The sequence below is a fragment of the Tripterygium wilfordii genome, chromosome 11, assembly GCF_013401445.1.
Source record: "Tripterygium wilfordii isolate XIE 37 chromosome 11, ASM1340144v1, whole genome shotgun sequence".
Taxonomy (NCBI): domain Eukaryota; kingdom Viridiplantae; phylum Streptophyta; class Magnoliopsida; order Celastrales; family Celastraceae; genus Tripterygium; species Tripterygium wilfordii.
In genome coordinates this window covers 8,992,649-9,056,010 of record NC_052242.1, presented here as the reverse complement: position 1 = coordinate 9,056,010, position 63,362 = coordinate 8,992,649, and the positions used below count along the sequence as shown (strand labels likewise).

General features: G+C 37.4%; 2 protein-coding genes and 3 pseudogenes across 3 annotated transcripts; 4 read left to right on the top strand and 1 right to left on the bottom strand.

The window, feature by feature from the left end:
- Positions 1–2,949: 2,949 nt before the first annotated feature.
- On the top strand, positions 2,950–8,482 carry LOC120008753 (annotated as a pseudogene).
- Positions 8,483–8,861: 379 nt separating this feature from the next.
- Positions 8,862–16,901, top strand: LOC120008752 (annotated as a pseudogene).
- Positions 16,902–24,359: 7,458 nt separating this feature from the next.
- On the top strand, positions 24,360–30,858 carry LOC120008751. The gene is made up of 5 exons (XM_038859126.1): positions 24,360–24,696; positions 25,156–25,445; positions 25,559–25,648; positions 29,878–30,245; positions 30,325–30,858. Exons 1-5 carry the CDS (start codon positions 24,360–24,362, stop codon positions 30,587–30,589), a joined length of 1,350 nt encoding a protein of 449 aa, XP_038715054.1. The 3' UTR covers positions 30,590–30,858.
- A 6,233-nt stretch (positions 30,859–37,091) lies between these two features.
- On the top strand, positions 37,092–38,833 carry LOC120009664 (peptidyl-prolyl cis-trans isomerase CYP19-3). 2 transcript variants are annotated; one of them, XM_038860330.1, is made up of 2 exons: positions 37,092–37,232; positions 38,102–38,833. In XM_038860330.1, the coding sequence occupies exon 2, from the start codon at positions 38,142–38,144 to the stop codon at positions 38,664–38,666; it is 525 nt and encodes a 174-aa protein (XP_038716258.1). In that variant the 5' UTR covers positions 37,092–37,232; positions 38,102–38,141; the 3' UTR covers positions 38,667–38,833. The 2 variants fall into 2 exon arrangements, with proteins under 2 accessions (XP_038716258.1, XP_038716259.1); XM_038860331.1 differs by having other exon boundaries at positions 37,103–37,232; positions 38,099–38,833.
- An 879-nt stretch (positions 38,834–39,712) lies between these two features.
- LOC120009663 lies at positions 39,713–41,197 on the bottom strand (annotated as a pseudogene).
- Between the last annotated feature and the right edge of the window lie 22,165 nt (positions 41,198–63,362).

Here is a 63,362-nt window from a genome sequence, read left to right as displayed (position 1 = left end):
TTGTTGATTGGAGTAGCAAGCTTGAGTAGGTGAAGTTCAAGAACTTGGAAAGTTTTGGGTAAGAGAAGGTAATGGTTTCTTGATTTATTGGGTTAATTTGTGTTAGATTTATGAAATTGAAATTGTTGTATATTGATTAGAAGATGGGCTTACCGAATAATAGGTTGATTGAGGCCGAAGAATTCAAGGTTGAGTATTGGTTTACATAACTAGTTTTTGAAGTGCGAGGTAGGGAAATTTCACCCTTTGCTAATCTCTTTGAATATATCTTCCTATTGAGAACATTTATCCTTCCCCATTGTTCCTTATAATGCGTTCTCGCCTTAATTACACCTAAGGGAGAACAACCCTATTTTGTGATATCCTTATTGTATGATTTGAATTATATTGCATACCCTAGTTGTTCAATCTTCCATTGAGCATGAATTACTCTTGAACATGCATCATGTAGTTGTATATATATAGGTTGTATGTATACCCTATTGCATAACCATGTTGGACATACATTGTAACTGCATGGAAGATGTCGAGTATGGACCCGTATATCTCCTAGTTATGATTGATGTGAAATGTGGAATGCCGTTGGGCCGTTCAGGGTTCCCATGAGTACGGGAATGCCGGTGGGCCGGATCAGGATTCCATATGTGCTCGAAACACCATGCGATGATGCCGTTGGGCTGTTCAAGGTCCCGATATGTATAGGGATGCCAGTGGGCCATGTTAGGATCTCGTATGGTGTGGTTATCTACTTGTGTTTGGTGTACATGATGTTAGTTATCATATTGTTGCATTTGTGTCTTTATTTAATACTTCAGCCTTATGTTGTTCACATACTCTTTATTATTCCCTACTAGGCCTTTCACTCACTCTTTTCTTTCTCCTATTCCCTCCTCGCAGGTGAGTCTAGTTCCGGTACCAGGGTCGCAGATCAGGAGGAGGGTGCGTGACATGGATGGACCCCTGGAGAGTGATAGGACTACATGGTTCTAAACTTTGATTATGTTATTACTATTTTATCGTATTTATTTTCTTAGTTGAGACGCATTATGTGGTATCCCTATTCGATAGTGGGATGGATGGTTGGGAGGGTGCTCCGTGTGATCGGGACTCCCGAACTGGGTGTGTGGACTTTGTGTCCTAATGATTTCTTATGTTGTAGGATTGTTACTTGTGTTGGTTGTTGATTATACATGCTATTGTGTGTGGAGAAATTTTGCATGATTGATAGGTGGCTTGAGGCCCTGCTTAGATATGAAATTGATTGATGATATGATGTGTTAGGTGGCCTGAGGCCCTACTTAGAATTGAGAATTTAATTGTGATATGAATTGTTAGATGGCCGGGGGCCCTGCCTAGGTTGTGAATATATTTGTGAATTTGCTTCGTGTTTACTCCAGGTTGGCATCCTCCGTATTATGGGGAGGTGCTGTCGAAATTTTCGGTGGTGTAATGATTGAATTTATTATGGTGTGATTTAGACGATACCAAAAGTAACGCATTCCGGGTCGGGGCGTTACAACTGCAATTTAAGGCTTGAGATTGAGAGTTAGTAGGTTATAAGCCTAGTCGGGCATGTAATATGAAGTAGATTTCTTTTGGAAAGAAAAGGAAAAGGTGGTTTTTGCAGATTGGGCATTTGAAACATCTATTAAGTGCTCGAGCCAAGAATGTCTTTTGAACGCAAGAGCCAAACTTGGATTCTGAATTCATAAAGTTCAAAGTGGAAATTTTTTTTGAAACTTGGTTAACTTGAAGTCCGTTAAATAGGTTACTCTGTATAGTAGTTTACCTATAAACTGTGAAGTGATCTACCATTTTGACTATAACTATAATTGCCGCAAAAGTGATTGTATGTTCATGGCCATGATACATTCATCACCATTGAGAAGAATAAGAATCAGCAGAACTATACTAACAACAGAACCAGTCGGTAACATAAACTATATATATTCAACCTCAGCAGCATATTCCAATCACAAATTCAACCTCAGCAATACCAATGTCCAGAACAATCCATAGATACATGATGTAAATTAAAATTAAATGAATAACAAAAAGCAACAACAAGCACATAAACGTGAATAGGAAGCTAAGAAATTAAAATTAAAATACCTAGAAAGTAGAAGCCACCAATTCAAGCTAAGAAATCAACAATGATAGTATCTCCTTGTCTGAGGTATTGAATCAAAACGTGAACAGGTAGACTATTTGAAGGAGTATGAATGTGGTAGACTAACGAAAGAGTGACCTAAATCTTTGGAAATCAAAATCAAACAAAGTATAACAAATCGATTAGGCTTTCAAACTCTAACAGAGTATAAGAAATCAAACACATTCAAACTCTAACAGAGTATAGGAAATCGAAAAAGATGACTTGCATAGAGAGACGAAGGGAGTGCTTCCAAAATAATCCTCTTTCGTCGTCCCCTAGAACTACAAAAGTTAAAAATTCGCAAACTTGGGCTTGCGCTCAAATTAAATACGAATGGAGAGAATGTGTTCAAATAATTAATTAAAAAAAATTGAATATTTTGTTTACATTTTTGTCCTAATGATATTTTAATAATTACAATTGTTACCCTTTTGAGTACTAACCTAGCCCGACCCCTTCACTCTCTCGCTGCCACGAAGACAATCCCCCTCCTCTCTGTTAACATCAAGCCCCCTTTTGTGGAAGCTTCAGATCATCCGGTGCGATTCCATCACCATTGAAGCTCCCTCTTTCAGAAATCCCGTGGACTATCTTCTAGCTGGGTCCGTCTATGATTTTAACTTATCTTCTAGCTGGGTTTCGTCTTTCAATTGCTTCGATTTTAAGTGCTATGCTCGATGTTTTCTTAGTGGTAGTATGATTCAACAACACTACTAATTGCTTGGATTATAAGTGGATATGTTTTAGCAGACATATTAGGACTGATTCAAAAGTAGAAAAATGAGTATTATGAGGATATGAGAATGATGAAGAGGAAGATTATGATGATGAATTTGGGTATGGGAAGACCTAATCCTGTCAAGATTTCTAAAGCTTTAAAAGGCAATTGCATGGTTGTATCATGTCACCAAGTGTTGGCCTAGTGTTTTCTGAGGATACCAAGTGTTGGTTCCTTCCTAATTCATTTTCAATATAATGACACTTGTAACTATGTCAATTTATATATATCATGTTATTCGAAAATTAATTCATTATAAGTTATAAAGTATTTAATAAAAATATTCATAATAATTAATTAGATAATATTAAAAAATTATTAAGATGCATTACAAGCTTTAATTATATATATGTTATCTTAATTGAACAAGACAAATACATTATTAGCAGTCATAAAAATACAACATTCGCGTAATATTACATTCCAAAATCCATTACTTCATATAAGTCTATAATAATAAAACCATCATAATTCATATAAATAAGTTCAAATCCTTGGGGCATGAAATCCAACTTCTTTGTTACCCTGATTGACCACCTGATGTACTGGCAGAAACATTACGTGTTCTCTTAAATATTATTTTCTTCATTACACTATGTGGTTGTCCTTTACCTCTCTTGGTAATGGGATTTTTCAAGATAGAAAAACATGTGACAAAAGGTGTAGTTAGGATATGCCATATTTTTCATTGATGCTTCAATCCATAGCATGACATTTGCATATAATTCTTCATTTTCTAAAGCCAAATCTGCTAACCTCGTGAATGATTTACACATAGTGTCATACCTATGTTATTCTGCCAACACTATACAACCATCAAACTTTATCTTTACCCGTGTATGGCCTCTTCTTACATCCTTCCTCCATCACCTAAACACATATTGATCCAGGAGTATAAGATGATCATTACACATCAAAACATTTAGAGCATGTCTACACAAAATATCCCTGAACTCGAACCTCATATAAGAACAAATAACATGAGCTCCATTATACATAACAGTGAACAAAATCTTCTTCCTACCTCTTTCACCATATACCACATGTTCATATATAATATATTTAGTAGAATACTCACCTCTTTCCATTGATTTGATGCCACAACACATCATTCTAGTGATTTCCATTACTACAATTGGTTACAGATCTTCTCTTAATAGAAAAACATTTAACTTTACCATATGCCTGATAAAATTCAAACATGCTCTTTATAGAATCAAAGAACATTCCCACCATAGGAACATCGGACATATCAATCTCGGTACTTAGATTTGTGGTTTCAACATTAACTCCAATGTAATCGTTATCCACTTCATCAACAACCAACAAATCATCAATATGAAAAATAACAAAGATTATGTCAAATATAGTGTGAAATAAAACCAACATAGTGTAAATATTACACCAATAAAGTAATACCAACTTGTATTACACTCTGAAAATTCACACAAGTATATACATCAAATGTAGAGTGAGAAAGAACAAACAACGCGTCATAATAACAACAATCATGTACTACCACCTGATGATCATGTGAATAATAACAAATAGAGTGTATTTATACGATCAATCATGTAATACCACCCGATGATCATGTAAATAATAACAAATATACTGTATTTATAGAACTTATCAAGCAATAACAACATAATATACCATTATTCCAAAATCCAATACATTGTACACCAACAAAATTAACAACGTAAAAACTCAAACTTGAACACCGATCTACCTATATACTACCTTCCCTCTCTACATCTGAAAACTATACACACCAGTATATACATAAACAAAGTAGATATAAATCAGTTGTATTCACCTAGAGAATATTCATTGGCACTCTGCATTGTAGATGTTCCTCTTCTATCTTTAACTTAATTGGAAATCAATAGCATAAACCAATTCGAATATCCACAAACATTACCAAATCAAGCACCCAAACCATTCAAACACGGGTGTAGTACCCGATTTTCGTCCGGCTAAAATACAAAAAAATACAAAAATGAGAAAAAACACAAAAATGCAAAAAACCACATTTGTTGTACCTATAAGCCCATAAATATTCTCTTTCTTGGATTCTTAAGCCCACAAATACTCATATCTTAGCCCAATTCATACCAACCTATGTTCAACATTTGTTGGCCCATTTCATGAAGAGCTAATTTGCTTGTGTCCACTACCATCTTGACCAATGTCTTGATTATCATTTGAAAGCCCACCACATGATTTGTCAAACCCATTACTATTTCCACCTATACATATATACACATATATGTATATCTCTCTTGACATCATTCCATGCATCACCATCATTTTAGTGCAAATTGATGTGCAACTCCACTTAAATTCAATGGTGGTGACTCCATTTACATTCAATGGTGGTGAATCCATCATTTTAGTGCAAATTCAATGGTGGTGACTCCATTTACATTCAATGGTGGTGAATCCACTTACTTAGTGCAAATTGGTTATTCAATGGTGGTGACTCCACTTAGGTTGTCATGGTTGGTCATTCAATGGATGGGTAGCTCCTAATTTCCTATAAATAGAGAGCTAAGGGAGAGAGCTAAAGGAGAAGAGCAAGATAGAGAGCTAAAGGAGGAGAGCAAGATAGAGAGCTAGGGGAGAGAGCTAAGGGAGGAGAGCAAGATAGAGAGCTAGGGGAGAGAGCTAAGGGAAGAGAGCAAAAATAGAGAGCTAGGGGGGAGAAAAAGAAAAAGAGAGAAAGAAAAGGGGAGAAACTTCTTGCCATCAAGTTCATCAATCATCAAGCTTTCCTGTTATTTTTTTTTTGCTACAACAATCTTCTCCAATGCGAGCCTCTACAATCAAGGACTTCAAACTGCAGGATTTTCAAGACCCTAATCTGTCCGAGATTAGCAGACTGCTTTAAACTTTGAATTTTGCTCTGAAATTTTGATATAGTGTTTATTGAGGTGTTGTGACATTGTATATAAAATTTCGTTGCATTTCGACCTCATTTGATAGGTGAAATCAGAGTTGAAAAATCTGTGCGCAGTGTGTGGTTTGAAAATCTGTTTTGTGCAAATCTTGATTCTTTGATATGTTGTCATTTCAATTAAGGAAATCATAAGTTGATTTCATTTATCTGGATTATGGACCATATTTGATTTCATTTATGAATTTGCCATAAGTTGGCAATAATGGATTAAATTGGCAAATGACATTTTTTCCAAATAATCATTTATACCATAAGTTGGTGTTCAAAATTAAACCTACCAAAAGTTGGTAGGGCATTTTATCATTTACATCATAAGTTGGTGTTCAAAATTAAACCTACCAAAAGTTGGTAGGGTATTTTATCATTAACACCATAAGTTGGTGTTTAAAACTAAATCTATCAAAAGTTGGTAGTGTGTCTCCAAATAAAAACTATCATAAGTTTTTAGTAAAATTACAATTTTTTTTTAATGCTATCATAAGTTGATAGTATTCTTACAAATCTTTTCCCAAAACTATCATAAGTTGATAGTGTTATTTCAAACCTATTTCCAAATAAAAACCATCATAAATTGATAGTAATATTCCAAGCTTTTTTTCAAACACTATCATAAGTTGATAAGTGTGTTGAAAGTAATAATTCAAACTTTAACAATTACACTTTGTAAAGAGCAAGTTTCCATAAGATCATTTATACCATAAGTTGGTATTGAAAATTAAACCTACCAAAAGTTGGTAGTACATATAATCATTTATACCATAAGTTGGTATTTAAAATCAAACTTACCAAAAGTTGGTAGGGCATTTTATCATTTATACCATAAATTGATGTTTAAAATTAAATCTACCAAAAGTTGGCAGTGTATTCCCAAATAAAAACTATCATAAGTTGATAGTAATATTCCAAACCTTTTTTCAAACACTATCATAAGTTGATAAGTGTTATTTCAAACCCTTTTTCCAAAGCTATCATGAGTTGATAGTATTTTTCATACCAACATTTTTCTCAAAATAATTATATCTTGCAAAGAGCAAGTTTCCATAAGATAGCCATTAGATTAATCCGGGTAACCGTTTTCAAACGGGAGTTGTGGGGTGCCTAACACCTTCCCCACACTCAATCGATCCCTGTACCCTTTTCTCTGGTTCGCAGGTTTTTTACGGTGTCCAATTGCACCTTAAATCAATTGGTGGCGACTCTAAACATTTTTCATCCTTTCAAACGTCGGACTGCGTCGTGACCCCGGTTGCGACAACTGGCGACTCTGCTGGGGAACACCAGGTTTTTTAAACCTAAGAGGGTCAAGCCCATATGATTAAACTGATTGGCTACGGTTACTTCTTTTTGTATGATTAATTGTTTGTTTCCTTTATATGGCAGATATGTTGATTTATTTTGTTGTGGTAAAGTATTTGTCATCTCATACATTTACACTCACTGTAGCCTACCAGCTGTGCTCTACCTTTAGTATTAGAGAGGGTTGACCACTATTCTCGTGAGATTCCGTCTCCGCATGGGTAGTGGAAGATATCCTCACCGGATCGACTTCCCTTAAAAGTTAAGGGAGGAGCTTTTGTCCCAATAGTTGGGATTTTAAAAGCAACATGATCTGGGACCTCGCGGAATAGTTAGAAAAACTTACCCAAGCACTTTATAAAGCCCTAGATCCATGTCCGAAACCTCCAGAAATTTAGGTTACCCCGTGTAATGGCATATTCTATTTTTGTGTGATTTATTCATTTGTCGTTGATGTTTTGTTTTACACATTTTTAATTGTAATTTCCATTATTGGTTTCTTCTCTCATGCATTCACGTAGGCACAATCATTGTCAAACTAAATAAGTTCATAGTCATGCATGAGAAACAAAAAAGAAAGAAAAAAGAAAAATACCAATTCACTCATGTCATTGCCATCCTTATAGTACAAGATTACAGTTGTGAATTGCTAAAACAATGAAAATGAACAACAAAAAAAATATAATGGGGCAGTTTTTGAGGAAATTGACTCTTAATTTTCTTGTTGATCGAGTTGGAATAGATCATTTTATATCTGATTATGAGGAGGTTCATGTTTTGGCTATCGATGACAACCTTGTTGATAGAATGGTCATTGAAAGGTTGCTCAAGATTACTTCCTGTAAAGTGATGGTGGTGGATAGTGGAATAAGAGTACTTCAGTTTCTGGGATTAGACGAGGAGAATAATTATTCTGTTGGGTTTGATAGTTTGAAGGTGGATCTGATTATCACCGACTACTGTATACGAGTTGCTGAAGAAAATCAAGGGATCGTCTGCCTTGAGAGAGATTCCAGTGGTAATCATGTCATCTGAGAACGTAGTGACTCGATCAACAGATGCCTGAGAGAAGGAGCAAAGGATTTTATTGTAAAGCCAGTGAAGTTGTCAGATGTGAAGCGCTTGAAAGGTTACATGACCAGAGATGGAAACCAAGAGAGATGCATCAACAAACAAAAGAAAGCTTCCGGGGACTTGTGATCTATGTTCATCATCATCATCACCGTCACCGTCATCCTCCACTCTTAGCTCTCCGCCCCCATCGCTGTCAGTTTCTCCTTCATTACCACCATCACCATTAGAGTCATGTTCTCCACCTCCGTTGGAATCTCTTATCAGACAGCTTAGAAGGTCCTGCTGGGATTAAATCCTGATCGTCTGTTATGTACCCTGCCTCACTGTGCAAATATTCGTAATTTCTTGGAGAGTGTGAAAGTTTTTTTTTTATTATTATTATTCTGTTTTATTTTTATTTAAGTTGAAAAAAAAGAGAAAAGAAAAAAAGAGAAAGAAAAAAGTTTGTCCTCAAACGGGAAATGAACAGTTGAGTGTGACAGTTTTGTTTTTTATTATTATCTAGTTGAAAAAAAAAGGAAGAAAAGAGTTGTCCTCAAGCGGGAAAATAACAGTGGATGGTGATAGTCAAGTAAGTACTGATGTGACAGGCACCGCAAATGTCTTCGTATATGTAGAGCCATTTTCGTCTTCATCTCCATCTCAATTGCAAAAGTGTGTTTTCTCTCTGAGCTATCTTCATCTCCATCTCCATCTCCATCTTCATCTCAATCATTCCTGACAAAAGTGTGTTCTCTCACAAAGATCAAGAGCTATGCCGAGACGCTCGCGCACCATCGCCTCAAGATTACAGTCCAGGCTTGCGTTGTTCAACAAAGCTGAAATTATTCCTGAGTGTAGAATCGACGAAACGGTACAGCGAGAAGCACTCAACAAATGGGTGATGCGCTACTTGAGGGAGCATTCCTTGCTGTTTCTAGTAGACCCAGATCCAGAAAATGACTTACTGGTGTATCCTCAGATCGTTCGCTCCTTCTATCACACTCTCATCGAGCTACCACGAAGTGAGCGGACTAGGAATCAACTGGTTTATCAGGTCATTCTAGATGGTATAAAAGTTCAATTCACGACAGCAGATCTGTGTTGCTGCTTGGGATATCCACCAGTAGATGATAAGCCCACTGGATCTCGACAACCGATCTGTGCGTCAAAGCAAAAAATTGTTGATGATATGTGTGGAGGAAAAAAGAATAGGCACAGCAACGCTACACGCCGTGCTTACTTGCCTTCAAAGATGTGGTTGCTGGATGATGCTGTCAGGAAAAATCTGTGCCCTATTAGCCATGAGCAAGAACGACGAGGAAAATTCTTGTCAGTCTTATACTCTATGTATAAAGGGCAGTGGTTTGATATTGGGAAGATCTATCTGGTCATTATCTTCAAAGCCAAGGATTTTGTCGAGACGAAGCCAACAAAGGCGGGGAAGTTATTTTTCCCACGGCTTATCACAAGGTTGCTTTTGTTCAAAAGCATTCGACCTCCTCGGCCTCAAGCATCTTTGGGATATCAGGTCACCATGCTAGAAAGAAGGACATGGCGTCAGAGCATCAACCATTTGAAAACAACTTCTGCTGGAAAGAAGCAGACCCAAGAAGGTCCCTCAGCATCACCACCTGGTGATTCCTCATCAGTAATTGCAGCATCTCCACAATCAGATCGCATGCGTGCAGCGATAGCCCGACTAGAGATGGGGCTACAAACACTAGAAGATGGACAACACAGGCTGGAGCACATGATGGTAGCAGTCATGGATATGATACGGAAGTGAAAACATAGCAATCCAACAGTCAGAAATTTTGGGGAGTTATGTGAGCAATTTGAGGAATTCCATGTTGCTATTATGGGGAATGATCAAAACTTTGCTGTTAAGCCTTGCCATGTCCTTCAGGTTTTAAGCTCAACAACTGGACCAGTTTTGAATTGCCAGTCTCTATCAACAGCCTTCAAGAGTAATATCCATGTGCACTATGATCTGTGACCCAGCTCATGGCCACTGATTGGGTTTTTGTAATGAGCATGTCTTTACTTTATCTTTTGATGAATTCGCATAGTAAGGCCTTTGCATGTTCTCATGTTTCTGATGATTCTGATATGCTTATCATACACAAAAATCGTTGCTCATAATTCTCACATCTATTCATTTCATTTCATCCATCACCTCCAAAATTCCAAATCTCACATATTCCATTTTAACAGGATTGAAATTGATGATAATGAAAAGATGAACCGAATGAACCAGATTTTGGGGCACCCATTAACAATGTCGAGTTTGACTTGAACATTGAGGATGAATCTGAGATATAGTCAGAAATGTTGAAACAAGTTTAATCAAAAAGAAAAGATAATTCAAATGGATGAGGTTGTTAATTTGGGGTTGGAAATTTGAATTGGTGCAAACTTGGAAGATTAGAGATGAAATAAAGAAGCAATTTGATGCGGGATGTCTTGCTGTAGTAAAATACCCCGAATGATATGGAAATATTGCACCAGTACTGAAGAAGGATGATTGTAATCAGATCACGATGGCACTAGAAGATAAAGAGGAAATTACTTTCATCACTTTATGTGATACCTTTTGCTATGAAGTCATGCCATTTGGTCTAAAAATGCAGGAGATACTTATCAGCAAACCAAGGTCATTCTGTTTCATGATATGATGCATAAAGAGATTGAAGTGCATGGGGATAACATAATTGCCAAGCCAAGTGAGGATGAAGATCACATGATTAACTTGGAAAAGTTTGTTCAAGAGGTTGAGAAGACGCTAGTTGAAGTTGAACCCCTCAAAATGCACATTCGGGACAATTTCAAGGAAGTTGTTAACTTTTATTGGTAGAAAAAAAATAAAAAAAATATTCCCGCTAGAGTGAAAACCCGCAAGGGCGCTCTAGGCAAAAATAGGGAAAAAAAAAAGAAAAAAAAGAAGAATTCTGCTAAAGTGAAAAAAACCCTTACGGGCATTTTAGTTTGGGCTGCAAGATGGTTGGATCACGAATCTGTTGAATTGATGAGTATTGCCTGAGTTGACTGTTAACTTGTCTCACATTGACATAGGTGGGAGTGCAAAATTAATTTCGTAATTGAAGGGTTGGAGATCAGTTAATTGGACATGCACCCAAAACTGGGGTAGATTTTGGGGTGCTCTTGATACCATCAGATATTTTACCTTGCTAAGGTGTTAGTCTGTTACATAGAAGAAGAAGTTTGTTGGCAGAAATGGAAGGTTCAGAGATAGCCTCATACAAGTCAGTTTTGATTATTGTTAATTGGGTGCACACCAAAATTGGGGCAATTTTGGTGCAATCTTTGAATTATCACATATTTCATCTTGAATAAGTTCGGTTTGTCCTTCTTGCCTTTGACCTCCCTAATTTCTTGTACATATTTCATTCTAAAATATTTTATTACCACCCATCCTTTTCAATAAAAATTGTGAGGAAATTCATTTCTTCAATTTTGTGGTTTGTAGTCTCCTTTTACATATCTCTTTTCAATTCTCATTTGATACTCCAAGAAACAAATTGTGAGGAAATTCATTTCTTCAATTTTGTTGCTTGTTGTCTCCTTTTCCACATCCCAATTCAATTCTCATTTCATACTCCAAAAATTTATCATTTGCTTTCAATAATTGACAAGCATGGCTGTACTTTTGAATTTATCACTGACAAAGTTTTGACAGGAAATATAATGAGTGCATCAGGACAATACTTTTGATAGGAAGTTGATGGATTTTGGCATCCTAAGCTGGAAAGGATCTGAGTGAAAAGCCTGAAGCTGAAGCAGGTGTTAGCAGGAAAGAGAAGCTCACATTCCTAAGCCGTGCAAAAAAAAAAAAAATTTAATTGAATAAAGAAATTCAGATAAATGGGTAGCTTTGAACTCAGATGCGTACGAACATGTAAATTTCAGGGAAAATCAATTGATTATGGGAATGCACATTGGAGAAGGAAAAGAGATAGCCCAAGAGCTAGAATCCAGAATGGAAAAAGGCCTTCACTAATCAGATTAGAGAAGATACATTGAAAGCTCAGTGAGTCAGAAGGTCAACCCTAACAGAGAAACAAATTTGGTTTAGCAATTCGTAATTGTGCGCTTGTTGGAGGATGGCAAAGCCTTGAGAAAACATGCATTCATTCATTCATGAGACATTCATAATTGAGCAAAATAGGTCAGTGCATGCATCATCATTGCATAAATAAAAGTTTTCCAGGCAAGCCGGGAATGACTATAATGATCCCAAGCATCTTTTTCTCAAAAAAAAAATCAAAAAATCAAAAAAATCAAAAAATCTTTTCCAGCCAATTCGGGAATGGCTACAATGATCCCGAGCACCTTTTTCTCAAAAAATCAAAAAAATCTTTTCCAGCCAAGTCGGGAATGGTTACAATGATCCCGAGCACCTTTTTCACAATAAAAAAAAATCAAAAATCAAAAATTTTCAGCCAAGCCGGGAATGGCTACAGTGATCCCGAGCACCTTTTCACCAAAAAAAAAAAAAAGTCAAAGATTAAAAAAAAAACATTGGCCAAGCCGGGAATGGCCTTGTGATCCCGTGCCCCTTTATTCTCTTGCACAAATATTTGGCCAAGCCGGGAATGGCCTTGTGATCCCGTGCCCCTTTATTTTCCTGCACCAATATTTGGCCAAGCCGGGAATGGCCTTGTGATCCCGTGCCCCTTTATTTTCCTGCACCAATATTTGGCCAAGCCGGGAATGGCCTTGTGATCCCGTGCCCCTTTATTTTCCTGCACCAATATTTGGCCAAGCCGGGAATGGCCTTGTGATCCCGTGCCCTTTTATTTTCTTGCACAAATATTTGGCCAAGCCGGGAATGGCCTTGTGATCCCGTGCCCCTTTATTTTCTTGCACAAATATTTGGCCAAGCCGGGAATGGCCATAGTGATCTCGTGCATTTCAATTCTCGTACGAAACTCGGTTGACTATACCTTTGTTTGCCTTTTATTTCATAAAAGACATACAAAGGGGGGCAGCTGTAGTACCCGATTTTCGTCCGGCTAAAATACAAAAAAATACAAAAATGAGAAAAAACACAAAAATGCAAAAAAACACATTTGTTGTACCTATAAGCCCATAAATATTCTCTTTCTTGGATTCTTAAGCCCACAAATACTCATATCTTAGCCCAATTCATACCAACCTATGTTCAACATTTGTTGGCCCATTTCATGAAGAGCTAATTTGCTTGTGTCCACTACCATCTTGACCAATGTCTTGATTATCATTTGAAAGCCCACCACATGATTTGTCAAACCCATTACTATTTCCACCTATACATATATACACATATATGTATATCTCTCTTGACATCATTCCATGCATCACCATCATTTTAGTGCAAATTGATGTGCAACTCCACTTAAATTCAATGGTGGTGACTCCATTTACATTCAATGGTGGTGACTCCATTTACATTCAATGGTGGTGAATCCATCATTTTAGTGCAAATTCAATGGTGGTGACTCCATTTACATTCAATGGTGGTGAATCCACTTACTTAGTGCAAATTGGTTATTCAATGGTGGTGACTCCACTTAGGTTGTCATGGTTGGTCATTCAATGGATGGGTAGCTCCTAATTTCCTATAAATAGAGAGCTAAGGGAGAGAGCTAAAGGAGAAGAGCAAGATAGAGAGCTAAAGGAGAAGAGCAAGATAGAGAGCTAAAGGAGGAGAGCAAGATAGAGAGCTAGGGGAGAGAGCTAAGGGAGGAGAGCAAGATAGAGAGCTAGGGGAGAGAGCTAAGGGAAGAGAGCAAAAATAGAGAGCTAGGGGGGAGAAAAAGAAAAAGAGAGAAAGAAAAGGGGAGAAACTTCTTGCCATCAAGTTCATCAATCATCAAGCTTTCCTGTTATTTTTTTTTTGCTACAACAATCTTCTCCAATGCGAGCCTCTACAATCAAGGACTTCAAACTGCAGGATTTTCAAGACCCTAATCTGTCCGAGATTAGCAGACTGCTTTAAACTTTGAATTTTGCTCTGAAATTTTGATATAGTGTTTATTGAGGTGTTGTGACATTGTATATAAAATTTCGTTGCATTTCGACCTCATTTGATAGGTGAAATCAGAGTTGAAAAATCTGTGCGCAGTGTGTGGTTTGAAAATCTGTTTTGTGCAAATCTTGATTCTTTGATATGTTGTCATTTCAATTAAGGAAATCATAAGTTGATTTCATTTATCTGGATTATGGACCATATTTGATTTCATTTATGAATTTGCCATAAGTTGGCAATAATGGATTAAATTGGCAAATGACATTTTTTCCAAATAATCATTTATACCATAAGTTGGTGTTCAAAATTAAACCTACCAAAAGTTGGTAGGGCATTTTATCATTTACATCATAAGTTGGTGTTCAAAATTAAACCTACCAAAAGTTGGTAGGGTATTTTATCATTAACACCATAAGTTGGTGTTTAAAACTAAATCTATCAAAAGTTGGTAGTGTGTCTCCAAATAAAAACTATCATAAGTTTTTAGTAAAATTACAATTTTTTTTTAATGCTATCATAAGTTGATAGTATTCTTACAAATCTTTTCCCAAAACTATCATAAGTTGATAGTGTTATTTCAAACCTATTTCCAAATAAAAACCATCATAAATTGATAGTAATATTCCAAGCTTTTTTTCAAACACTATCATAAGTTGATAAGTGTGTTGAAAGTAATAATTCAAACTTTAACAATTACACTTTGTAAAGAGCAAGTTTCCATAAGATCATTTATACCATAAGTTGGTATTGAAAATTAAACCTACCAAAAGTTGGTAGTACATATAATCATTTATACCATAAGTTGGTATTTAAAATCAAACTTACCAAAAGTTGGTAGGGCATTTTATCATTTATACCATAAATTGATGTTTAAAATTAAATCTACCAAAAGTTGGCAGTGTATTCCCAAATAAAAACTATCATAAGTTGATAGTAATATTCCAAACCTTTTTTCAAACACTATCATAAGTTGATAAGTGTTATTTCAAACCCTTTTTCCAAAGCTATCATGAGTTGATAGTATTTTTCATACCAACATTTTTCTCAAAATAATTATATCTTGCAAAGAGCAAGTTTCCATAAGATAGCCATTAGATTAATCCGGGTAACCGTTTTCAAACGGGAGTTGTGGGGTGCCTAACACCTTCCCCACACTCAATCGATCCCTGTACCCTTTTCTCTGGTTCGCAGGTTTTTTACGGTGTCCAATTGCACCTTAAATCAATTGGTGGCGACTCTAAACATTTTTCATCCTTTCAAACGTCGGACTGCGTCGTGACCCCGGTTGCGACAACTGGCGACTCTGCTGGGGAACACCAGGTTTTTTAAACCTAAGAGGGTCAAGCCCATATGATTAAACTGATTGGCTACGGTTACTTCTTTTTGTATGATTAATTGTTTGTTTCCTTTATATGGCAGATATGTTGATTTATTTTGTTGTGGTAAAGTATTTGTCATCTCATACATTTACACTCACTGTAGCCTACCAGCTGTGCTCTACCTTTAGTATTAGAGAGGGTTGACCACTATTCTCGTGAGATTCCGTCTCCGCATGGGTAGTGGAAGATATCCTCACCGGATCGACTTCCCTTAAAAGTTAAGGGAGGAGCTTTTGTCCCAATAGTTGGGATTTTAAAAGCAACATGATCTGGGACCTCGCGGAATAGTTAGAAAAACTTACCCAAGCACTTTATAAAGCCCTAGATCCATGTCCGAAACCTCCAGAAATTTAGGTTACCCCGTGTAATGGCATATTCTATTTTTGTGTGATTTATTCATTTGTCGTTGATGTTTTGTTTTACACATTTTTAATTGTAATTTCCATTATTGGTTTCTTCTCTCATGCATTCACGTAGGCACAATCATTGTCAAACTAAATAAGTTCATAGTCATGCATGAGAAACAAAAAAGAAAGAAAAAAGAAAAATACCAATTCACTCATGTCATTGCCATCCTTATAGTACAAGATTACAGTTGTGAATTGCTAAAACAATGAAAATGAACAACAAAAAAAATATAATGGGGCAGTTTTTGAGGAAATTGACTCTTAATTTTCTTGTTGATCGAGTTGGAATAGATCATTTTATATCTGATTATGAGGAGGTTCATGTTTTGGCTATCGATGACAACCTTGTTGATAGAATGGTCATTGAAAGGTTGCTCAAGATTACTTCCTGTAAAGTGATGGTGGTGGATAGTGGAATAAGAGTACTTCAGTTTCTGGGATTAGACGAGGAGAATAATTATTCTGTTGGGTTTGATAGTTTGAAGGTGGATCTGATTATCACCGACTACTGTATACGAGTTGCTGAAGAAAATCAAGGGATCGTCTGCCTTGAGAGAGATTCCAGTGGTAATCATGTCATCTGAGAACGTAGTGACTCGATCAACAGATGCCTGAGAGAAGGAGCAAAGGATTTTATTGTAAAGCCAGTGAAGTTGTCAGATGTGAAGCGCTTGAAAGGTTACATGACCAGAGATGGAAACCAAGAGAGATGCATCAACAAACAAAAGAAAGCTTCCGGGGACTTGTGATCTATGTTCATCATCATCATCACCGTCACCGTCATCCTCCACTCTTAGCTCTCCGCCCCCATCGCTGTCAGTTTCTCCTTCATTACCACCATCACCATTAGAGTCATGTTCTCCACCTCCGTTGGAATCTCTTATCAGACAGCTTAGAAGGTCCTGCTGGGATTAAATCCTGATCGTCTGTTATGTACCCTGCCTCACTGTGCAAATATTCGTAATTTCTTGGAGAGTGTGAAAGTTTTTTTTTTATTATTATTATTCTGTTTTATTTTTATTTAAGTTGAAAAAAAAGAGAAAAGAAAAAAAGAGAAAGAAAAAAGTTTGTCCTCAAACGGGAAATGAACAGTTGAGTGTGACAGTTTTGTTTTTTATTATTATCTAGTTGAAAAAAAAAGGAAGAAAAGAGTTGTCCTCAAGCGGGAAAATAACAGTGGATGGTGATAGTCAAGTAAGTACTGATGTGACAGGCACCGCAAATGTCTTCGTATATGTAGAGCCATTTTCGTCTTCATCTCCATCTCAATTGCAAAAGTGTGTTTTCTCTCTGAGCTATCTTCATCTCCATCTCCATCTCCATCTTCATCTCAATCATTCCTGACAAAAGTGTGTTCTCTCACAAAGATCAAGAGCTATGCCGAGACGCTCGCGCACCATCGCCTCAAGATTACAGTCCAGGCTTGCGTTGTTCAACAAAGCTGAAATTATTCCTGAGTGTAGAATCGACGAAACGGTACAGCGAGAAGCACTCAACAAATGGGTGATGCGCTACTTGAGGGAGCATTCCTTGCTGTTTCTAGTAGACCCAGATCCAGAAAATGACTTACTGGTGTATCCTCAGATCGTTCGCTCCTTCTATCACACTCTCATCGAGCTACCACGAAGTGAGCGGACTAGGAATCAACTGGTTTATCAGGTCATTCTAGATGGTATAAAAGTTCAATTCACGACAGCAGATCTGTGTTGCTGCTTGGGATATCCACCAGTAGATGATAAGCCCACTGGATCTCGACAACCGATCTGTGCGTCAAAGCAAAAAATTGTTGATGATATGTGTGGAGGAAAAAAGAATAGGCACAGCAACGCTACACGCCGTGCTTACTTGCCTTCAAAGATGTGGTTGCTGGATGATGCTGTCAGGAAAAATCTGTGCCCTATTAGCCATGAGCAAGAACGACGAGGAAAATTCTTGTCAGTCTTATACTCTATGTATAAAGGGCAGTGGTTTGATATTGGGAAGATCTATCTGGTCATTATCTTCAAAGCCAAGGATTTTGTCGAGACGAAGCCAACAAAGGCGGGGAAGTTATTTTTCCCACGGCTTATCACAAGGTTGCTTTTGTTCAAAAGCATTCGACCTCCTCGGCCTCAAGCATCTTTGGGATATCAGGTCACCATGCTAGAAAGAAGGACATGGCGTCAGAGCATCAACCATTTGAAAACAACTTCTGCTGGAAAGAAGCAGACCCAAGAAGGTCCCTCAGCATCACCACCTGGTGATTCCTCATCAGTAATTGCAGCATCTCCACAATCAGATCGCATGCGTGCAGCGATAGCCCGACTAGAGATGGGGCTACAAACACTAGAAGATGGACAACACAGGCTGGAGCACATGATGGTAGCAGTCATGGATATGATACGGAAGTGAAAACATAGCAATCCAACAGTCAGAAATTTTGGGGAGTTATGTGAGCAATTTGAGGAATTCCATGTTGCTATTATGGGGAATGATCAAAACTTTGCTGTTAAGCCTTGCCATGTCCTTCAGGTTTTAAGCTCAACAACTGGACCAGTTTTGAATTGCCAGTCTCTATCAACAGCCTTCAAGAGTAATATCCATGTGCACTATGATCTGTGACCCAGCTCATGGCCACTGATTGGGTTTTTGTAATGAGCATGTCTTTACTTTATCTTTTGATGAATTCGCATAGTAAGGCCTTTGCATGTTCTCATGTTTCTGATGATTCTGATATGCTTATCATACACAAAAATCGTTGCTCATAATTCTCACATCTATTCATTTCATTTCATCCATCACCTCCAAAATTCCAAATCTCACATATTCCATTTTAACAGGATTGAAATTGATGATAATGAAAAGATGAACCGAATGAACCAGATTTTGGGGCACCCATTAACAATGTCGAGTTTGACTTGAACATTGAGGATGAATCTGAGATATAGTCAGAAATGTTGAAACAAGTTTAATCAAAAAGAAAAGATAATTCAAATGGATGAGGTTGTTAATTTGGGGTTGGAAATTTGAATTGGTGCAAACTTGGAAGATTAGAGATGAAATAAAGAAGCAATTTGATGCGGGATGTCTTGCTGTAGTAAAATACCCCGAATGATATGGAAATATTGCACCAGTACTGAAGAAGGATGATTGTAATCAGATCACGATGGCACTAGAAGATAAAGAGGAAATTACTTTCATCACTTTATGTGATACCTTTTGCTATGAAGTCATGCCATTTGGTCTAAAAATGCAGGAGATACTTATCAGCAAACCAAGGTCATTCTGTTTCATGATATGATGCATAAAGAGATTGAAGTGCATGGGGATAACATAATTGCCAAGCCAAGTGAGGATGAAGATCACATGATTAACTTGGAAAAGTTTGTTCAAGAGGTTGAGAAGACGCTAGTTGAAGTTGAACCCCTCAAAATGCACATTCGGGACAATTTCAAGGAAGTTGTTAACTTTTATTGGTAGAAAAAAAATAAAAAAAATATTCCCGCTAGAGTGAAAACCCGCAAGGGCGCTCTAGGCAAAAATAGGGAAAAAAAAAAGAAAAAAAAGAAGAATTCTGCTAAAGTGAAAAAAACCCTTACGGGCATTTTAGTTTGGGCTGCAAGATGGTTGGATCACGAATCTGTTGAATTGATGAGTATTGCCTGAGTTGACTGTTAACTTGTCTCACATTGACATAGGTGGGAGTGCAAAATTAATTTCGTAATTGAAGGGTTGGAGATCAGTTAATTGGACATGCACCCAAAACTGGGGTAGATTTTGGGGTGCTCTTGATACCATCAGATATTTTACCTTGCTAAGGTGTTAGTCTGTTACATAGAAGAAGAAGTTTGTTGGCAGAAATGGAAGGTTCAGAGATAGCCTCATACAAGTCAGTTTTGATTATTGTTAATTGGGTGCACACCAAAATTGGGGCAATTTTGGTGCAATCTTTGAATTATCACATATTTCATCTTGAATAAGTTCGGTTTGTCCTTCTTGCCTTTGACCTCCCTAATTTCTTGTACATATTTCATTCTAAAATATTTTATTACCACCCATCCTTTTCAATAAAAATTGTGAGGAAATTCATTTCTTCAATTTTGTGGTTTGTAGTCTCCTTTTACATATCTCTTTTCAATTCTCATTTGATACTCCAAGAAACAAATTGTGAGGAAATTCATTTCTTCAATTTTGTTGCTTGTTGTCTCCTTTTCCACATCCCAATTCAATTCTCATTTCATACTCCAAAAATTTATCATTTGCTTTCAATAATTGACAAGCATGGCTGTACTTTTGAATTTATCACTGACAAAGTTTTGACAGGAAATATAATGAGTGCATCAGGACAATACTTTTGATAGGAAGTTGATGGATTTTGGCATCCTAAGCTGGAAAGGATCTGAGTGAAAAGCCTGAAGCTGAAGCAGGTGTTAGCAGGAAAGAGAAGCTCACATTCCTAAGCCGTGCAAAAAAAAAAAAAATTTAATTGAATAAAGAAATTCAGATAAATGGGTAGCTTTGAACTCAGATGCGTACGAACATGTAAATTTCAGGGAAAATCAATTGATTATGGGAATGCACATTGGAGAAGGAAAAGAGATAGCCCAAGAGCTAGAATCCAGAATGGAAAAAGGCCTTCACTAATCAGATTAGAGAAGATACATTGAAAGCTCAGTGAGTCAGAAGGTCAACCCTAACAGAGAAACAAATTTGGTTTAGCAATTCGTAATTGTGCGCTTGTTGGAGGATGGCAAAGCCTTGAGAAAACATGCATTCATTCATTCATGAGACATTCATAATTGAGCAAAATAGGTCAGTGCATGCATCATCATTGCATAAATAAAAGTTTTCCAGGCAAGCCGGGAATGACTATAATGATCCCAAGCATCTTTTTCTCAAAAAAAAAATCAAAAAATCAAAAAAATCAAAAAATCTTTTCCAGCCAATTCGGGAATGGCTACAATGATCCCGAGCACCTTTTTCTCAAAAAATCAAAAAAATCTTTTCCAGCCAAGTCGGGAATGGTTACAATGATCCCGAGCACCTTTTTCACAATAAAAAAAAATCAAAAATCAAAAATTTTCAGCCAAGCCGGGAATGGCTACAGTGATCCCGAGCACCTTTTCACCAAAAAAAAAAAAAAGTCAAAGATTAAAAAAAAAACATTGGCCAAGCCGGGAATGGCCTTGTGATCCCGTGCCCCTTTATTCTCTTGCACAAATATTTGGCCAAGCCGGGAATGGCCTTGTGATCCCGTGCCCCTTTATTTTCCTGCACCAATATTTGGCCAAGCCGGGAATGGCCTTGTGATCCCGTGCCCCTTTATTTTCCTGCACCAATATTTGGCCAAGCCGGGAATGGCCTTGTGATCCCGTGCCCCTTTATTTTCCTGCACCAATATTTGGCCAAGCCGGGAATGGCCTTGTGATCCCGTGCCCTTTTATTTTCTTGCACAAATATTTGGCCAAGCCGGGAATGGCCTTGTGATCCCGTGCCCCTTTATTTTCTTGCACAAATATTTGGCCAAGCCGGGAATGGCCATAGTGATCTCGTGCATTTCAATTCTCGTACGAAACTCGGTTGACTATACCTTTGTTTGCCTTTTATTTCATAAAAGACATACAAAGGGGGGCAGCTGTAGTACCCGATTTTCGTCCGGCTAAAATACAAAAAAATACAAAAATGAGAAAAAACACAAAAATGCAAAAAAACACATTTGTTGTACCTATAAGCCCATAAATATTCTCTTTCTTGGATTCTTAAGCCCACAAATACTCATATCTTAGCCCAATTCATACCAACCTATGTTCAACATTTGTTGGCCCATTTCATGAAGAGCTAATTTGCTTGTGTCCACTACCATCTTGACCAATGTCTTGATTATCATTTGAAAGCCCACCACATGATTTGTCAAACCCATTACTATTTCCACCTATACATATATACACATATATGTATATCTCTCTTGACATCATTCCATGCATCACCATCATTTTAGTGCAAATTGATGTGCAACTCCACTTAAATTCAATGGTGGTGACTCCATTTACATTCAATGGTGGTGACTCCATTTACATTCAATGGTGGTGAATCCATCATTTTAGTGCAAATTCAATGGTGGTGACTCCATTTACATTCAATGGTGGTGAATCCACTTACTTAGTGCAAATTGGTTATTCAATGGTGGTGACTCCACTTAGGTTGTCATGGTTGGTCATTCAATGGATGGGTAGCTCCTAATTTCCTATAAATAGAGAGCTAAGGGAGAGAGCTAAAGGAGAAGAGCAAGATAGAGAGCTAAAGGAGAAGAGCAAGATAGAGAGCTAAAGGAGGAGAGCAAGATAGAGAGCTAGGGGAGAGAGCTAAGGGAGGAGAGCAAGATAGAGAGCTAGGGGAGAGAGCTAAGGGAAGAGAGCAAAAATAGAGAGCTAGGGGGGAGAAAAAGAAAAAGAGAGAAAGAAAAGGGGAGAAACTTCTTGCCATCAAGTTCATCAATCATCAAGCTTTCCTGTTATTTTTTTTTTGCTACAACAATCTTCTCCAATGCGAGCCTCTACAATCAAGGACTTCAAACTGCAGGATTTTCAAGACCCTAATCTGTCCGAGATTAGCAGACTGCTTTAAACTTTGAATTTTGCTCTGAAATTTTGATATAGTGTTTATTGAGGTGTTGTGACATTGTATATAAAATTTCGTTGCATTTCGACCTCATTTGATAGGTGAAATCAGAGTTGAAAAATCTGTGCGCAGTGTGTGGTTTGAAAATCTGTTTTGTGCAAATCTTGATTCTTTGATATGTTGTCATTTCAATTAAGGAAATCATAAGTTGATTTCATTTATCTGGATTATGGACCATATTTGATTTCATTTATGAATTTGCCATAAGTTGGCAATAATGGATTAAATTGGCAAATGACATTTTTTCCAAATAATCATTTATACCATAAGTTGGTGTTCAAAATTAAACCTACCAAAAGTTGGTAGGGCATTTTATCATTTACATCATAAGTTGGTGTTCAAAATTAAACCTACCAAAAGTTGGTAGGGTATTTTATCATTAACACCATAAGTTGGTGTTTAAAACTAAATCTATCAAAAGTTGGTAGTGTGTCTCCAAATAAAAACTATCATAAGTTTTTAGTAAAATTACAATTTTTTTTTAATGCTATCATAAGTTGATAGTATTCTTACAAATCTTTTCCCAAAACTATCATAAGTTGATAGTGTTATTTCAAACCTATTTCCAAATAAAAACCATCATAAATTGATAGTAATATTCCAAGCTTTTTTTCAAACACTATCATAAGTTGATAAGTGTGTTGAAAGTAATAATTCAAACTTTAACAATTACACTTTGTAAAGAGCAAGTTTCCATAAAATCATTTATACCATAAGTTGGTATTGAAAATTAAACCTACCAAAAGTTGGTAGTACATATAATCATTTATACCATAAGTTGGTATTTAAAATCAAACTTACCAAAAGTTGGTAGGGCATTTTATCATTTATACCATAAATTGATGTTTAAAATTAAATCTACCAAAAGTTGGCAGTGTATTCCCAAATAAAAACTATCATAAGTTGATAGTAATATTCCAAACCTTTTTTCAAACACTATCATAAGTTGATAAGTGTTATTTCAAACCCTTTTTCCAAAGCTATCATGAGTTGATAGTATTTTTCATACCAACCTTTTTCTCAAAATAATTATATCTTGCAAAGAGCAAGTTTCCATAAGATAGCCATTAGATTAATCCGGGTAACCGTTTTCAAACGGGAGTTGTGGGGTGCCTAACACCTTCCCCACACTCAATCGATCCCTGTACCCTTTTCTCTGGTTCGCAGGTTTTTTACGGTGTCCAATTGCACCTTAAATCAATTGGTGGCGACTCTAAACATTTTTCATCCTTTCAAACGTCGGACTGCGTCGTGACCCCGGTTGCGACAACGGGTAAAAGGAGAAGCTTCAAAAATGGGTGGTTCATACTCAAATGTTTGACTAAACTCCACAAATGGTCTGCTCGTGTAAACAAAGTTTATGCTTGCTCCGATCGATCTAGTTTCGTAGCTTAAGAGAAAAAGCTTAGATGAAGTTTAAGATGATGAAAACAAATGAGAGAGAACTTCCTCTATATGCAAAAAAGTGGCACACATATCTATGAAGTTGTCCACTACCTATATGGATATAATGTAATTTGTTAAACAAGTATTTGTCTATGTGACAACTCTATATAATTATATATACTTATGGACGTTTAGTGTAGGGACGTTTAAAATTTTCGAAAAAAATGAGGGTTTATTTTTTGAAAAATAAAATGGAAAATGGTATTAAACCAAACACCCCGTGTTTTTACCATTGTGTTTTCAAGTCATGTAAAACAGCAGGAAAAGGGTTCCAACCACGAGTTCTACCAGCTCCCATTAAATCGGTCGAGACCGAAAAAGCGAGAGGTGTGGTACAGAGAAAGGGCAAGAGCACTCATGGAAGAAGATATCTTTGAAGGACTTCCACCTCCTTCTCATCAACGAGAGAAGGGGCAAGATCAATTGGAACTGAAGGGGCACTCGGAACCCTTAACTAACAACAAGGAACCATCTCCAATTCCAGTCCTCAAAAGCGCACTCAAGCGACCTAATCCCGCCGGTTCCAACCCTGAAGGTATATTTCAGCTTCTTATTTCTTTCTCTGTGTTTTTAACTATGATTCTTGCGTCATTAATTTGACGCACTGTTGGTGCTTGCCTGTCCAATCAATCTTAATTTCGAAAATCTAATTATGGTTCATCAACTTTTGTGATTATTGTGCTCGGAGGGTTTGCTTCTAATTTTTTCTTCTAAAGTGTCAATTTGATTACTGAGAAAAGTGCGCCAATTACACAAGAATCCAAGTATGTAGTTGTTAGGCCTTCAAATGAGGGATTTCGTCCAAATATGTGAAGGATAACCATTTGAGATGTTCTGGTCTGGTCTCATAATTTTCAAACCTATCAGAAGCATAGGTCTCAAAGTTGGGTTTATGAGAAGTACAGAAGCATAAGTACCTGAAAAACTTCTAGTACTTTTTGTGAGTGTCAGAGTAATATCTTAAGAGAAGCTAATTTTTGTATGCTATTCTCAGCTTCAGCGCCAAAAAAGTCATTGAGGTTTAAAACAACAACCGATGCTTCTGAAGCTCAAGTTATAGAGGCCATGCAAAAGATAGCATCGCATATTAAGAGCCCCCCAAAATTTCGTAAGGCTTCAAAGCTCGCCATACAATTGATTCAGGCAAGAAGCGTGAAGCCTGGAAGTAGTGATCACTTCTTTGCCTTGCTAGAGGCTGCAATGTCATCGCCCACATCTTGCACAGATCCTTCAGTGCGAGCTGATTATCATGCATTATTCTCAGCCGCACAAGATGCAGTTGAAGTATGATTATGAATTCTTCTAACGCGTATATAATATTTATATATAGATATATATTATGGAGTTAAAAGAATAAGCTAAGCCATTTTTTCTTACCATATCTGTTCTTTTGCCAGTGTTTTGATATTAGGCAGAGGAATTTTTTCTCTACATGGACAATTAGGGCTGTTGTTGCAAATGATTTACTCACGGATGACAGCTTTGTGGTATGCACTTTAATTTAAATATTTAACTATTTTTGTGATTAGATATGTAAATTGTTGTTAAATGCTTCTTCTTTGTTTTTTTTTTTCTTTTTTCTTTTTCATATTTGTCGTGTGACAATTGTTATTCTTCATGCATACTTTGACAACTTTCAGGATTTTTTTTTTTCTTGGTGCACTAGTGTCTAGATAGTATTGTTCCTGTCAATTAAGTGCAAGGTCTGTATTGGTAATCATATGAAATTTCCAAGTCTGGTTGATTCATCAATTGCTTTCCCCAAGATATGGCAATATCCTGTCTTGTATCCCTTCAGGCCCGGCTTATTAGGACCAATGATTGGTATCTCCATTTTTCGTTGTAATACGGGGCATGTATTTAGGAATTTACAATTATATTCGCTCATTTAACTGATCCTGCTAAATTGTTACCTACCTGATTTATTCACTGTCAATTATCAAGGACTTGGTAAATTCATTCCTTGGTTTTGTGGCTAGAAGACTCAGCATTGTTTGTGCTTGTCTTTAGAATCAGCTACCCAAAATTCTTTAGCTTTTAACTTTTTATATGTCATAGATATAGGGGTCCCAAATCATCTTTTGATGGCTCATGGTAATATATAGTCTGATGGCTCATGGTAATATGTACCCTGCGGTAGGGAACTAAAATCAAATTCAGTCAACTGGTGAAGTATCTTGATAACTCGTTGCATGTGTGAACTATTCACCATCAAATATCTGAACTTCTAATAATTATGTATCATTTGAATGGTATAAAGGTGGGTTGGTTTCCAGATCCTAATAAGATGACATTCGAAACTTTCATCTTAGCATATTATTATATTTTATATGTAATGGTTTCCTGAGTATTTCAGTTATGTCATCTAAACCTTTTGATAACTTGCAGAAATGGAGTAATCATATGGAAATGTGATATACATTAGTCTCAATGTGATAATCATTGATGGTTTGTGCAAGTGAATACTGCATTTCTGTTAATGCAAATGAAGAAAGAAATAGATAGTTTGTAGTCCGGTATCTTGTTGTGATTTTATGTAAGGCCTGCAAATCAAGAATTTTGTGCATTCTGATTTTTGGAAAACTTTTTACTTCATTGTGGAATTATTCAAACATTTTCAAATAAAAAGTATTAGTATATCCATTGAGGATTTTACTTGCAACTTAGCCTACTGCCTTCTGAATTTAGATGGAGTTACACATGGGGCATTAGACTAAGCATTGAAGATTTGGATTTTAGTGTCTTATATCTTTTGATAAAGTAATGCATTGGATCATGTTAGTGTGTGGGCTATCGGGCTTGGACCCATGTTAGCTTATTATATTATGTTCAGTTGACCTAGTAAAAACATATAAATAATAGGCTCTCTCAATTGAGGGGATAAGAGTTTCTCCTCTCTAAACTCTTTTCTTTCATCTCAACTTCTTCTTTTTCTTCTCAAACAACATGGTATCGGAGCAGTAGGTCTTAGGTTCAAACCTTAGCTTACTCATTTGTTGTGCACTTGTTGGGCCGTCGGATTGCCCAGCCCTCACATGAGGGATAGTGTTAGAAATTAGAATATGGTACAAATGATGTGAAACGCTCCAACCCAACAAGTTAACTTAGTGAGTTGAATGGCAAAGTAACTACTAACTAATCTTAACATGGTATCGGACTTGAGCCCCTGTTAGCTTATTATGTTATTATGTTCAGTTGACCTAGAGTGATATAAATTATAGGCTCTCTCAATCGAAAGGATAAGAGTTTCTCCCCTCTAAACTCTCTCTCTCTCTCTCTCTCTCTCTCATCTCAACTCACTCTTCCCAAACAACAGATCATATGACCAATTGTTATATGTGGAAACAGAATTTTAGTTTATAAATGGTCAAAATAGAGTCTGGACGGTGATTATTTTTGAAAACTCTTAAATTGTTGATTATATAAGGTAAATATGTACCAAAAATACTATTGAAAATCTACTGTTGATTGTTAAAAGTTATTTTTGTTTATTTTTCCATTTTCGAACTCAAACAACTAATCATTAGTAAGATGATACATTCATGGCTTTGAAAAACTACCGTTGCATTCTCAATTGCCAAGAAATGCTTGTATATCTTGAATGTCATGGTGATGATGTGCTAGTACAGGTTGGACATCGAGTACTTTTTTAGGAAAACTCTTAATCTGTTGATTATATAAGGCTAAGCTGGATGAAAATCCTTTTGAAAATGTATTGCTGATTATTAGCAATTGTTTTTGGGTGTGTTTTTTCCATTTAATTCGGCAACTAAGCATTACTAAGAGAGTACATTCATGGACTTGACCAACCACTATTCCATCCAAAGGTGCTTAGAAATGCTTGTAACTCTTGAATGCTGTTGTGATGACATGATATAAAAGCTAAAAATTAGTAATGAGGATATGCTTTATTTTCTTATGATTTACAGGGAGATGCCGCCTCATGTATATTTTAATACCTAGTTTTGGAAGAATATTTAGGGGCTAGGGTTTAATGCATTGTTTAATACATTCACCTATTTGATGGCCCTGAATAAAGAGTCTTTTACATTAGAAAAGAAAAGGGATCATTGGAATAGGATTTAAGAAAAAATGTGGGATAGGAAGAAACGAATCAATCTGTTGTAGCCTGTATGATTTAAACTTCTCTCTCTGCACAAATCTATTTGAGCTTGCTTAGGGAAATTTCTTTCGAGTCTAGTGATGCTACCTATAATAACTATAGGGATACAATTTTTCATTTAAAATTTCTGAGCAGTGATGGATTTTAGGTGAAAAAGAGAATTGCATTAAAGGGCACGAAAAGGGTGGCTTGCTTTATATGAGAACAGTCTTAGAAAGATCAAATAAATTTGAAACAGAACATCTATCAATGTTACATAAGCTTAGACTTCAAAAGAGAGGGTTCTAGTCCAATTGTTGATGAAGACTCCCAATATGAGTTTCTACTCTTGAATTGCTCTTATATCCTTTGTAAATATCAACACCTAGGGCCTCACATCACAACTATGACAAATGAATTCCATCGGATCCTTTTGATGAGTAGTGATTTAGACTGGTCTACAAAGTTGTAACAAAAGCATTTGGTTTTGGTTTTGTGCATCATTGATTTTATGTTGCATTTCTACCACTAGCCATGGTAATGTTTTTTCTGTTAGAATTATTTGAAATGTTTTCTCATGGCTAGTAATACGTATATCTTCCGTAAAGAATTTAGAGACATCACTTCTACAACTCTTCTGAAATTGTGACCTTGCCTTATTTTCCACATCTGATGCCTAATCTTTGTTGTGATCCACACTCTGAGCTGCAAGAGAGGGGACTTTTTGGACACCTTGATAGATAAAGAAAAGAAATCATTTTCTGATACTAAATCACAAACATAATTCTGTATAATTATGAAGTAGTTGAATTCTAAATGTTTTGCTTCTTGGGTGTAATTTTGCAGCACTTAGAGAAGAGACTCGCTCTAGCTATGATGAGAATGTTGTGGATGTAGCTGTTAGTTTCCATCATTGTTGTGACATTGGCAAAGACGCTCAAGCTGTTCTTTTCATCAAATAGTGTATGAATAATGAATTTGAGCTTTTTGTCTCTTTAAGAAGCACTCTTGACTTGTGAAAAATTTTGCACAATGAGCATGGCCGGAAAAGAAAAGAAAAAATACTTTACTTTGTCGCTCATATTTTGCCCTCAAAATGGGAAATATAATTTCATCTTTTAAGGTTGATTTCATTGGTAAAAGCTTTCGTCTTATCAAACGGTTGTGTTTGAAAAGAGAGAGATGATATTGGAAGAGGGGGATTGAGGGAAGGAGTTGCATAATTCTAGATTTGACGTAACTTAAGGTAGGTTTGCCCCTCCACCACTTGCTATTTTCTGGCTCCTAATCAGTTTTAAGATTGTTGCAACCCACCCTGAGAACTTGGGGGAAAGATCTCTGTTTTTAGTTTTGGCTTCTCCATATTATCAGTCAGTGGGTGTTAGTGACACTTCATTCCACATGCCTTTGAAAACATGCTAATATTAAGCAATAGACCTCCCATCTTTCTATTAAGCAAGTCCCTTTAATGGTTTCTATTTACTTTTATAATAGCGTTTGTTGAAGTTCGTTTCTATTGATGATGTTGAACTTGCAAATATATCTTTCCATAAGTATTTCTTATTGGCCTAATTGTCTGGATTTTTTCATATCATGCTTTGGTTTTGTGCGCAGTTCTCAAAAGCAGCTGTTAGAATTAAAGATGTCATATCCAATCTTCCAACTGTAACTGATGATGACGACATTGAAGAAGATATGACCCTAAAAGATGAGACAGGGATAACAGACGGAGTTGGCCAAAAGGATGACAGATCTTTGGTCACTCTGGCTGAACAAAATAACAGGGATGAATCTGATCCATTTGGGCTTGACGCTTTAATTCCTAGTGCCATGAAGAAAAATATGAGAGCCAAGGAAAACAAAGACACATCAGCCAAGACGAGGGATGAGGAGGAGGAAGAGAATAAGAGATTCCTAAAGTCACAGAGAGAATCATTGATTACCTGTTTAGAGATTGCTGCACAACGTTACAAAATTCCATGGTAGAACCTTGTTTGAGTTGGATAGCCTGAAATTTCTCATTATTTGGTTTTACTTTTAGATTGAACTTTCCATTTGTAGGTGCCAAACAGTTATAGACATCTTGGTGAAACATGCCTTTGATAATGTTGTGAAGTTCACTTCTCCGCAACGGGATGCCATTGAAAAACTTTGGGCTTCTGTACGGGAACAGCAAATGCGGAGAAAGCAAGGAAAAACTGTTACTGGGAAACTCGATGTGAATGCATTTGAACGGCTTCAGCAAAAATATGCTAATGAAAAAATCAGCATTAGAAATGCCGTTGGGGGTGGTGGGGAGCGCCGGGCACAACAATGGCTTGGTTGATACCTCGTGGTTTAGATTGTAAGAACCGACTCTAAAAACAAATGGAATTGTTCTGTGAGCGCAAGTGTTTTCATTGTCAAGTGCATAATGTTGAAAGGATTATTCAGTTGAACTTTTTGGCTAATATTGTTTAAACAGCCATTATACCTTGGGTTTAATGAGTTTACCAGATGATGCTAGTCGTGATCAAGAAAAGGAGAAAAGGCACTTGCTTCTCTTTTGCTTTTGTTCCTCTCTTTTGCGGGACCCATTGTACATTTGGAGTGTTATTTGCTGGGTCAATAAAAATGTTTGGCCTGGTTCTACCTCTATTACACAAAAAGTCAAGTCAAACAGGTATTTTAATACAGCAAAACACATCTTCCAATACAATCACATCAACAAAACAAAAATTTCTATACGATTTCTCTTCCCACCCAACATGGAGGCTAACAACATTTCATTCTTCCATATTATCCACAACAAAACTACACCAAAACATCAAATATCAATACATTCACATCAGCAAAACACTTATCTCAATATAGCCACATAAGCAAAACACATTTTACAATACAACCACATCAACAAAAGATAACATCTTTGTTGGCCCAATAATACTTTACCATTGCATTTGCCCTTGAAAAAGCAACCACAATGGTGTGATTTTATTGGGGTCAACAAAATACATTGAGGGATGTGTTTTGCTGATGTGATTGGGTCAACAAAATGTATTGATACAATAGTGTAAATTTACTGACTTGATTTTTGATATAATATAGGTGGGGTTCAATATTGATTTTTGTATAGTTGTGAGTGTGAAATGAAAGTGGGTCCCAGATGAAGCCAACAAGAGGGCTAACCAAAGACCATGCCTCCTTGCTTGGCCCATGAAAAATGGGACAAGATAATGGTATTGTTGTAGCCAACATTAGATCCATGACCCAACAAGGCAACAACTATATGATAATGGGTCATCAAAACAAAACCATTGTAGGTGCTCTTAGCACAAGAGTACTCATTGTGGATATATTGGAGTGTTACACTTGATAAACCAATGGATGCACAAGAATTGAGGTGTATGGAGTGTGGGTAGAAGGGTGTCCACTGTAGATGCTCTAAAGGCAAGTGCTTTAAATCTTGCTTTATTGATATATCAAGTGCTATACGTTTGCAATGAGGACATTTCTAATTCTTGAAAAACACTGGAGAATGCTCCAAAATTTGACCACGCTCCTAATGTGGAGTACCACTTAATTGAACAAGTGGGACCCAACTAATCAAATAGTTAAACGGAAGCATTACACATTCATAAAATAAAACATCCATAAATTTACATAAACATGTGACATGCCTATGTGGCTTTTTTAATAAAGTTTGCTTGTTTTTTTAATCTATGTGATATGCCTATCTGGCTTGCCACCTAACTTATGTAAGTTTATGGATGGAAAAGTTATGAACATATATCATTTTGGATAGTTAAATGTGAAGTGGGTAACATATCCTCATCTTGACCCGAGAGAGGAGGGAAAGTTAAAATCCAAACTTTTTCAAGAGTTACACCACTGTGCAGTAATTTATATGTATCTCTTGAAACAGTTTGATTGCACAAAAAAAAAAAAGATAACTTTTGAAGAGCAACCACTATGGTTGCTACAATGCATGTGCCGATAGCCAATAAGATTTTTTTTTTGCTGTTATTAGTGACTTAATTTGGAAAGCGGAATGAAGTCATGGATGATTTTAGGGTTGTTATGGTAATGATAAATTATCCATTCGTATACTGTTACCTACACATTGGTTACCGAAAATGATGCAATACTGGTATATCGTTATCAATACTTTGGTATGATAAATTTATCGTTGACTTCGGTACCGGTATAGATAACGGTAATCAAAGTTTAAAATCGGAAAATTTACCAATTATCGACATATTTATTAATATTATTTTTATTTTTAATCTTGTTTAATTATGACCGTCAGATCTCTTAGAAAATAGATCTAGGCCATTGATTTTTTAGGGTTTATTTGTTACTCAATCAGTCAATCCTCACTCCCATTCTCTCACTGTTTGGCTGCCTATCCTAGATTTCGTCAACTCCGCTCCTCCTCTCCCTCATCTCTAAGACTCCGCGCCTCTACGTCTCCCCCATCACCGTGTGCCTCTACAGTCATTCACTCGCCTGGACTCCAAATCTGAGAACTAAACAACAACCCTCACCTTGGCGCCTCTGCGTCTCCTTCACCGTCGCTCCTATGCTGTCATTCACTCGTATGGATTCCAAATCTGAGAACTAAACAACATCCCTTACCATTTTGCCTCTGCATCTCCTTTAACTCCAGTTAGCTTGGTTCTTGGCTTTTCCATTTACTCTCTCTAGAACTACTTTCAAAGAAGGGTTGGGTCATCCAGCTTATATGGAGTTGATTACTCTTCCAATGTTCCGTAATCGCTGTTGTAGAGGATTCCTTCCTATCAGTACTCCATCTCATTGGACATAAGTTCTCTTCGTCGCCTTTGATCTTCGATCTTCACAATTCTAGACTTCTCTTGGCTTGTGCCCTCCTGACATTGGGCTTTTGATTAAAGGCTTTTCTCTTTGGGTATTAGTCTTGGGCTTTAACATTGGTTTTTAACTTTTTATTGATATTAAAATTGGGTCTGTTTAGTTTTATGATTCAACTTTATTGTTTATCCTTTTTTATTGATATTAAAATTGTGAATGAAATTAACAGGTTGAGGAATTGGTAAATTTATCAATTATCGATTAATCGTTACCGATCTATCGGTATATCAACCATTGGTATACCTACTCTAGCGGTAACGGTATTGCTAACGTTTTTTGAGTTACCGAAGGGATCAATATGGTAACTGTATTTCGTGTTTGGTAACGATAACTATTACCATAATAGCCCTAGATGATTTTATGGATTAGACCACTTGGAATAATGGCCTCGACGAATGCATTTCTCAGGTAGGGCTGGAAGTAGATTGCTAGGGCCGATTTCTCTCTCTCATACACAACATTTATTAGCTTACCTGAGTTGGGTGGATCGTCCAATAAGGCAATGTATTGGGGGAAGTCCAGTGTAAAAAAACACTGGACTCCTCTAGTATATATCCCAAGTCATCATATTAAAATAACTCCTTTTTAGCACAAATTACAATCAAAAATATCTCACTCTCTCCTCTCTCTCCTTTATCCACTCTCCACCCCTTTCTCTTCTTCTCCATCTCTCACTTTATCTCTTCTTCCTCAAATCCAATTCTCACTAGACCTCCCCCAAAGATATTACCCTTTCTCACACTCAAGATCTAACTTCTCAGATGAGAATACACATTTACGAAGGGAAAACTATTTCATATTTGGAATTCACACTTAACGTGGGAAAGAGATAGGGAAGGAAGCATACGCAATACTCTTGTCAAATTGAGGAAGGGCTTCTATGACGTCAAGTATCTGAGAGTTGTTGCATAGCTTCCTTGTGTAGCCTATGCATCAAGGCTAGTTTCCAGCTCATAACAAGGAATTTACAAGCTGGATTGATAGAACCAAAAAGCGCAATTATTTTAGTGACCAATAACGGGGAAAGACACATTACTTGATAATTCCTTGATTTCCAACAAGGGGCAATCTCTAATATAAATGGATTTTAGATTGGGGCAAAAAGATTTGAGAAAAAAAAGGATAGAGTGAGAGATGGAGAGAAAGACAAAGGAATAGAAAGAGAGAATAAATGAGAGCATTTTATTGTTTTCTCTGATGAAAAATAAGAAAAGAGAGTAATTCTTGATCTTCATATTAATCTTAGGGCTAGGGGTTGTTCACGGGAGGAAGAGGTGGGTGATGAAAAGGAGGGTGATGAAGCTGATGTTCAATAGTAGTTGATCAAATGATGCTGATGTTGATTTTCTACATTATGGCTGATCTACGAGGTCCATTAGCTAGTAATCACATGGAATTTCATGGGATGTCCATACCTCGCAAGGTAGTGTGCATGGTAGGTTGCATGATAGAGAGCATGTAAATTCGAAAATACTAATGCACATAACTAAAATACGAGGTGAATAGTAATAACAACCAACCTACACTGAGTAGCATAAATGACCCTAATCATGCTTTTCCAAGGCAATGAACAACTATCACCCAACATAAACAATCCACGAGTCATTGTCCTTTTATTGCATATATTCCCCATTGGATCATGTTGTCGCCTAAGACAACCATACTCTTTGCTAATACCTTCTTCCTTCACGTCACACAATCTATTCTTGGATGATGAGTAGCATTGCAGCATCAATTTAGTTTTCTTGTCATCTATGGACCTCCAAATAATTGAACCTACAAAGAAATAGGTGATGTACACCTCATTTGGCTTGTGAGCTTTTGTGAGCTTCATGCCTTGCACTTACGTTGATCATAGAGAGGTGAGTCCTGTCTCCCCAAGTAACAACTAGTCTATTGTACGGGATTTGCCTACTCATAATAAGATCAAGAACATAGTATGGCGGGCTTGTAAGAATAGCCTTCCAACTCGAGTGAGTCTTGTGCGAAGGGGGGTTAATGTTGTTTCGGTCTGTATGGTTTGTGGGATGGTAGACGAGACTATAGACCATGTTTTGGTGGATTACACTCTGGCTCGTGAGTGTCTGTCTCTGTTAGGCTTGTTGCCTCATCTATCATGTGGTTATGGGAGATCTTTTCTAGAGGTTTTTCAGTGAGTTTGCAACATGTTTGAAGAGGAGAGGTTAGCTCTCATTGTCATGGTTTTCTAGTCATTATGGTTCAATCGGAATAGAGTGATATGGGAGGAGGTTTGTTTCTTGCCTAGGAAAATAGTGCAAATGGCTGAAGCTTCAAGGCAGGAGTTCCATATGGTACTTCAGGCTCCTCAAAACAGAATTATTTCTAGTGGTTTGTCCAGTGCAATGTGGATCCCTACGCCTCGTGGAGGTTTCAAGCTTAATAACGATGTGGCGCTATCAGCCTAGTCATACGGATATGGGGTGATTATTCGGGACTCTAATGGAAGTGTACTGGGGGTTGGGCTTTGTAAGAAGACAAGTGGGGTTGGGGGTCTTCCATGCCGAAGCTAGGGCAATTCTTTTTGGGATGGAGTTTGCATTCTCAATTGGGGTGACAAATATTCAGGTGGAGAGTGATTCTTCGGAGGTGATCTTGGCAATAAAGGACTCGATTCTATCTTTGCATCCCTGTGGGGTGGTTGTTCATGATATACGAACTCAGTCTAGGCTTTTTGAAAGTTGTTCTTTTTCTCATGTCAAGAGATTAGCCAACTATGTGGCTCATCATTTTACTAGATTGGCTTTTTCATTTTCATCTTTAGATGATGTTTATTTGTCTGAGGAGTGTCCTCACTCGATTCTACCATATGTAGAGTTTGATCTTCTTTAATGAAATTTTATTTCTTTTTAAAAAAATAATATATATAATTTATAATATCCATGCCAATTTTCAGATCAAGATTCATACATATGATGACTCAATTTAGCAAGGATAGCTTACATATCACAGATTCATATCTGCACAGGTGCAAAAAACTTCCAATACATACTTGACCAGAAAAAAATTAAAATTAGTTTAGGCACTTTGAATATGAAATGTTTTTTAATGTCTTAACTATATTTCATTTCAAGAATCACGTCAATCTAAATTCATATACATGAGTAAGATATATCATTTGAAACTAGATATGCACAAACAAATTTTTGGACATATTTCATGTGAGCTTTGCTATATTACACTCGGTAGGGACAAAATGTGATTGTATGTGGCTCTATACCGTTTCTTAGATCATGAAATGTGAAGAAGGGCTTGTTGTTGAAGAATAGTGCGGTGTTGGTGCTCTTTGAGCTACGGTGAGAGAGAGAATGGAGAGATAAGAGAGAGAAAGTAAAGTTAGAGATAGATGTGAGAGAGGAAGAAGGCATGCCATTTTTTTTCAGAAAAAAATAGATGAAATTTTCAAGTCACCTGTCAAATTGCCACATGAGTATTTATTGATCAAAATTTATTGACTAAATGTCACATAAGCCGGTACCCTGACTGGAATTGTATAAAATTTGCTCGGGTGAGTGTTTTGTCTTATTTTGAAACATTTGATGACGACTTTGTAATAAAATTTATTTCGGTGACTAATTTGTAACAATTCTTATCTTTCAATACTGTAAAGTATAATTAATCCAATATTCACTTATTCAACATTCTCTCTTTATCTATTCTACAATTTTATTCAACATTAATATTTTAAAAAAATTAAAATATTAGATTTATGTTAAAATGATCTACAATTTGATTCAACATTAATATTTTAAAAAAATTAAAATATTAGATTTATGTTAAAATGATCTACAATTTGATTCAACATTCATATTTTAAAAAAATTAAAATATTAAATTTATGTTAAAATGATGGGAATGGTAGGATTATGTTAAATAATAATTTCTTAAAATAATTTTTGTAGAATATGCCCCTTTTTCGGGACGTATGGTTGGACTCGTTGGCGATGCGCTAAACCCCTAAAAGCCCATCGCACCTCGGTCTATATATATGGGCGCCTAAAACCCTAATGTTCCATCCATCCATCCATCCCTTTCGACCGCTAACATCCACAGTGTCTCAAAGTCGATTATCTCAGACAGGTACTCCTTCCCTTTTCTTTTGGTTTAAACCTCTAAATCGTTGCAATATTCCTTTCTTTTAGCCGCCGTTTCACTATCTGTGAACATATAAGCACAGATCGAAGGCTCGCAGGTGGTTCATCAAAACCTGTGAGCTCAAAAATTGTGCAAAATCGAAAATCGTCCTTCAAATAATAGACTCTTAATCTACAAATGATGTTGAGGAACTTTAAGGGATGATACACGTCTTCTGTTATTTATTTATTTCACAAGTATACTATGATATTTGTGTTACTGTGTAGTCGCTGATAAATTGTTTGTATTTATTTGGATATCAGATCTGTGAACTGCCCATTTGCAAAAATGAGATTGGGTACTGTTCGTTTGATAGATCTGCATTTGAATACTTTTCTTGTTTTAATTGTGAATTGAAATGGAATTTTGCTTCCGTGTTTTGATTCTATATGATAGTTGAAGTCTGTTTCTCTTTCTTGATTTCTTGTATGTTTGTTGAAATGTGGATGTTTTCTTTTCTTTTTCTTTTGGTTGTTATTTATTAATTAATTTATTTGAGATGCGTGGTGAGTGAATGATTAGATTGATGGGTCTGCTTAATTGGCATTTTTATGGATTAACATCAAACACATGGATGCAGAAATGTGGCATTCTTTTCATTTGTCATGCTTTACAAATGCTAACTTTCTGAAATGTTGTATTAAGGATAATAAATGTCATGAATCTTTTGATTCTTTTTTCAATGTTCTATGTGAAACCTCTTGCCATCAAAGAATTTAAATGGCCATTGTATGTTCTAATCTTTATACTTGTAAGATGTGAAAGACTTTTCTAATATGGGCAGATTTACTGAAGTTTGAGTTTTATTTTAGCAGGGATTTGGGTTCTGTTTTAGCTGGAATTTTGTTGGCTATAATGTCGAATCCCAAGGTGTTCTTTGACATTCTGATTGGAAAGATGAAAGCTGGTAGAGTTGTAATGGAATTATTTGCTGATGTTACCCCAAAAACTGCTGAAAACTTCCGTGCTCTCTGCACTGGAGAAAAAGGAATTGGGATGTCTGGGAAGCCCCTTCACTACAAGGGCTCTGCATTTCACCGTATAATAACCAATTTCATGTGTCAAGGTGGGGATTTCACAAGGGGTAATGGCACTGGAGGAGAATCAATCTATGGTCAGAAGTTTGCAGATGAGAACTTCAAGATGAAGCACACAGGACCTGGTATCCTTTCCATGGCTAATGCTGGACCAAATACAAATGGATCCCAGTTCTTTATTTGCACTGAGAAGACCTCATGGCTTGATGGTAAACATGTTGTATTTGGTAAAGTGGTGGATGGTTACACAGTGGTTAAGGAGATGGAGAAAGTGGGCTCTGATAGTGGAAGTACTTCACAGAGAGTTGTAATTGAAGATTGCGGCCAGTTACCTGATAATTGATTATGTGTAGTGCGCCTATAAATTGTTAGCTTTCTTTTTGGGGCCACGGACCTAAATCCTAAACGTTGTTCTTCTGTAATTGAGATAATGTTCATCTATTTGAAAGAAAAAAACAACTTATGATGATTCCATTTTTAACTCGTGCAGGACATTTTTAACTGGTAATCTACATTTTTCGTCTCCTTTGTGTGAATCCATCGCGATCATTCCAAGAGACTGAAACTTGAGTTGTGTATGATTAATTGGTTTTGATGATGTGATGCGCATTCGAAGATCTTAAAGCTATGGTTTTCTCTTTTGGCATATTTTCTGTTCTCTCTTTCTCCAGCCAAATTTTTGCACATTCAAAGTCTGATTGATAATCCTACTGGTGGTGGTTTTTATTTTTTTTTATTTGTTCATTCGCTCTGTACAGATTCCAGAGTAATGTCTTCTTTGGCAAGGATTATTACGGTGACACTTCTTTTTGACAATAATCTTGTAGAAGTTCACTTGACAAAAGCAGAAGCATGGATGTTTGTTCGTGGAAAGAGAATTTTTCCGAGCTTGGGGTGTGTATGCAGTAACTACAAAATGCCATAGAATCGATATCCACTGCCCTCTATGGTTAGGCACATCCAGACAGCATTATTTTCACCAAGGGTTGCATTGGCCTTTGTCCGAGAGATCTTCAACGACCTGTCTAACTAATTCAATACTTGTGAGAAGAAAGGATGCCATCTCTACGTGAAGCCCTTCCAGCATCTCGGCTATTCCAAAGGAAAAGGAAATGTGATCTTGTTTTGGAAAAAAGTTTCAGCAGGAAAAAATAACTCCTGATCTGACCATTAAGTGGAAGCAATGGTTCAAGTGCGTGCCTCTAGGCGGCATCACATATCAATAATGTAGGAAAACAATGAAATGTGTCTTAAAAATAGCTCTAGTTATGACAAGCTGCAAAATATAACAAAATCTCAGTTCCCTCCACATAATAAACTAGAGTACTAGAACTTTTTCACACCGTTTTACAGCAAAAAAATAAAAAACACAAAAACCCTCTTAAGGCGTATTCAAATGAAGCTCATATGAACAGGGAGCTTCTTGTTTATACCATTATTAAAATTGTAAAAAAACACAACCCATGAGGCCATGACTACACTAGTCCTCTATGCTTTCATTCCCAATCTTCATTACTCAATTGATCATCAGTCTCTTCCCTTGGTTGCCTAACTACAAACACAACAGTTGCTAAACTTTCCTGGACACCCTTTTCCTTCAAAGCTTCCTCTCTCCACCTTCAAGCCATCAACATCACCACCACCGCTGTCGGTGTCGGTAGACACTAAATAAAAGCTATCTTCGTGCTCCACCTCCTTCCTCCTCCGATCAGCCACCACCAAAATAGCCTCCTCCTTATACCACCTATTTGCCTTCCAAGGCAACACCCTTGCATCCCCAAATGCCACCACCACTCCTCCTCTTCCCAAGCCAACTATCGGCTCCCAACCCGGAAAAACCACCCATCTCTCCCACCCTTTCTCTGCCACAGCCACGCCAAACTCCCCCTCAATCCTACACTCCCAAGACGCTTCCAGAACCCCTCTCTCCCTATCCTCTGCTCTGCAAACAGGCAAAACCACCACCACACTCGCTTCTGCAACCTCACCAAGTTTCATTCTGGCAACTGGAACCTTTCCTTTCCTCTCCCTCACCTCCTTCTCCACGGCCTTCCAATTCCTGAACTAATACACCTTTCGCTTTCTCAGAGTGTGCAACCTGTAGAGCTTGCTGTAATGCAGCTGTTCTTTGTTCTGATGGGTTTTTATGCTCTTTACTCTGTCTATAGTACATAAATGATAAGCAGTCACCAGGAAGAGCGTAATTGAAGCATTCCCACGCTTTATCCCCCTCTTGCGAGGAAAATCCTTCATGGCGCGGGCAAGATCTCTAGCGCCTTTGGCATCAAGCCGATTCTCCACAACAAACGGAGCCGCCTCCGCCCGCTGTGTCGTGCTTAGGAGCCTAATTTCATAGAGCAGCTCCGTACCACCGTTGTCGAAAGCCGAGACAACCTTCGGTTCCGTCTTTGATTGGAAGAGGGTGTCTCGGACTTGGGCGGCGACGACTAGGCGGTTCTGCACAACACCAGAAATGCCAGTAGCTTCTTCAATGGAAGGAGGGGTAAAACCTTCTTGGAGTAGCGAGGGAATGAGTAGCGCCCACTCATACGAGAGGCCAAGGCGGTTGGCGAGGATGTTGAGGCGTTCGGAGGTGTCGAGGGAGCAGAATTTGGAGGGACCGGGGCTCGAGGAGGCCTGAAAGGCTGGTACACCTACTGCTGCCCTTGGTTTGAAGAGGGTGACGAGGGGATGAGAGTGGCAGAGATGGGATGAAGGAAGTGTTTCGAGGGGTTAGTCAGGGGAAGGAAGCCATTGATGTGGTTGACAGGCAGAGAGAACATGGTGGCTCATCGGCTCCTTCAATTATTGGAACAAACCGAAGGAAGGCTTACCCAGTTCAGCCTTATCTCTTCCTGACAGAACCGCTCTGCAACTCCCAAAGCAGAGATAGTGTCTGTTTGGGATTGTTGTCAACTGCTGTAAAGTGTTATGTAGTGTTGTAAGTTATAAAATTGTGGTGTTGTGAGGTGAATTGAAATGCAAAAGCTGTTTAGCGCATCACTTTTAAAATTATGGTGCGGTGCTGTGAGGTGCGTTTGACGTATATAAATTACGGTTATATTAGATGATTAATAATATTAATATAAAATCACTTAATGTTTATATTGTATATTAATCTAAAATAAAATAATTGACCTAATTTGATTACGTGAGACAATTCAACAGCGTTTGGGAGTGTGGTGAGGTGAGGTGAGTTATGCTGTAAAAGCGTTTGACGTGTTATAAAAAAATGTGGTGCTATAAGGTGAGGTGCAACTCAACACAATAAAAACGTACTGTCAAACATATATAGTATTATGGGTCAGGCTAGGTAAGCCCAGTCCAAATATAATCGAAGAATTGGCCACGGTCAGGATTTCTCAAATTAGCCCAGCCCATTTGAATCCACATATTATAACATAACTATTTTAGTGGTTGGGGTGGTCTCATTTCATTCACTTGTTCTACAAGACCAATCCATTCAATTTCCAAAAAAAAAATTACTAATCCTTAACTTTTCTATCAGTGGTTATAAATGACCGATTTTTCTCATAAAATAAGTGACATCTTCTTCTAAAAATCCTAGCTATTGTTAACATAGTAGGAGTATTGAGAAATTTCATTGCTATTACTCAAACAAACATGAAACGCATACTTGCATATTCGTCCATATGTCAAATCAGACATTGGAGACTCAAATGATGGATACGTAAGCATGATGACTTATGTGTTGTTCTATATCTCCATGAATCTAAGAGCTTTTGCTTGTATTATATCATTTAATCTACGAATCGGAACTAAGTGCACTTTATGACAATTTGTGTGATACACCACCACTTGTGTGCGCTAACATCATCCAAGTCATGTTGAGTAGACGTAATACTCCCGATTATACTTTTATGTGTTTGAGATGGGTTTGATAAATAGTTTAAAATTCATTAAGGGTTTCAGTGTATTTTAAAGAACCCACCAAATTGGGATATTTCTGTGATGAGAAATTTTATCTACAAACCACTAATATACTATCTCTACACCACTTTTTACACATTATAAGTTTACACCATAAATTTATAAATAAACACACAAAATTATGATGAAAATACTTAAATACCCTTGTGTTATGCAATATTAACAAATATTGATGTTAAGTTTACACACATTCAAACTTACACACTCTCTTATCGATTTCTCCATGTTCAGTCTCTAGCAGCAATCGATAGTTGACACCATAATTGATGTCCAATTCCTTAGCAACGAGACGACCCACAAGATGCCAATATCAACGTCAAAAAGCTTCGACTTAGTATAGGTAAGGTCTTGTGTAAATCTCTTAAATATGTAAATCTCTTGTATCAAAAAGCTTCTCAAATCGAACAATGGGTTTGTCAATTTTTGTACATAGAATGAGTTGGAGTGTATAGTTTTTAAATGTTGTGCGATTTTAGGTTAGAATATGTGAAACTGAAAATCCACACGTCTGATTTTAGGTTAGAAAACGACAACATCGTGTTGTTTTTATTGAAAGAATGGTCCTCAGATTTTAGATGTCATTTTTAATCATCACGTTGTGCGCATAATATCGGAAGGAAATGTAAGTAATATATGTAAGTATAAAAACTATTAAATATATTTAAAATTTAATGTTTCATTAACTTAAACATATATTTTAGGAACGTGATTCTATCTGTATGCATTCTCATGGATCTAAGCTATTGGGGTGGAAGATCCACGTGATCTTGCACGTTTGCACATTGCACGTTTGCACAGTGCACGTTTAATCTTTGCATCTTGCACGTTTGCATAGTGCGATCGATGGTTGATATCTGCACTTTTGGAGTGTTGGTACTCAGATACCAATGCATTCCACTTCACATTTGGTGAGATGACTGTGACTTTAGATGATGTGTCTTTTTTATTACATATATCTATTGAGAGACACATAGTGGTTGCACGAAGATTGACTACTGGGACTGACATTGCACTACTTAGTGATGCATCAGGAGTGTCCACTACAGAGGTTGTATATGCACTTGAGGGTGGCACTAGTCATACCATAAAGCTTGAGTGGCTTCGAGTCCAGTTTAGTGTTGTCGACGATAGTTGCTTGTAGGAGCGGATAGTTTCATGTGCACATGCATACTTCTTGCATCTGTTAGGTTGCACTCTATTTGTAGGTAAGAGTGGCACTCGAGTCCATGTACACTATCTGCACATGCTTATGCACTTTGTCATCTATATCTCTAGCTTGGGGATGCAACTAAGGACGACGCTAGACATGTTGTTGGGCATCTCACCCTTCTAGAGGTGTGGGCTCATGAGCATTTTCCATGAGTCCGTCCTATTCGACGCCCTTTAGTTGTACGTTACTATGAGGATTCACCTAGAGCATCTTGTTGGATAGATAGGGACGTTCCTAGAGGTGGTACAGATTTAGAAAGAGCCACGCAGTTGATTTTTGATACGAAAACTTATCACACGAGGTTAGTAAACTTTTTTACATGTTTTGTTATTTATTTATAACTAATAAAATCTTATAATCAACCGTGTATTACAGGTTGTGTGGGAGTCGTATCGAGATGCCAGACATTTTCATCCCTTCCATGATATCTCTTTCTTCACTGGTTGTATCCCATACCTGGATATTGTTGAGCCTTCTAGTCCAGAGCGCGTCCTCGTCAGTTCAGATGCGTTTGGATTATTCCTCCCCCTCCTCTGGCTCGTAACTCCTGTCATGAGACCATTCGTCGTGGGAAGCGCAAGGCTGAGGTCATCCTTGTTCATACATGGGATAAATGGAGGAGTAACCTATTGGACGACAGATTACAGAGTGTCCCTGGTGGGATGGATGTGAGAGATTGTGTTGATGGATTCATGGAGTGGTATGTGCCTTGTAATCATTTATATGTTCATCCTGAGTAGTTTTCAGGGGTTGTACCTTTACCTCAGCCACATCCATGGGGTGTTGCAGACATTGTAGCGTATGGTAGACTACATCACGCTACACAGGAGGTTGCTGATATTGGGCATACTGTGGTTGGTAGAGGTCGTGGATAGTATATGGACAGTGGCGTCGATGATTTGGTGGATCAGTTTGGGAGGACTCACGTATTCGATGATACTGGATTCCTTCGTCGGCTCTGACATTCTTGGATTACTATAGTATATGTACTTTATTTTACGAAACTTTGTTGACTTTATTATGCAAGTAGACTGAAAAGTAAACTTCCATTAATGTAAGTTTAAATATAAGTGTATCATCATACCAATATGGGTTTTGAACTTTATGATGCATAACTTTCTAAACTTTATTATTCAAGTAGACTGAAATGTAAAATTCCATTAACCAATGTTCAATTAGAAATCTATCATCATAACAATATAAAAAGGTCATGCTAATCACTATCTATATTAAATGTCTCTCTAGTGACAACATCTAAACCAGTTAATTCTGAGAACTGAGTGATACGAGATTTTGATAAGCTGCATCTCACCTATCAGCTTGAATAGTATGATGGCGATATTGATGGCAAAAAAATGCACTATAGGTTTTGTGTTCATTTTGGATGGTACAACTATCTCATGGGGTTCAAACTTGTAAAAAAGTTGTGGCCCTTTCTACTACTGAAGCTGAGTTGTTGATATGTCAGAAGCTGCAAAGGAGATGGTTTGGTTGTAGACTTTTATGGAAGAATTAGATAAGAGAGGAGTTAAAGGTGTTCTCCATAGTGACAGTCAGAGCGGAATTTTTCTTGCGAAGAATCTAGCCTTTCACTCTAGAACCAAACATATTCAGCTGAAGTATCACTTCATTTGACATCTTGTTACTAAACAAGAGTTTAAGCTTGAGAAGATCTGTGGAAGTAAGAATCCAATAGACATGTTGACGAAGATTGTCACACTTGATAAATTGAGGTTGTGTGCAGCTTCAATTGGTCTTCTAGCTTAAAGACAAGCAGCTTCATTGTAGAGATGGAGGTTTGTTGTTTGGAGTCAATTGGTTTTGGTACTTGTGGTTGAACAATCTCCAAGTGGGAGATTGTTGGGTTTTTTAGTATGAAGCTCATTTTGTGTGCGGTGACTGGCTTGATGACCAAACCTGAGGAGATTTGTTGTGGACCCTGAGAGTGGATTTTTGGGAGGCTTACTTTGTGGAGCGAAGGTTCGGGTGGATAGTCCCGAACCAGAATGCTCATATGTATCGAGATTGAAACATCATCTCGTATGTATCGATCGAGCTCATGCGAGCATAGAATACCGTATGTGCCTCTACTCACACAACAACACAAGTCTGATGACGCACATGAACTATCTACAAACTGTAACTGCTCATTGATGAGTTCACGTGCAGAGATGGATACAAATCCTCAGATTTCTTTGAGAAATATTGGTCTGAAATTATGTTATACTATAGTCTTGCTCTGTTCGAACGAGGCATATATCTCAGTAAAATGCAATTGAAGGAGTGAATGAATCTTCAACTATGAAGATTCAAAACTTCTTTGGGAATAACCCAATTGTCATTTAAGTTTCGCACGTACGCTTTCAACTCTGCAAATAAACAAATAAAACATAGTTAGTTCTAACACAACATATATGTAAATGAACAAGATGATAATTTCATTACCTATTTGTCGTCGTATTGCCAAAATGCATATCGTTATTCGTGAATGCAGCAACGAACCTCTCCTTATAAGGATTTAACCATGTATCGAATACATATTCAATTGGAGTGGGATTCATATTAAATATGGTCATGAAATCATTCACTCTACGTACATAATTAGCCTCATTCTCTACCAAAACAACAGACCCCATATACTGCTAAACAATTCCCATGAGTTCTTGTCCCTAAACATCTTCTTGCACTTTGCCAAAATATTTTTGCTGATATGCCATCGACATAACAAATATTGTGCATCAGGAAAAACAATCTCAATGGCACTCATAAGAGACAACTCCCTATTCGTCACAATCACTGATGGGAGCTCAATACCATTATCCTCAATAATTAATCAAAGCCTCTGAAGTACCCACAAGTAATTGTCAATACGCTCACCACCTATGTAGGCTAATGCAACTAAAAATGTAAGACAAGTCGATGTAATCCCAACAACCTCTTTTAATAACATCCGATATCTGTTAGTTTTATACGTACAGTCTAATAAACACATGGAAAAGTACGTAGCAAATCAATGCAAGTCAAATGGGCCCACATCAAATCAACCATTTTGTTTGTACCGTCAACAGAAGATCTATGGTGCTCATAGTATTTGTGCTCTAAAAGTTTACCCAACAAATATTGCATCTGTGTCCTTCCCGCCTTCTCGATGACTCTATGCCTCTAGCGCATAATATAAATAGTTCTCGGTGTGGTTGCAATTGATGGAAAGTGATTCTTTATGGTACAAATAATTTTCTTTGGCCGCACCAAATTCTTAGACATGTCTACCAACAACTTTGTTTGCTCATATGTTAATCTCCCAGCATAACTATGCTCCTCAAAATACTCAACAGAAGGATGATTGTGCGTTCCATTTAGTAATTTCAGAACCCAACTATCCGTTGTTTTATTTTTCGTTCCCTTAAGTAAGAATGGACAACCACATTTTTTCTACCGATAGAAAGACGTTTCTTGACATTCTTTGAGTCACCACTAACCCTGGACCTATATGAACCAAACCTTTCATAAGCAAGCAATACTCACGGCTTTCTATGATTTTCACCGCAATAGGAGGCTCTGATTGTAAGGACATGTCCACTTTGTGTAGCATCCCCTCGAGCCCAATAAATCAAATGATCTTTACTTTTGTATATCTATAGAGAAAAAAAATTAATGTATAAAAATGAACGAGGAAAATAAATATGAAAAATGATAGTCATACTCACATCATATGTGATAAATTCGTTGGTATAATCAACCTTTATTAATTCACAATTATCGTAATCTCTTTCACAGCCTACTACAAAGAAAAATCAACGAGTCATTGTTGATTATTTTATAATAAATCCGCACATGTTGATCTTTTTTGTAACTGAAAATGCCAGTGATCCACCATTTTTTGATGTTATATCGACATACTATGCCGATATAATGGCTCAAAAATGACATAGAATATTATTGTTTGTCTCATAAAATGGTAGAGTGTATCATTTAAAGACAAATAAAACGATAGTGCATGTCGTCGAAAAGGCAAAAAAATGGCATGTTGTTGTGGATCGTATAGAAACTATAACAAACCCTAAAATACTTACCTTTTCACCATGATCATTCTTTTCATTGTTGACAATGTTGTTCTCGAGATGTTGTAGCTGATTTGTGTTCGTATCATCCGTGTGTAACTCATCATCTTCCATCTTCTACGATTTCTCAATGAAATCAATCTTGCTCTACAATGTTTCTTGGCATGAAAACAAATTTTTTTTTAGAGAATTCTGGTGTAAACTTAGTATTCTCTAATAAAAATATGTAAAAATTATTTATTTTAAATTATTAGGTTAAGGGCTAATATATCATTGTATATAAGGATATTTATGTAAACTACAATAAAAAGTAGTGCAAAGATAGTAGATTAGTTGTGTGTACATAAAATTTCACTTTCATGATTTTCGAATTTTTTATATGGGCTTAACCAATTAATAAGCTCAAATCTTGTAAAACATATTAAATAAGGTTATTTGTGTCATTTACTTTTTTTATAAAACACATAAGAATCTATGAGAATAAAAATCCCAAAAATATGTTCAAATCACTCAAAATCAGAGGTGGATTCAATGTGGAAAGACTGGGGCTAGGCTACCGGTGGCCCAATTTTTTTAGTATAATATATAGGTTTAATTACAAAGGCTCCCAGTTAAAACATTTCAGATCCCCAATCCATCCAGTACCTATTGCCCAAGACTTGGGATATTACCACTCCTTACAAGTGTATACTCTTGATTCATGCCTCACCCACTTGGAGTCTCATTATTTTTCAAAGTTACAATGGCTCTCACTTGGAGCCACATTATTTTCCAAAGTTTCAATGAATCTAGTTGCAACTGCTTGTTTGTCTCTAAGTAATTCTTTATGTTTACATAAACCTCCAATAAATTCACAAGTCTAAAAATCATATGAAAAAGTGAATTGGCTTGTATATTGTTTTTTGCCATTGCTACAAGAGCCAATTGAGAATAAGTGTACATATTGTGCACATTCATTTTCTTTCACAATAAGTGCTTTGAGACCCCCTAAACTCGCCTTGCATATTACTAGCTCCATCATAGCCTTGTCCATGAAGTCTACCTATGCCTAACCCATGAGTGATAAACATTTCTTCAAGTGTAGATTTAAGTGTCCTTGCATCAGTACTAGTTGCACGCTTTATGCCCAAGAATGACTCAACTACATAACCTTTTTTGTCAACATATCTCAAAACAATTGACATATGCTCCGTAATTGATGCATCACGAGCAATAAGAACAAAGAAAGGATTATCACCAAGATTTTTAAAGACACAACAAGTAGTTTCAACGACACACGTAGAAACAAGATTCATTTGAATATCAGGAGAAGCCAACTTTAAATTATCAAGAGCATTCTTTAAAGTAACAGATTGCATTTCCTTGACTCAACTACACATTCTTTCTGTCAACATATCTCAAAACAATTGACATCTGCTCCTTAATTGATGCATCACGAGATTCATCAATAAGAACAAAGAAAAGACCATCACCAAGATTTTTAAGAACACAACAAGTAGTTTCAGCAACACAAGCAAAAATAAAATCTTTTTGAATATCAGGAGAAACCAACTTGAAATTATCAGGAGCATTCTTTAAAGTAACATATTGTATTTCCTTGTTACGCTTACCATAATACTTTAGAAATGTAAGAAAGTTACCAGGATTTGACGAACCTTCAACTTCAACATGACCACGAAAAGCAATCCCTTGCTCTAACAAAAATGAAACAACATCTAAAGAAGCAAGCAAGCGAGTTCGATAAGCAGTTTAGCATCATCTGTTTGTTTAATCATTATTGACTCAATATGTTGCCTTTGAGCCATGAGATGTTCACACTTATTTACTGCCATTCTGTGAGCACTTCTAGGACCTCCCACATGCTGATTTGTTCAATTTTTATTCTTCCAATTTGAAAAACCTGTGCGCATAAATGTACTGCCACCACCTTGATCCCCCATATCTTGCTTAAAAAGAAGCAATAAAGACAATAAGCTTCATCTTCTTTTATGCTATAGTCCAACCAATTGAATTTTTTGAACCAGGTATTGTTGAACCTTCAATTATCATTTCTAGTAACTCTAGCTAGGAAATTATGTCCTCTAGGTTTGACAAGGACCTCTTTGTAAGTAAGCTCTATGAACAAGCTCCCGAATATTAGGATCATAGTATGCTATTTGAGATCATTCACTTGGTAGGTTGTTTGAAAGATGAACCTGGACATGACTCAAGTTGTGATCCTAAGCGAGAATGCTTCAAAGAACCACTTTCTCCTTGCAAAGAAGATGATTCATAGTTGGTTCTTCTTTTGGGATTGAAATATCTTTCCAAATTCATACTGAGGTGCACAACGGGAGGCAAAGGAAGGATTGAAACAAATAACGAAAAAAGTGATTCGCAGGTTACAAAATTTAGGTTAACTCAAATTATGAAATTACTAAAATACCCCTAAACAAATATGCAAAAGTTCAATGTAGGCAAGAGCATACCCTCACCTTTATATAGCTCCACCCCTGGCCCAAGTCAAACTTCCAAATCTAAGTAGACCAATCTCTAATTAATCCATTCTAGTCCAGTTATCCAAGTCTAACTGTCTAAGCCCTCCGCCCTCCAATTGTTTAGTCGTTTGCAACAACCAATAACAGTCTATTGAGAGGAAAAGCAAGAGCTAGACTTAGACAATTAGACACACGATTTAGAGATCTCGAATGAGAGCTAGCTGCCGTTGCTACTGTCATGCCCCTAAGTCAAAGGTTAAAGAAGTGGCAATGCCACGTACTCATGGGTAACCCCACAAGCATGCAAGGCTGAAAAGTATCCCTTAACCTAAACTCAAAAATCTATTAATTAAATTAATGCAAGACTATCTATTATATCAAAATTGAAATGAACTTTATTAAATAATTTTAAACATCCTAATATGTCAATGCTTGGAAACTTATTCAAATTCACTACCCTAGTTCAAAACTCAATTACTACAAGTAAGTAAAATCAACTAAGTTCTTGACAAAATAATATAACATGACTTTGATCTCCCTTCTCAGGCACCCGATGCTCAAGCCTCTTTATCTAAAACATTTGAAAAACAAAACTGTGAGCTACAAGCTCGTAAGTAGACAAACCAAAAAATTTTAAAAGAAAGAAGACTTTAAAAACTTTCTTCTCTAAGGCCTTGCTACAGTCCTTGTCATAGTACACATAGTAATATAAGCCACAATACTCTTAGTTTGTCACAGCTCACACAATAATATCAGTCACAGTACCCTCAGTTTAGCCCCTTGAAGAATTGGTCAATACCCTTAGTTTACCACCTAAGGAATAGGTCAGTGCCCTCAGTTTACCCCATGGGTAATGAGTCAGTGCCTTTAGTTTATCCCCTGAGGAACATGTCAATGCACTCAGTTTAGCCCCATGCATAACGGGTTAGTCCCTCAGTTTACCCCCTAAGGAACAAGTCAATTCTCACAAAGCCAATAGAGATATAAAACAATATACAATAAACTATGTTGTCAACTCACACATATTTCGGGATAGTTTATTAAGAAGGATTCACAGTACGAAATCGTATGAAATCATACGAAACCACCATTAAAATTATGTCCATATCAAGATTACATAGTAAAACTCTATCCATATCTCATTCAACAAAACATTCTTTACACTTTTTCTTGTGGAGCTCATCAAGCTGAAAGAAAGATGAGATGGCTCCTTAGAAGGTATGGATACTATTGGCCTTCTGTCATAGCAGATTGTATCCAATATTCCAAAGGATGTCAACTTTGTAAAATACATGGAAAAATCCAATATGTACGAGCTACTGTCATGCAAACGATTGTGAAGCCATGGCCATTTAAGGCGTGGCCAATGGTTCTCATTGGAAAATTTTTCCCTCCTTCTAATGAATGATATCAATTCATCATAGCGATTATGGATTACTTTACAAAATGGGTGAAGATAGGGGCGAGGGGGGACTGCACTGGGCTGTAGCCAAGTGCAAATTTTTTTAAAAAAATATTTATATACTTCTTTTTTCTAAAACTCGATATAAATCCATCCAGCCCAGGGGCTTTAGGATGATCTATTTGCTACACTGATGCCCACACATCCTCCAAAGAAACCAGCTAAGTAAGCATTAGACTTTGTGAAAGCAAAACATAAGACTTTAAATAATGAAGGAGATCATCATCAAACCCAGGAGATGAAGAAGTAAAAACGATTCAAAATAACCCTCAAATAGAGAAATCAAATCAATCCAAGGCAAATTCGTCAAAACTCTATCAAGGTGCTCTTTCACGAGTTGACCCACAACATGCCTCTTATTAATCCAAGTGAATCGCTGGCCTCTATACCCCAAATCTACCAGACTTGTCAAAGCCACAACAGTTGAGAAATCCCTCATCTGACCTCCAATGTTAACATTTCCACCCTCCTTTTCAGTAAGATCCAAAATTGCATTAAAATCTCCTATAGACATCCACGCCTTTGGAGGGACAGGGCGTAATACCTACAGGAGAGACCAACTCTTGGACCTTTTGCTAACGTTAGAATCACCGTAAAAACACAACGAACACCAAGAACTACCAAAGAACACCGAATTCGTTCCACTTTATTCTTTGGAGCCATAGTTTCCATAAGGAAACATATGGATGACAACTTAGATTTCACCAGATGACGAAGTTTCTGAATTGTTCGAAGGTTGCCAAGACCCCAAAAACTCCAAGATAGACACGTCATGACCCTTGGCGGGGCTGAACTTCAGCCACCGCCTCTTTCTTGCTCTTCTTGGGTAAAGACTCTACATCAATTGGGTGTCGTGTTGACTCTGCCATATCCTCTTCATCAAAACACTATTTCTTACCTATGCTAACCAGAGCTGTCCAACCCATATCCATATCATCATATCTAGCCCCCCGAGCCCTCCTCTTCCATTTGTTCCTCCTCTTAACATTCTTCTCATTACCATCCTCTTTAACTTTCTTATCCCCCTTTGATTCTTCAACCACATTCACCCCCAGTTTTGTATTTACAATGCCCCCCGTACCACTAGACTCCAAATTATGATCACCTGAATAATTGGAATTTTTTTCATTAGCTTCATTATTAACAGTCAAAATTTGTAGATTTGTTTCAGTCCCTTGGACCCCCCATATTTCTATTCTCTTCCTCCATACCTGTGTGCATACTTTCCCCACGACTATATCTTTGTTGCTCCTCACATTGAACCATCGATTGCCCCACCTTTCTAGGAATACCTTCCTTTAATCAGAAACTCCCTTCAGCCGAGTCACATGATTGGTGTTCTGATTTCTTCTTTTCTTCATTGGAATACCTTTGTGATTTTTGTCCCATCTTACGGATAAAAGGCTCCGCCCATAACCAGCTTCCATACTAGGCTGAGGATGTCTGCGAATGCATACGAGAGGACTTAGGGCTGAGGCATATCCCCTTTGGGTGATCAATGCATCCACAGTGAAAAACAAATTTTGATAATCTTTTATACTGGAATTTGACAAGCATATCTCTAAATGGAAAATGAGTCATCTTTCCTCTAGGAATGGCTTTGACAAATCTTAATTGACACAAACATGCAAATATCGACCCCAACATAAGCCCTCTGTATTTGAATAAACTTCCACTACCCTCTAAATGGTAGCCGCAATTTTTTTCCCTAACGTTTTGGTCATGGCGACAATTGGAAGGTTGTGTATCTGCACCCAGAACAGCTCGGTTTCAAACTTTACTTCCTTGATTAGAGTTTCTCTCTCCATTTCCCTCAGGACTATCAAATTTTAGTCAAACAGCCATGGCCTCCCCTCCATCACTCTTTCCTTATCCCCCTCCGATTGGAAATTTTTGGCAAAAACATTTTGCCCTAGTTCATGAAAACTTAGAGGTGTCGAAAGTTTCCATACACCCAGTATGTTTCGCCCCACTCCATCCATAGCAATGGCTCTATCACTAAAAATCTTTCCAAAAACACCCACTTGGTAGACTCTATTCAAAAAGGCAGATCTTCTTGTTCCACTGAAATACCCCGACTATCCTCTTCAGTAACGTTCAACTTGGACCATACGGCTTCCAAATCCTCCATCGGAGCCAGCCTTCACGACATTGATGAGTTTTTTGAGAAATAGAACCCAAATCAGAACTCCCATTCTCCCCCCGATTGAGAAAACTAGGAAGAGCAAGAAGCCACTTCCAGGAATATCATTCAACAAGGCAATAAGCAAAAATGTACTTACAATAGGTGATAAAATCACCACACAGTGTGAAGACTAAGTCTTCTTGAAGAAAGAAAGGAAAATCAAACAAAGACAAAAAAAATAAGAGACACCATACACCTACTTCCTCCTAGCAAAGACCAACAGACTATCAGCTCACTTAGAGCCATCAGTCTAAAAAATGACCTGCTGAGATTACCTCCAAATCTAGCTTTAACACTTCCAGCAGAAACTCTAGACTCTCCTCGAACCAAGACCTTTGATCATTAATCTGCAAAGCCGCCTTGCTAAGCAATGGGCTACTTCATTTCCAGTACGATGGACATGAGAAATATGCCATGAATCAAAACCTTGCAGTATGCGTTTTATGTCCAAAATAATACCACTCCAGTCCGTCAACGATTCTTCTTCACATAAAAGGTCCCTCACGATAATTTGTGAATCCCCTTCCAGAATTATATTTTGAAACCCGAGTCCTAAGCAAACAATACTCACCCTCAGTCTCTGCCACTGTTGGGCCTAAATCAACTGAACAAGTAGAAATAGTTGCAGCCATAAAGATACCCATAACATTTCTAATGACAGCCCCAAACCTCGTTCTATTCAAGGATTCATTTATCCCCGCATCTCAATTCACTTTGAAAACTCCCCTCGATGGCGGAGACTATGAAACCTGATTTGACACCAAATAAGGGACCACTTCGGAGGGTGCATAAGAATTGGCAGGCTTATTTATGGAACCATAAGAATTTACCAATTTTGCCAACTCTATGGGATGCATAAAATCGTGTTCATGGATAAAAAATTCCCACGATGCCACAACAATCTAAAAGTATTCGCTAAAATTCCTTAAAAGCCTATCCATAGTGAATGACCAAAGCTGCTCAATATCAGGAAAGGTAGAGCTCATTTTTTGGATAGCTATAGGGCTAAGAGCAAACACCTATAAAGTAAATTCACAATGCCAAAGAATGTGCATAGTCAACTTGATCTCCTTCTAGCATAGGGGCATTTCGCATCTGTACTCACTCGATGATTAAATAAATTAGACAACGTTGGCAGAGCATTATTAAGCACTCGCCAAATGAACATCTTCGTGGAAGCATGGGATTGTAAGGACCAAATAGAATTCCATATATGCTTCTTACCAACCCTGGACAAAGAAGAAGCCTCTCATGCCCTTACAAATAATCGTGCATGATGATATTTGCTTTTCACTGAGTACACTCCAGAGGAAGTACCGTTCCATCTAAGTACATCCGGACCACTCCTAGGGTGCAAGGGAGTCCTTGAAATCTTGAGAGCTGTCTCCCTAGAAAAAATTACATTAATCTGGTTTACCTTCCACCACCTCGAATCCTCTTCTATTAAGGCACAAACCTTTTCCTCCTCCCTTAACCTCCATAATGCCATATTCAAAGACCAAGTTAAAGGACTGTCCAACCATCGATCCTTCCAGATTATCACCATTTTTCTATCTTCTATTTGCCAAACCAGAGTCGACACTAGTAGAGCTCTAGAAGACAATATGCTTTTCCACGCAAATGAAGCATTAGCTTTAAGAGGGGCTAATAACAAAGAGGAGTTGTGAAAGTACTTGAGTCTCATTACACGACTTACTAGGGAGTTTGGAAACTTCAAAATTCTCCTGAATTGTTTGGCCAAAAGGGCCTTGTTGAAGGACAAGAATTAGCAAAAGACTAAACCCCCTATTCCTTGGCCTAACCAAATTTTCCCCACGAGACCCAAGCCATCTTGTGCCTCTCCCTCACCTTACCACTCCACTAGAAAGATCTTTGAACTTTATCCAACTCAAGATGAGGAGAATCAGGGAAACTAAAAATCTGCATTGCATATGTTGGCAGAGCTTGAAGGATAGATTTAATGAGAACCTCTCACCCTGTGAAAGAAAGAAATTTATTCTTCCAATTATTAACCTTCTGCTACACCCTTTCAACTAAGTTTTGAAATGATTTTTTTTAAATTCGACAGCCCCAAGTAGTCTTCATACATTTTTATCTCCTGAACCCCAATTAAACTTTTCATTAAATTCTAGACTACACTTGTTGTGGGCTTGCTGAAAAAATTGTTGTCTTGTCCATATTCAACTTCTAGCCAATTTCCTTTCATAAACAAAGAGTATTTTACGAATAACCAGTCATTCAAGGTGGCTCGACAGAAAATGAGACTGTCATCAGTAAAAAAGAGGTGCGAGATATCGTAGAACCCCTCCCGAAAGGGAACCAATGAAACAACCTTTTCTCCATCGCCTGATGCAAGTAAAAACTTAAAATATCAGCACATGTGACAAACAACATAGGTGATAGGGGATCACCTTGGTGTAAGCCTATGGAAGGAACACTTATCTCCCTCGGTTCACCATTTACAATAACTGCATAAGTCACTATTGAAATACAAGCATAATCCAAGCCCTCCAACACTGGCAAAAACCCATTTGATCCATCACCATATCCATAAAATTCCACTCCATTCTATCATAGGCTTTGCTCATATCTAATTTGACTGCCATGTAGTTTGTATGCCCTCTCTACTTCATACTCATACTATGCAATACTGCAAATGCTACTAAGATATTATCCAAAATCAACCTCCCGGCACAAAAGCCAACTGATTTTTCCCAATAATTTTTGGAAGTACCCTCTTCAAGCGGTTAGCAAGCACTTTAGAAATGATTTTATAGAGAACGTTGCATAGACTTATCGGGGGAAACTCCGTGACATTTACTGGATGCGCTACCTTAAGAATGAGAGTTATATGCTTTAAGTTCACTGCTGGTGGGAGGACTCCAGTTAATAGAAAAGCATCCACTGAAACCTTTACATCCTGTCCTAATATATCCCTATGTTGTTTGTAAAAATTTGATATAAATCCGTCTAGCCCAGGGGCTTTAAGATGATCTATTTGCTACATTGGTGTCCACACCTCCTCCAAAGAAACCAGCTAAGTAAGCATCAGATTTTGTGAAAGCAAAACAGAAGACTTTAAATAATGAAGGAGATCATCATCAAACCCAGGAGAGGAAGAAGTAAAAATCGATTCAAAATAGCTCTCAAACAGAGAAATCAAATCAATCCAAGGCTAATTCGCCAAAACTCTATCAAGGCGCTCTTTCACGAATTGACCTGCCACATGCCTCTTATTAATCCAAGTGAATCGCTGGCCTCTACACCCCAAACCTACCAGACTTGCCAAAGCCACAACAGTTGAGAAACCCCTCATCTGACCTCCAATGTTAACATTTCCACCCCCTTTTTAGTAAGATCCAAAATTGCATTAAAATATACTATACACATCCACGCCTTTGGAGGGACAGGGTGTAATGCTTGTAGGAGGAACCAACTCTTAGACCTTTTGCTAACGTTAGGATCACCGTAAAAACATTATGGACATCAAGAACTACCAAAGAATACCGAATTCATTCCACTTTATTCTTTGGAGCCATAGTTTCCATAAGGAAACATATGGATGGCAACTTAGATTTCACCAGATGATGAAGTTTCCGAATTGTTCGAAGGTTGCCAAGCCCCCAAAAACTCCAAGATAGACACGTCATAGCCCTTGGCGGGGCTGAACTTCTGCCACCGTCTATGTCTTGCTCTTCTTGGGTAAAAATTCTATATCAACTGGGTGTCATGTTGACTTTGACAATACGAGGTTTGCCCTCCCTTATAGGCTAGACTCTAAACCCACCATCTTCCAATTTGGGATTTTCATCATCTTCTTACTGCTTGCGACTTGTCGAATTGAGTCGATTGATGATTGACGAACCTTCCACCTTTGTCTCCTATGCCTACTCTCCTACTATCATAACTCTTCTTCATCTCTCTCGTCTCAAGACTCTCAAGTCATAAATCTCGGTAATTGCCTATCTCAATAATTTCAGTAACCTAACCTTGTACCTAATTACCTGTGTGCTAGCAATTGGCATAGTAACATTGTGAATTTTGGATTTTGTATTGACAAGTATCACTTATCAACTTATGGCGTGTCGTGTGCAATTTTTATTGACTTTCGAATTCAAATTATAGAATAAAATAATAGGCGAATTGGCCATTGGGAAAAGTTCATTTTTTATTGTGGGGCATAACTTCAATAAATATTATTTCATCTTATGTTTAGTCTTTTGTTTCATAAACTTCAATGTGTATTTATACTGACATTTTGGGTTATTTTATGCCACCAAATATCAAAATGAATATACATTGATAATTTCATTTTAAAATAGGTGTAATGTTGTAAATAGTCCTAAAAAATTTTCCTGGGCACTGCCCTCGAATCCTCGTCAATGTTTAGCACCGCCCGACCATCAATTATTGGCTCCTCCTTTGGATGGAAGCATTGCCATTCAAGTCCATAACCCAACAACACGTGATCAAGGTTGTCACGAAAAACATCATTCACAGGTTTGGTTTCCCCCAACATATTATGGCAGATCGAGGCACAGTTTTCTTGGGCGACTAGGTACAAACCTTTGGCTTGAAATATGGTTTCAAAATTTCACATTCTACAACGTATTATGCTCAAGGTAATGGCCAAGCAGATTCCTCTAATAAAGTATTGAAGAACATCATCGAACGAATGGTGGAGAATAGGCCAAGAGCTTGGCACGAGGCTTTATCATGAGCTCTCTAGGCCTACAAAACATCAAAGAGGATAGCAACAGGAGCTACACCCTTTAATACGACTTATGGGTAGGATGTAGTCCTTCCTATGGAGATGGCAGTTAAATCAACAAGAGTAACCTTACAAAATCAACTATCTCTTGGAGATTATGATCTGGACATGATGACAGAATTGGAAGGTCTAGATGAAGTCAGACCGGCTGCCGATAAGCATCTTCAAGTTCAGAAGTAGAAGGTTATAATAGCATACAGTAGGAGAGTACGAGAAAAGAAGTTTGTTGTAATAGACTTGCTTTGGAAAGCTGATCTTCTAATTGGCCACAAGGATATATGGAAAACGGTCACTAACTTGGGAGGGACCCTATCAGGTGACAGAGGTGATAAAATGAGGAGTTTACCGGTTACAAGATCTGGACGGAACCCAACATAAGCATCCTATAACCAACAAGTATCTTAAAAGGTATTATCCAACCTTATGGGAAGTTATGGATAAATATGTTTTGGATGAACCTTCTACCCTGCACAAAAGCCAAAAAAATACATTTACCTAGAATAAATACCCCATCTACTTCACGCAATCCATAATAAAATTCCTATCTTTCAAGAATCTAAACCAAAAGCCAAACATTCAAAATATTCAAAAATATTTGGAAAAGCCAGGAAAAAACCACCAAAAAATCCAAAGAAAAGCATAATTAAACAGTAAGTTACCAGGGTCGTTCAAGTGAACCCGCTGGAAACTTGGAAAAAATAAGGTAGACAATTCAAATAGAGGAAATTCATGAGTTGTTCAGAGAGTAACCATGGATTATCAAGGATTGACAGGAGATGCAGCACCTTCAAAACTTGTTGTATCACCAGTAGGGGAGCACCTTCTATTGGTTCACCTATAGTAGAATGAGTGGTTTCTTTAGGAGGAATCACCAATTCAGCACAGATCTCCTTCAAATGATCCCACTTGGCATTAGAGGCTGCAGTGTCCACTTCAATGTACGATCTCTCACCTGCAAGGGTAGCAACTCTGTCATCCAGCTTTGACACTTGAGTATAAATAGCTTCAGAATCTTTGAGAGTGACAGTATTCTTTTGTAAAATGTCAACCCGAGTTTTCTCACGAGTTTTCATTTCAGCTTGGAGACTAGTGATCCTCGGCTTCAATTCCTCAGTAGTTTTTCTTTCTTCATGCTCGACCATCAACGAAGATTTTAATTCATGGCTAAGCTCTTAAAGTTTGGCATTAAGCTCATTTCTCTTTTCTTCCTCAGCATTGAATTCTGAGAGCCAAATGAGATTTCTGTTGAAATCATTTATGAGAATGGGGAGATCTTTGAGGAAAGTCAGGAGCTTTCCCCTGGTGATTTCTATAAGGTCCAATATTTGGAGAGTTTCTTCAATGGTTATCTTCAAATTGGAGAATATAGAGTGATGTAGGTAGGATTCAGGTTCGGTAGCACTGAGGATTTTCAACAACATCTTGGAAGCTATGATCTTGTCTTCAAAAAGAATAGTGGAACTCGAGGAATCTAAAACACTAGAACTCGAAGGCTTGGGAACTGAACCTGGAGTCCGACTAGCCAATTTGGTTAGGTAGCCTTGAACATCAACACTTTTTGATGGAGTGGTCGAAGGAGTGGCTTTCTTCTTGCTAGGATGAATATGTGATGGTGGAGAGTCATAGTCAATCTGTAGAACATACAAAAGGGGATTATTCTTGAGGTTAGCTTTTGTAGAGTGGTTTATTTAATACAAATAAGCTACCTTCTCAAGAGAGTCGAAAATTCAGTAAATCTTGGGGGTCTAATAGTGGGCAGAGTTCTTTTCAACAACCTCAGTCGTTGCCCTTCTCCTGATCTTTTGGAAAAAGGATTTGCTGGCCACACTCTTCATAAACTTCTGAAGAGTGGCCGAAGTTCTTATAGAAATAGGAGAGCCAACTTCGACATCTTGGCTGTCGTTATCTTTGGAGGAGTCTCGAATAGAACCTGTAGAAGAAATCAATAAATCAATGTCTTCACCAGACTATCAATTCTAGAAACAACACATTGTAGAAAGTCACCAGAGGCATTGGAGCTATTCACCTCAAGGTCGGGGGTCACAACTGCCAACAATCCTTCAAGATCCTATGCAAATTGCTGATTGATATATTCAGTCCATCGGTAGGTGAGAAGAGCTTTGTCTAGATGGTTTTTGTACTCAAAAAAGAATGCTCAACTTTTTTCATAAGTTTTCAAGGCGAGGGTAAAGGTGTCCCAACCATTGGCCATATCTTGGATCCTCGTGGGCCACAGACAGATTGGAGAGATTTTGAAATACGTGTTCCACGATAAAGATGGTTGAAAGGGAGTCTCTGGCCACAAAAGGGGTAGAAGGACTGGAGAGGCTCAGGGAAGGAACTAACAAAAGAAGGAGTCAAGCCAAGCTTCTCAGGGCCATAGACAGAAATTGGAACCTGAAGGTGAGGGTGAGCGTTCATAGGTATTTCTTTTTCTACTATGATTTTTTGGGCTTGAACTCCAGGGTTATTGTCATGATGGGAAGAGCTAGGGTTTGCCATGGTGAAAATAAGAGAGCATGGTGTAGAGGAAGGCTGTGTAAGAAGCAGTTTTTGAGAAAGAAGTGCAAGCAAGAAGGGGGAAGAAAGTCAAAACGTTTACCTCCATCAAAATTCTTGTGGAGGTAAAATGTCCTTAGTAAAAGCAGCTGACAGGACGTCATTTCAATGATTGGCCTAGAGAGGCGATTTAAAATTTGAAGGGGTGCCCATTTAAGGGTGAAAATCAAAAGTAAAAATTCAAATCCTTGTCTTTTAAAAGAGGAAGGTTTGAGGGGGGCAATGTTTATACCGAAAATAGCCCTCACCCTTCAACTGACACATGACAATTTGGGCCTCACACTTTGCAAGGAATAACTAACCTCCTAGTGACACATGGCAAGGGCAGGATATTTTTATTGTTAATATTTGTTCATTTTTCATGTTTTTTATGGATATTAACCTGAAATCTAGGAATTAGTTACTAAAAATCAGGGTTGTCAAAAAATCAATATCCAAGAGGCCCTACAAAGTGAGAGTTTTTGTCTTAACGGTTTATCCTCTTTCAAATTAGTCTGTTGAGGAAAAACTGAGATTTCAGCAAGATTATCTCAAAGGAAGCCCAGGAGAAATCAATGTTTGTTAACCCTACTCCCTTGGATTTTCTCAAACATATTTTCAGCTAAAGCTCGACATTGAGCCACTGAAACCACTTTTGTCCTGCACTTTAAAGGGGAAGAAATCTGTCGACGATCAATATACATGGGCACTATTCAGATGGAGACTGTTAGTCATTTTTCCATAATTCCAAGCATGAAGCCTATAAACCAAGAAATTAGAAGATAGTACAGCCTTCTAGAGCGCTCACGTCCACCTTGAAGGAAGAATATGATTGAGGAGATTTTGCCATCATCCCCATTTACAGGGGAGGGTTGCGGTTATGAAAACCACTAACCCAATCACTCAAGCAAGCAACAAGAAGGTGGTTTCCCATGATCCCCCATAACAGAAAATGTGAAGGAGTTGCCAAGAAAACAGGAGAAGAGGTGTCACCATGATCACCACAAGTATTATAAAAGGAGAAGGAAGGAAAATCTACAAACACCCCGCGTCAATAACAGACTCAACGTTTTCAAATCCTTACTGGTTACTTCGGCAATCCGGTCACTTATCTTTTCAATTAGCATGGTTCACGCTAACTAGTTTTAGATTTGTCCTTTTCTTTTTCAAAAAAGACCCTCGTGACTATGTATTTGATTTAGCTTGTAAAGCACGCCTAAATACATCCAAAGATGTGTTCCTAGTCAATGAAATTCTTGATGTATTTCAGCAATGTGTTGGTTTTTATTTTCTTTCCTTAGAAGTTCTTTCATTCTGGTGATAGTCTTCTGTCTCTTGCCTTTTCCAGATTGACATAACATGAATTTTATGTCCTTTTTCCGGAAGGCAATCTCAAGCCAACAACTTTGTATTCTTTTTCTGCACGCAATCCATCTAATGAAGAGGTCAGACTTGGTGCAAACCTTTATCAAAACCTTTGGACTGACAGCAAATTTTGACACACTTGAACGCACATCATCTATAAACTCAACACTCCTATTCTCGACAGTCAGAATTGTGACGTTATGTCCGAGTGCAAAAGATCGCTAACACTTATACAGTGTTTCCAACGAAGTTTTAAAATTTATATTTGTAAGATCATCCATGGGTTTCCCACTAGCTTAAAAATAATCTTTTAAGGGGAAAAAAAAACTAGTGCATAAAATCGTCTTAATGCAATTAAAAAATAATGCATGACCAGATAAAAAGTGAAAAATCAGGTGTGGATCACAATGAACAAGCGAAGAAGTCTATGTGACATAATTAGTGTTTGTGGTAGCCATGAACGAAGCGTTGAATGTGTAAAACACCATTATTACATAAATTCTATGGCTAGAGTTTCCACTTGACTTTGTTACATCAGCCATGCATATGATATATTGAAGAAACTTTTGACTTTGAACTTCCAAAAGACTTTCAAATACTTCTGGAGTTCTTCGTATTCAAACCTCTAACATTAAACGTTGACCAACCAATAGGGATAGAGCAATAGAGGGCGTGGGCCCTTCAAGGTGCAAGATTAACAAATGTTATATTGTGATATAATATATTCACATTTTGACCAGCTTTTGAAAATGGGAAGTCCATAAAATAATACTCTGTTAAAGAAGACAATCACTAATTTTATTAGTATTGGAGGAACACATGTAATTGGGGCTGGTCTGGTTATTTAAGGATTATTCTTCTCTACTAGCGGCAAGCTCGCACAGATATATCACGTATCAAGTGCTCAAACTAAAGAATGGGACCCACCTTGATACCAACAAGATCAGCCTTTTCATTAGGCTGACAATCTTTTCTCTATTTTTTTTTAAATCCAAATCCAACCACACACTATTTTTATC

Bases quoted from the DNA above. Each gene is read 5' to 3' on its own strand.
- LOC120008751 (XM_038859126.1), top strand. From the start codon at position 24,360: ATGGTATTAAACCAAACACCCCGTGTTTTTACCATTGTGTTTTCAAGT. The intron at 24,697-25,155 runs GTATATTTCAGC...TGCTATTCTCAG, and splicing joins CGCCGGTTCCAACCCTGAAG to CTTCAGCGCCAAAAAAGTCA. The intron at 25,649-29,877 runs GTATGCACTTTA...TTTTGTGCGCAG, and splicing joins TCACGGATGACAGCTTTGTG to TTCTCAAAAGCAGCTGTTAG.
- LOC120009664 (XM_038860330.1), top strand. From the start codon at position 38,142: ATGTCGAATCCCAAGGTGTTCTTTGACATTCTGATTGGAAAGATGAAA.